The following is a 72,089-nucleotide window of genomic DNA, read 5'->3' as shown; positions in this document are numbered from 1 at the left end:
ATAGTAACAGCCACTATAACGAAACCCGCGTAGCAAGATAATGCAATCTTGTATCTAACAATGTACATTAAATCCGAGTGGAACCTGTTGAAAACAGCCATAGGGGTCCAAATAGACGAGACGAATATAGCCCATACTAAGTAGATCCAGTAAATGGATCTGATGTCTTCTTCAACGTTGCCCAAAGTATTTTGTGCTTTCTTCAGGTAAAATATCTGCTGTGGTCTAACATTGGAATCTTCTCCCCATGCAAAACGACGCTGTGGACGACAATCAGGAAGAGGCCCACGTAACAAATTATTCTCTAGTGCGAGAACTACTTTAATTCTCTCGAGATCTTCATTGACTAAGTTATGGATTCTCAAGTACTTAGCAGCAAAAACAAGAAGGCCGAAAAACTGACTGCATTTAAATGCACTGAAGTAAGCATCGGTTAACTCGCTTATTAATTTTACCAACAGAGGATAATTTGAATCGTCCATGAAGAAGATGAGATTCTCGAGAAGATGGACGACATACATGGTCATCATTCCCCATCTCACAAAATTCTCCAAACAGTTCCACGAAACGTTGACGTTCTTTGATTCTAGGTTTTTCTCAAGCACAACGAGATTCAGTGCTGCTGATAGTTTCGTTCTACTGTCGTATATCGCTGTGGCCAAAGAGTAAACAACAATCAACCTGTAAACAAATCTGTGGATAGTTCTGATATTGTTAGACATTGATGAGCCTTCTTGCGCTTCGATGGTTCCAAGATAAAATGCCGTCATTGACCAAAGAATTATAAGCAAGCCGGAATAAAGTTTTATCCAAAAGTTTGGCCTCAGAATGTTCATTGACAACACACTTGTTCCAAGCCAAGATTCGATGGTGAAAAGATACTTAAAACTGCGAAAATTACTAACCATCTTAATGTCGTTTCGAACCTAAACTTTGTGGTGAAAATGTACTTTAAATTTCAAAAATAATAGCCATGTGTATTTCACTTTCGCCTTATCATGTTTGGTCTTAATGTGGTATGAAGGAAGACTATCAACAACACATGACATGACAATGAGCATATATTGATTTAAAAATGTAATAAGGAAAAGTACACTTAGTCATGTATTGGAGTTGACTGCACTCTAGTTCAGTGTGTTGGCTATAAATTATTCATGACAATCAATACCCTATCAATCGGAACTTTAATATAGTAATTTATATTATTTCATATCATATTTGCCCAATATTTTATTTATCATATACTTAACTAATTCATTTGCTTTCAACTATGGATTTTTAAACTTCACGATTGCATTAGAAGAGTATTTTTAACAAGGTACAATATTATTATTCTGAGTTCCATTAAACCTGTGTCACAAAACTAACTATTTAAATTATTATTATTACTTACTGTAGAGCATTATTCTAAAAAACACCAAACAAAGGTAATCTAATATTTTATTTTTTTTTTGTTTAAACAACTTCGGCTAAAACAAATTAATCATTTGTCTTTCAACTTCTCTTTCATTAAACACTATTTTTCCAATTTGTTTGTTGCAATGTTTTTCGATACTTTCACACCACAAATTATCAGTTTAATTTCTCAGGTTCAGTGTGTTTGCTTCTACGAAACTGTTAAATAACAGGCTAATTTGTTATGTGAATGATTACCAAATTGTTGTCTACACCGTTCATGCCCTGTCTCAACTCATGTTGACGTTTGTCTAAAACTTTAACCCAAAAGAATGTCTAATATGACAACAGAGCCTTTGTTATCACTAGTACGATGATATTAAAATCGCCAAAAACAAAACAGATTTATTTTTCGTCGATTCATATTCGTGAACGTACATTAATTATTACGATAGTTATTTACAGATCCCTATAGCGTGTTTCTGTCACACTTTGTGTGTGAAAACTCAAAATTAGTCAATTAAAGAATCGAAATATCGTGCTTTGAAATAATTTTGACCTCAATTTTGTTTATAGCCGAGCGTCTGACGCGTCTATGCTTAATACATTTAGTGGACATTAACCGCTCAGCGGCGGTACTGATTTCTTGTCTCAAAATATGTATAGTTGTATACACAGCAAATATATCCTCTATAAAAATACATATCGATTTATATCCCAATATTTTTATCAGGAATGGCAGGGTTTGAAATTTTTAAAATATCAACGTAAAATACATATAATTTAAGTATGAGTAATATAAGTACACGCTCATATTTTCAATTAAAAGATATTTATCCTGAAAGCCCATATTAGAATGTATAAATCCTAGGTAAAAGGTGGAAGATGCGTTTTGTAGTTCTAAAGATATAGCCTTTTTCCAGAGCTTCTGTTATTCTCATTAATAGAGCGTCGTTTTCTTGAAATTCCTTTGTGTATTTGGGCAGTCTCCAAAAGAGTATATTTTTGCTTGTTTTAGCCGTTTTTGTAAAGCATAAAATAAGAATGATAATAACGCTCTCAGACGGCTTTTAAACTTACAATTTTCAATATATTGTACGTAATTAATAATATTGTATTGTATTGAATTTAAGATATTCCAGATGGGAGGAGGGGTTCACCCGTACCCCAGCTTGACTGAGAGGTACGGAAAATGTGTAGTGGAAACCCCTCCCCCTCCCATTAGGCCATCCTAGATACGCCTATGGTCATAGCTGGCATGCCCTCTTTCTCTAGTGTGATGATGGATTGCTGACACGAGAACAGGTCAGATGTCTGGGCCAACACGGAAGTGTGTATCAGTCATCGCTGGAGACTCTGGGTCAAGTTTCTCTGTTGGTCAGCTGTCACACTTCCTGAACCTGTAATATCAGCACTGCCAGAGACAAATCTTAAAAATTTACAGATTTATATCTCTTTCTAATCTATACAGCCATTTTCAGTTATGAGTGAATTGATTAAGTACAGAAAGAATATAACATGTTCTGTAATATTTACGAGAAATAAGGTCATAAATTGACAAGAGTCATCATGTATTTACAACAGTTCGTTACGTCTTACAGTTGGAGTATACGACTAAATATATTTTTAAGTCATATTCGAGTGCGTCTTGGCAGTGTTAAGGTGAAAGAAAAATTAGATTCGTTTGAAAATTACTACCTATGTAGAGTATATTTGACTACACATTTGTACTATTGGAAGGTATTTTTGTGACACAAATTTAAAGATTAAGTAAATTTTAGCTTCTATTGAATAAATTCATACTTTGAAAACCACAACACTAAAGTCAATTCTAACAAAAGCTATACATAATTGGCCATATATTAATCAAATTAAAATTAAACTAGTTTCTGCTTTTTCTATTTATGTATAAACCCGCGGCTTCGCTCGCAATTTCTATACCAAATTCCACGTATTTGTTTGAATAGCTCCCACGATTTCGGGAACACTAGTACTATTTTAGACCTTGTGTAGGAACATCAGAGTTGAGGTCGTAGCTTTCTCAGTAAAAGCACTTGATGTAATCCGGTAGGGTTCTATGATTTTTTTGATATGGAATTAGTAAGTATAATGAATTAGGGATCCATGTTTCAGCGTCCAAATCCAAATTCAGTACCTTTTATGTGTACCTTCACAATTTTTTTCATTAAGTAAAATCCAGAATAAATTAAATTGGTTCACCTTGTTGCCGCAAAGTAGAAATAAGAAATGTTTACTATTAAACTTACTATATGGTTTCACTATACAAATAATTTAAACAAATTGAAAATAGTGGTTTAGTTAATTAATTAAACATATGGCCGTACTGTCATTATTCAATGTTTATACAGAACAATATGTTAGATTTGACAGGCTCTTTCAATTAATATTTCGCGACTTTAGAAACCAAAATGGGATTTTTCACTACTATAAGGACCAATGGAACGTAACCCCAGGATTTTCTATTTAAGAATAAACCTTTATTCATGCCAGGGACCTTAAGAATGCCCATGTAGAATTTCATTACAATCGGTTGAATAATTTATGCATGAACCCAAAACAAACACACAAAGGTACTTTTGCATTTATAACATTAGAATTAGGATTACGGTTGAGATTAACTGATACGTCATTAATTCATAGATATTTAAATATATAAACCGGTTAATCAAGTAATAATGTGGCAGTAAAGTTTAAACTGAAAGAACTGAAAATATAACTTAGGGAAAAGTATATTTAAAATCATAACAATGCATGGTGCATTGTTTCGTAAAGAATTGTCTTCATATTGTAACACTAAGGAAGCTTTTTCTGGCTTTATGTGAATTTTTTTCTTTATATTTTAGAAGCATATCCAGAAATTTCAAAGTTTCTTTGTTTTGTCTTATTGTGCTATGCGGATAATTTTTATTTCTTTCTTTCAAAGGACAGGCTAATTTCTTTTTTTAGATACTGTGGTCATCGTTATGGGTATTAAGCCTGTTTCAGGATCGAATCAAACAAAATAAGAGGAAGAGTAATATTGGTACAGTACAAGGTCAACCATTATTAAATGGTACTGCTGTCACAGACAGGATGTAAAACATATTCGAGAACTCCGCTGGGGGTCCAATGAGTTGCTACTTACATAACAGTAGCCTTTACCCTTTTTATGTGGCTTTAGTAGTCCAGCACTTCTCAATTTATTGCATTACGTATTTGTTTCATTCGTGTCTTTACGGACTCTTAGTCATTTAGTAGTAATTAAAAATGAATTATTTCTTTTGTAGTCGGTGTTCATTGTTTACTTTAAACTCATAACCAGATTTAAGACTATTTGGTCAATGGACCTGAAAGTACAGTCCCATTATTTTGTTGCCCAAAGCTCAAGTAATGGGGTGCAAGAATATAAACTGCCAGTCCACTGTCCAGTCATTGGTCGCCCAACGACTCGTAAATAACAGTGCAATATACTCTGCAATGTGCAACAAGGAAAGTGACTTGGAACGGATAATTGCGTGCAATGTTCGCGTGATTGTCCTCTTACGGCGTTAGTTATTGTTAACGAGTCGAAAAACATCGTATCACCATGAGTTAGATTAGAATTATCAATTTTGTCACATGAAAATCAAATAGAAAGAATTTTAAAATTTACTGAAAATTTATTGTAGAAGTAATAATTGATACACAGTGTAATTAAATCTTTTAAAACAATTATGGAGTATCCCTATAGTTATAACTGTTTAATATGAATTTTTGATGACCTTCCGAATTATATGATGTGCTAAAAATTGTAGGTTGTTATTAAAAAATTAATTTAGAAAATCCTATGTCCATCCCTGACCTCGAATTCGTCAAATGTACAGTAATCCGAATAAATAAAATGGTACTCATTCAGTTTAAATGATTTAAGTGTGAGTTTTTTATAATCGTTGAAAACTGTATTTCAGTATTCTACCGGATTATTATTGCGTACAAAATGCCTTTATCTCGTGTGCCTCGTAGAAAGGTATAAGTGTAATGTTTGGAAAGTAGTTAATACTTTAACAAGTTCAAAATAAGACAACGTTTTTACATTGATGAGATATAATTTCAAGGCTGCATTGATAGTTTCGTACAGTAACCTTTCATATCTACCATGTAATAGGTAACGATTATTTGAAACGTAGTTAGCCTAAACGACCCCTGATAGCTTGTAGAATAATGCCCACTTGGAAATCTACTGATTGTTGACTAAATCTACAGAATAAAATATAAATAAAAATACGCGGGTAGTACAATTTACTAATTTAGTACTCGTACGAAATTTTATATAAAGTATAGTCATATCTTAATTACTTGGGTTAGACATTTTTTATTATATATTTGTATTACTTTAAATTAATTAATTTACCAAATACATATATAATATAAACTTTCATTTCTTAACTTTTACTTGGTTACAATATTTAAAAGCTGAAATTATTAGATTAGTGTTGTTGATTCTATTAACAAAACAATATCATTTGCAGCAAAAGCATTGTAATAATAAAACAATTGTATAAACTTATAAATTTACAAGTACGGTACATAAACAAATAAAATAAAGTTATCAATTCGACAAAACAATATGCACTGAATCCAAACAAATTTCATCGTCTGTGTCCAAAGTAACAACAGTGACTTCTTTGTTTAAGGTTGTTTTTGACGATGGAAGGATTGTGAAGGAAACAGGATTTTCCGGACATTTGCCATCGTTCCAGTGATGCAATACAATCTGTAATAATACGTTTCGAGATCAGAATCTAATCTCTGAACGTATTGTTACTGATTGTATTGTGTGGAAAAATAAACGAAGGCAAATGTCCGAAAAATCCGGTTTCATTCACAGCAACAACGAGTACATAGTAATCCAACTGTTGAATGCAGCAATCAGCTGATAATTAATCAGCATTTAAATGAAATAAATCATTTTTAAGTGAGAATTGGCGCTCAATACAAATTTTATTATTGCGGTTATTATATTTTTATATCTATTTTTATATCTTTACAAAATACAGTTCTATCAAAATTTTCATTTAAAAATAAGCCATGTTTTAGTATTATTACACGTTTTCATTATATCTCCCGTCTGTGAGTTATTACAGTATGAAAATTTGAAATAACTGCCAGTTAGAAACCCAATGTGATATTTATCTGAAACTCTTTTTTTCTAAACAGGTCTTATAGAAACAGAACCTTTTGCAAAATTAATTATTAAACCTTCATTAAATTTGAAGATATTTCCTCCTAAAAACTCAATCAAATTGTACTTTATATGATGTTTCTAACTTATTTTGGCGTGACAAATCAAATTTTGTAGTTTAGTACAGTAATTAATGGACAATCTGTATAATTAAGTATAACTCTTTAATTTAATCACTACATTTAGAACACAAACCATTAATTAAAACTTTTATTTTTGTGAGGCCTTTCGATAGCAAGGCTATCTACGTCAGACTCATCACAGTTTTGAAGATAGCCTTGCTATCGAAACCCCCTCTCCATCTGCCCTCCATCTTCAACATTATAACTCTGTACAGTATCTGATAGTGATGGCTCTAATCAGAGATGTTTACAGCTGTAGCAAATCATAACATTTCTGATTGGCTTATCAGTTTCAGACGTTTTAATTTTTACCCATAGTTACATCACTAACTATACATTATTTTTATACAATCGCTTTCTCATAATTTTTCTCAAATGTGGTATCCAGATATACAAAAAATATTGCGTAGTCCTTACTACAAGAAATTACAGACATCAACTTTAAAATTGTTTCTTTGGTGTATATTTGACTTCTTACTGTTTTTAGAAATCAGTTTTCTTTTCTGCAAAAATTATTTTTATCTTATAATTTTTTGTTATAATAATTTATATTAACTGTCTTTCATAAAATACAAGACAGGGGCACACGTGTCACGTGACAGGCTTCGCTATGATTGCATGCAACATGTCAATCCTATGCATTCCAGTTAATCGTTCAACTATTTTTAATAGGTCCTTTACTAGAATATAATAGAGTAGAATAGAGTATATTTATTGTCTTTAAGCCTTGTGAGCAATGGACATTGTCAATAATAAACATATGGCATTATAATGAGATAAGAAAAAGAAAACAAACAGAGATTGTCCTACTGAGCCACCAACAACATCAACATGATCCATTATAAAGTCAGAACATATTATTTAACATTCAGATAGGAAACATACAAGAGCCACAATAAAATTTATAGTAAATAACAAATAACAAGGATGTTTAAAACATAACAATAAAAATACCTGATGTTGAGTTATTAGGGAGTAAAAACAAAAACAAATTAACAATAATTATAAAACTCTATAAAATAAATAACAAGATAAAATTTAGATTAAAAAAAACATTATTAATTAGGCCTATTTAAAACTTACAGTCTACGTTATTACAGTTCAGGTACTCATTGATTGAATAGAAAGGATTTATTACCAGCGAGTTGAAAACAACACGTTTAAACTGTTTCAGCTCTACTGTATTTGCCTTGCGGCCAAGTTTATTAAACAAAGTAATGGACATATATTCAAAATTCTTTTGGGTTTTACTTAACCTACAGTAATTTGTATCTATTAAATTCCTGTTCCTTGTATTGTAAGAGTGCACATGACTTCTGAGAACATAATCATTTAACTTTGTCTTTACATAAACTAAACATGTGTATATATACAGATTTATTACAGTAAGAATCGATTCTTGAATAAATAAAGGTCTACAGTTAGTATTTCTTACTGAGTTTGTTAAAATTCTTATTGCTTTCTTTTGTATTATAAGAACTCTATCAATACCAATTCCATTTCCCCAAAAGAGTAAGCCATATAAAAGTATGCTATTGAAAAAAGCAAAATAGGAATTTTTTAAGTATTCTTTAGGTACAAAATTCTTTAGTTGTCTCAGCAAAAATACCACTCTAGATAATCTAGCACAAACTTGATTAATGTGATCTGACCAAGTAAGTTTACAGTCTACAACAATTCCCAACAGTTTTAAATTTGGCAAATAACTGTTCAGGCTTGTCGCCTTTGGAATGCTCTCCCAGATGATATCAGATGTATTGAGGACCATGCTCGCTTTAGTGATTGGAGAATCGATACAATGTATTGAAAAGCATCCTTGTATTTGAATTTATATTCGAATACAAGGATCTAGACTTGTCTTACTAACTTCCCGAGATCCATTTTTTCTTGGTTACTTGGAAATGCCCTGCCAATTTCAAATAACCCAGAACATCCTTTAACCAAAGAAACCAAGAAAGAGGTAGGAAAATCCTTTTCCTTTTTGTGCCTCCTACAAACATATCATGCTGCTTGTTGCGGTTATGTGGTCAATGTGTGTTAGAGTGATGGAATTTTATTGCGCTTTTGCTCTTAATTTTGAATTTTCTTGTATTCATCATAATATGTATGAGGTAATTCTTTTGTATTTTAAGTTTTGAATTTATTTCAATATATAGTTTTTTACTTTAAGTTCATTAAATTTTGTATCGGTTAATAATTTTGTTGCTTTATATTTCAAGTATAAGTTAATAATCTACAGGAATTGAATCAAACTATTGTAAATGTATTGTATACAATATGAGGTTGAGTGGTGGAGAGGGCTTGATAGCCTTAACTCCGTCTCTTTAAAAAAGGAATGTTTCATTCATTCATTCTATGTCTCAATTCATTCTCGAGATGTCCCGCTGTCAGATAGACAGACATACATCATACAGAAAAGAAATTTTATATCTCCTCACCAGGAAAAAAATGGTGCCAGCCTACTAAGTGCGTCAAATACGATCAGCCAAATTCCACGGTTTGACAAAAGATTGAGTACAACCTTCTCGAAATTTTAAGTACAAGAACAATATAGGTATATATAAATTATGAGAGTGTTCGGAGTTGATGAGGTGTCTTGTCTATCAAATAATCTTGACATAGAAATTACATTCATATGTCATTGCACTGTTTGATGGTACAAGCATAGAAGTGACAGTACAAATATACCTTTGATAATGTTATAAATGTTCAAATACACGTTCCCGCATCACAGCCATAAGAGTACAGTACAGTGGCATTTGATAAAATTGTTTTTTGCTACCTATAAAATTCTCACAAATAAAATATAAGCTAAATGTACTGAAATGTAATATACAGTTATTTTAATATATTACATTTCGCACATATTACGATACTGCCAATCAACATAAATCTCAACATTAGCAACTTATTTATGTTTTATGCAGTTTTTTATGTAGTTTTCTAAAACTGATGTTTTATTTTCAACGTAATGACATTGCTCGCTTCATTACGGTAAAATACTGTCGATTGCATAAGCTGAACGAGTTTTTAGATTCGAAGGCAAACCGGACAGCTTCGAACGATAATATAGGTATGTCGACATTTTACAGTCTGGGACGTTCAGATACGGTCACCCCTCTGGTTATTCAGATATCTCCTCGTCATCAAAAGATTGATGAAATCTGAACACTCTCCAGCTTTTAAGAAAAGTTTAATGCCATCTTTGGTGATATCACCGTTATCATCCAAAATTGAAAGCTGAGGCCGAGGGTGAATCTTCTCAAAACATGTTAACATGTTTTTAGAAGTTCTGGGACATAGCCATGAGGTCACTTTCATCGACATTTCAGGGTGTTCCCCACTGTGACGATCCAGTTTTACTGTTGTCCTTCTCAGACCAGAATACATTATATAGCCATCAAGAACTCCAAGCCGCTAGTTTTTCTTCGATCAGAACGCTTTCTCGTAAGTTGGATAAATTATTAAGTTGAACAAATACCACTTAGTGTCACCGCACATTTCCTCCTTCTCACGAATAAATCACGGTTTTCTAAGTTTTATTATTCATAGAAGCAGTTAATGAGTTTATAGCTCCAACAACAGTATTGATGACAGAGCTGAGAACCATACTCATCAAAAGAGGAAAGTTGACAGCATAAGCGTAAACAATTCCTTGAAGAAAAGTAGATAAATTATGTGTAAGGACAAATTTTCGACAGACAAAAAGTCGTGTGAATTTCAGAAGAGGTCGGCTTCTACCTTTCCTGACCATATACTTATACCCACAGTATGCAAGTGAGATACCATGGAAGCCCTGGAGTAAAAAGTACACATGTATTAAAAGGATTACTCATTTTAACTATAGGTCGGAGAATAAATTTGCCTGTGATCAGGATACTATATTTCGTGAAGCTACTTCTTCTTAACATTACTTTAAATTAAATGTCGATCAATTTGAGGAATTTAAGGGAATAATCATCTGCAGTACTAGTTCTTACCACTAGCTAAAACAATCTCAAACCATACAGGTTCTGTTAAAGGTTCTAAATCAGATAACCTGTAAAGCAATAAATCTCTGTGACAGCAAGATAGACGTTACTCCCCTAGTCCAGTAGGCAGCTTATTTGCTGTCTACTCTGCAACAGTGAAATTATTAAGGATGAAGGAGACTGAGAAACAGTCAGATCGGTCAGAGCAACAACGTTGAAGCTCCAGTAAGTTAAGGATGTTAAGATATGATCTTAGGTCTAAATTTGCTTTCACTCAACCAAGAGGCACCGAATTCGTTTTATCAAGAGCCCTTGCAACTAATAACACCAGCAAGATTATTATGCGACATTGTTATGAACCATGAGAAGAATTTAGAGGTTTCTTACTATAAAGTGAAACAGCCATAGAACCCTTTAGTATTTTATATTTATAGTATAACAATTTTCTAAGCTTCTTGTCCTAAGAGAACAAAAAAATCACCATCGACCAAGCTTTGACTCGATCGAACCAAAACCTCACCATCAAAAGCGATTTCCTCACCCCTGACCATCAATATCTGTACTTGATTGTGTGGGATGACGTTTAGGACAGTGCATTTGTTTACATTGAGCTTCACACCAATGTCTACAGACCATTTACTGGTTATTTCAAGGTAGAAGAATACGGGCAAAGGCCTCCCAAACCGAGCTAGTATCATAGGTCAAGCGACTGGCAGTCATCAACATACAGAAGTGTACAATGTTTAATACACATAGGGAAGTCAGACGTACATATTGAACACTACAGGACGAAGACTCGCACCTTCTAACTAGAGAGCATAAGTATAATTCTCAGTCTCTGTAACCTGACGTTTTCCTCCAAAATAATATTTCATCTACTCAATAGCATTATTCACGAAAACTATAAAATTTCAACTTAGCTATTTACATATTAAGCTAAATGGAGTCGAAAGCCTGCGATTAATCTACTTACTTGTTTTTATCCGCTGTCTTTAGCACCAATCAGATCACAAAATAGATTCGTCAAGACAATACACGACCTGTAGTTATTCCTCAAAACCAGGTTGAGTTTTGGCAAAAGATTCATGTCATTTACACATTTCATCATCTGACGAGTGACTATTTTCACCAACATCTTTTAAATTGCAGGTAAAATCGAAATAGGTCTAAATTGATTAATGTTGAAGGGGGGTAGCTTAGGTAGGGAATACATGAAACTGTCTATGCATCTCTGAGGGAACCCCAGTTTAGTCACTTCTAAAACGTGTAATAGTGCCTGCTTAAGGAATAAGGACTTTAATTAATCTGCATAAATATTCCATAGGTTCCTTCGCCATTAACTACTTTATTGCTCATTTAACATCATTAATAGTGACTGCTTTGAAATTTGTAGCAACCGCTACAACATATGTCTTGTTCGTGTTAAAATAATTTAATTCTTATTACTAGCATCACTTGCACTGCCCTTATCTAAAAAATATTTGTTCATTTGATCTAAATCTAGACATTCATCATCACCCATTTCGAGTGGAACTTTACGCAGGTCCTTTCTTCGTGAGCTGTCCTGGCCGAATATCTCCTCCGACCACAACCACTGGGGCGGAGACAGAGACAAGGATGAGTCAGCTCGCTGCGCTCTCACCCGTAAATTAATTTGTCAAACAGTTAGCAGAAGAGGTTAACACAAGCGATGAAAGTGCTAGCTTTCCCCAGCCTGCACGCGCAGTCCCGACCGCTGAATTGAATTTGCACAAAAAACAGTTCCTGTGAAGAACAACTATTGTGTTCTTATTCCTGGGTGTAATGAGGTTTCTTTTTTATCACTGAATGATTCTCTAAATATTTTCATTGTTACTGTAACAATGAAACTGTTGATTAATGAGTTGCATGAATCTAAGTTGTATGGGTGGCCGTTGATAATACAGCTTCACAATACCTTGACTGGCATTATTGTGTGTCCCACGATTATGGCAAAACGTGTGCAATAATTGATAAAGTGTTTTGCATCAATGTTCCTCAGCAACAGGTTGACCGTTCTACACACGAATGGCTATTCTTTTTCTCCCAACACGGTTATTGTTATACTTGCATACTTTTAATGAGTGTTTGAGCAAGCGTCTACTAAACACATAACAGTATTACAGACAAGACAGGAAAATATATGATCTCTGTTACAAATTTAAATGAAGTTGAATGGTCATGATGATTGAATGATGGTGAGTGCCATGATTACGTAAGTTCATAATGTAATGAATGACACTGTCATGATATTAATTATTGCTGTAGATCATTGATGATCGGAGTAAGAAAAATTACAATTTGCATTGATAGAACGCAATCTCAACAATACGTACTCATATATAATCATATACATATATATTTAAACACACATAGGGTGATTTGTGTGCTATCTTTGAAAACTGCAAGGTTACAGCAAACTTTATAAGGGGAAATTCACCTAGTTTTTACTGAATAATAAAAATATGTATTTCAAAATGGCCTCTGCTTTCCCATATGGTGGTGAAACTCATTTATTCCTATTAAATTTTCTGTATTTTACAAAAATTTCCGAATTAAAACATAATTTTAGGACGATTTTATTCTTTTAATTTTTTCCACAATATTACCAGTTATTAATTTATCCGCGCTTACTTATATATTTAATTTGATTTCATTTATGCTATTGGTTTAAATTCATAGCGATTATTTAAAATTTGAATTCCAAGCCAAGAAATCTCTCCACAAATTTTGACACCTTCTATGGGTCTTTAATTTAGACCACATCAATTGTTTACTAGAATTTGTCCAAACCATAGCATATACTAAAAATATCCAGTCTAAATAGCGTTCATATGTTTATCCAGAAGCGTTCATCATATTGCATTTCCTTTACCTCCCTTAAAATAACGGCAATTTCTCGAGGGAAATGCAAAAGAATAAAGATGTCTCAAAATTTCATTTTATATATAAAATACAAGATGTTTAAAAAAAGATTATTCCAAAAACATAAAGTTGACCGCCGTATGTATTGAAGCCTGGTGGTAATTCTATAAATATCAGTAGGCCTATAACACACAACATACAAAAACATTGCCTATAGAGTAAGCTTTCTATTAGGTATTTCTTACATATTTCGGGAATTATGTCATGATTACAAAAATACATCGGATGAATGATTCCAAACGAAAACTACGTCAAAATGTGTATACTTCATTGTAATTTGAAAGTATATATTTACGATTTACAAAGCTGATTTGGACAATCGAACTTTTGAAAGTCACATTCTTAAAAAAAATTTTAAACAAATTATATTGCTAAGGTAACTTAAATTAGCTTTACTAAAAAATAAGCGTCTCGCCTTGGAGAGAATGCCAAGCTGACGTCGCTGTTGTATTGTAGCAGGGCAGGTGTAACGTATGACCTTGACAAGGTCGTCAGGTCGCTTCAAGGTCGTGTAACCGAATAGTTGTCCCTCTGTCACACACGGCCGCCTTCCATTTGCCGCTCACTTGCTTATATACACATACACGTTCTGTACAATGATATTTTTATGTTGAACATATACCCTTTCGTAAACACGTCTGGAGAAACTGAATTGGCATAACAGTCTACTTCAAACATCTTGTCTCTTGCCACTGCGAAGGTAAATATTGAAAGGTATAGATAGCGATATTTTGATGGCTTATCCTCTCAGTCACTGTTTTGAAAGTGAAAAGTTATAATAATACTCAGTAATCCAGCGGACTTGACAATACCTCTTTAATGTATAGTATATCCATAGATACAAGGAATCCATCATACCACGTGTCGCCTAACAGGCTTCGCTCAGGTTGCATGGAATATTTAAAGCCTACAGCACGTTTTATTCTCAAGATGTCCTGCGACAGACAAACAATCATACGGAAAAAGAAACGTCTACCTTTCTCTGTAGACAAAGGAGGAATAGTGTCAGTATATTGAGTGATAGTGTCAGTATATTGAGTGATAGACTTCAATATGACACTCATTAAGTTTCATGCAAACTTTAAAGTCTCCAGATTAAATCTTATTCAATATATTATTGCCACATGATAAATCTACATTGTTGTTCATTACGTTAGGTTTGATATCAGTGTTCAAATAATAAAAGTGCCGGTGAGCCAAGGAGGGTACCACAACAGAGGTTTGAGCTAGAATCCTCTCACCGACACTTAACATTGACTTTCAGCTTTTTCCTTCTATATTTTTACTGTTTGAATAATTTGCATGTCTTAAAATATCACATTTTAAAATCGCACATGCTAGTACTCAGTTAGTTTGAAAATGTATTTATTCTGCTATTTTCTTGTTTTCACCATGGTTACTTATAAGATCAATGAAAAAATATTTGCCAACGCTCAGACAAATCCCAAGGAGTGACATGCACCATCATCAAACTTAGTGAAGCCTATACATAAATGAATCGTCATGCCACATCTGCAGGTCAGTTAGTTTTCGAGATTCGTGAGGGTGAGATAGACACACACACGAAAATTAAATCTTTCCATCCCACGATTGAAAGGCTTCGCTGACGCTCAGCCACTTATCTCCATACTGTTACGTAAGTGAAGATTTTACGATTGGATGATATACTTATTTCCATGGTTTTCATCTATTACAATAACATCAGTTTCTTTGTATCCGGTAGCAATGTACATTTTCTAACTGACAACGGAAAATTGAATTGTCATTTGAAAATAAAAGAGTTGGAGAGGAAAGGAAGATAGCTAAGAGGTTGTAGTATTTGGTTGGACTTCTTCTCAATCCATTAAAATCTAGGATACCAATTATTGAGATAATATTTAAAATACGTTCCTGAAACTTTTAGTAGCTGATTAAAACAGAATATAAAAAAACAAAACTAATATGCTTCCTTTGTAATAACTAGGATATGTGAGCGAGTTTTTATATTTAGGGAAGTTTCTACACTAAGTGAAACCATAATAGAGATTAATAATGATATGAAGTCATTGTCTTCCTAGGTATCACAGGCAATAATTAACCACCAACAGAAGACCGCGGAGGGCTTTTTGCCCAAACTATTATTGTAATATGCATTTTGTGCCATACACTAACAGTCCATTTTTTCAGTGGTATTGGGTTTTGTCGGTTCATTGTTGAAGGATATTGTTCTCTAAGAAAACTGTTATTATATAACAATAAATATAGCTTTGATTAACTATTCTACAGTTGTAGCAGCAAGTCCTATTGTCGACAGAATCGTGATAGGGAGTGATACTCCAAATAATAACAGCAAAATTTACTGCAAACCATCGTCCTTCGGATATAGATGAATCGAGAGTTCAGTCCAATATAGGAATCCCAGGCCAACCTTCTATTCGTCTGTTATTCCCAACCGGTTCTAGGAAGCAGACAGTATTTATTAGCAATAAAAGTAGCTAACATATTTAGCCTCTAACCCTTTGCTAGAAGCCACAAAACTGTACGCTCTCCGACGAGAAGAACCACATCTCTTGATTAATAGCAGGATTCTGTGGTTCTGTGGGGAAAGATGGGCGAGAAGAGTGATTACACACAATCATCGATACCACCTGTCCATAAACAAGCACAAGCTGAATCGATTGAGCCACATGTTAGGAAGTCATAAACTGAACGTCCGATGAGACCCTCGTCTAATAGATCTTGAATGGGGGGGGGGGGTGGGGGGGGGGGGGGGTGGGGGGGGGGGGGGGTGGGGGGGGGGGGGGGTGGGGGGGGGGGGGGGTGGGGGGGGGGGGGGGTGGGGGGGTAATGTCGTGCCAAGGACAAAGGTCATAGACCATCCTGCTTGACATTCTTTGTTACTCTGGGAATTGTTTACTTTCAAAATTTTGTAAATATTTAACTTGAGCTCTTCCATTTCCCTTGGAATATGTGGTTGTGTTTTGTGTACATTAAGGATAATTAAATGACTGAGTTACGTCCTATGAACAGACAACCAACCATTTGTGATAGATGTTACCAGGTTGGCCAACTTATGTTTGGGAAAAATTGTATCTTCAAATTTAAGCAAAAATCTTATTTTCTGAATTTTTAATTTTTTTCAGAATATACTAGTACTAAAATATTTTCTGAATTTTTAATTTTTTTCAGAATAGGCTAGTATTAAAATATACGAGTTATAATACGCTACGAGTATGGGAATTTTCAACTGCGTAAAAAACTAAGAAAGGGTTACCCTGGTCAATTTTTCAATCCCGTTTATTATGAACACGTTCAATCCCTGTGAAGCCACGGTGGTGACACTTATGTGTCAGAAGTTTGTATTATTCAATACGAGCTATTATTACTCAACCAGTTCAATATAATTTGTTTCCAATATCATATTTTGTTTAATTACAACGAGAGTACACCATCATAAATAAGCTTGTAGTACATTGTACTAACCAATATATTACAAGTTTATTACGCATTTTACACTTTACAACCATATTATGACGAATCAATTTATTGCTAAACTGTAAAACCAATTTATTTGAAATGATTTTATATAGCAACTGAAATGTTAAATAGTCTATAATATATGCTATCGCTTCATCGCTTAGATTAGGAAAGTTGAGGTATGATATCACCTTCCAACGCCGTTATTAGTGATTACGCAACGAAAGCGTCATAATACTTTTCATATGTAAAAATGCATGTTGTTCATCAAATTTGCTGCTTTTAATAATTCGCCGCGATCAAGATACACGGAGTTTATTTGTAAACACCTCAGGCCCAACCAACACGTTCACCAATTCCGCAAAGTAGCTACATCACATGGTTGTGTTGGTAAACTACTGAAAGTATAAACTGCATATGATTACGTATCAGTCTAATTAGCTTATCCGGCTTATTCCTTGTTGCCCACACGTTTACCAACAAACAGAACGGTAATACTTACAATTATATAATTTATAATAACAAAGAACGAGATCTCCATACAAAGGATTACTCCAAACACTTTTGAGGTTATACATCCATTATTGTAAAAGTTTGGACAGAATATTATGATTGGATTTCGAAATTTAGAATTAGCTTGTGATTGGGTATTAGACGTACTGTTGTTTCCATTAAATTTTAAAACTTATCATGAGAATTATCTCAAGGGAAAATATAACAATAAGTGTAGGTACTAGCTTCATAAAACTCTTTCACTAAACACCTCTCCACTTTAGATGGTTCTCCATAGAGAAACCGAAATATCTCATGGATATAGCTATGTTGGTAGTATTGTACCTCAGTGTAAACCGGAAAGTTTAGAAGATAGTCTTGTCAACAGCCGATTAATCATACAAAGCAAGATAGCTTTGTAAGAAGTACATTATTCTTATTTGAGCTTCAGTTGTACTTCTAACAGAATTCAGTTGTGAGTTTGCTCTTTTATTTCAGAGTAAATCAATAAGATCAACCGTTTGGAGCCAAAGCTGGACAATAAAAAAACTTCGATGAGATTAATTATAACATACTTCGTATATAAATGCCTACTGTATGGGCGTTAACAATGGCATTTAACAATCACAGCCACGGTAAATAAAGGAATGATTTTAACGAGATTCATAAATGTAGAACTATACCAAAACCGATACTTGAATAATATGCTTTTGATCATCAAATTTCCCAAAGCAAGTTATCACATATTATACATATATCTATATAAATAAAAATGAATTTCCGTTCGTTAGTCTCGCTAAAACTCGAGAACGGCTGAACCGATTTGGCTAATTTTGGTCTTGAAATGTTCGGGGAAGTCCAGGGAAGGTTTAAACGATGAGGAAAAATATGACAAAATTGCAAGGAAAATACTAAAAACGACAATTTGATTTTCCCATACAAACTGTTCTTACCTGTCAAACGTTTGATTGATGTTTATGTATCGATAATTAGTTTAACAGCTGTAAACAAATACAAATGACGAAGTGTCTCAATATCATATGTTTACTTACTAACTGCATGCAATTTGGGTAAAACAGCTGTCGCCATTATAGGTTAACATTATTAGTGCAAGAAAACATTAATATCAGATACTGCTTACAATGCCGATAAAGAAAACGACCTAACATAGGTCGTCGAAGTAGATCGAATGTGCGGCGAGCTACCTCGCGCTAATCGCATGATGACCAGCAAGAGACTGATAATGATAACAGTCGTATTGGTATGGCACATTTGCGTTCTACAGTAAATCAAAATGAAGTGGATAGACAAAGAATGCAACGAGTTCGGGGCACATCGATCACAACAGCAGCGAGCCCGGAAAAAGCAAATTGACCGATTCCGCAAAACGCAATGCTCCTGTGAACCTGGAACGAGCAGCATTCTCCTACGATCCAGAAATCGATAATAGTGCTGACAAATACAGTACATCCAAATAACGCTGAATGTTATTATCTTAGATTGTTATTGGTGAATGGTCGGTGAAATCGTTTCAACAATTGAGAACCATTTGATGGACATCTGTGTGCTACTTACCGTGAGGCGTGTCAACTATTACAGTTACTCGAGGATGATTTACATTGGGATAATACGCTCAAGGATTCCATCATATCTTCACCACATCAAATTCGAACATTGTTTGCGATTATAATATCCACATATTTCCCTTCGAATCCGGAAGATTTGTGGATGAAATATAGGGATGACAAGTCTGAGGGATGTGCTACATCGTGTGCGATGTCAAACTTCGAATCCTACACTACAAATTAATGCGGAAATTTACAATTAGACATTGATCATGATAGAATATATTTGTTTATTGATGGCAAATAAAGTACTGTCGTGTTTAGGCCTGACAGCACCAATATTTTATGTCGAGGATTTGTTACACATGGTAAAGTATATCTTTATATGTTTACGCACCGCAAAAAAGGACAAAAAATATAGTTTACCAGAAAGCTTTAAATTGATTACCTGTATTGATTGACTTTTGTCCGATATGATAATGATGATAATTTGACAATAAATGTCTTATATTTAATGTATGCAAAAATGTCATTGTTTATCATTTCTGATTCCAGGTGCTCAAAACCAACAAAAAAGTCAGCTCTATGAATTTTTATTCATACAGATTCGTGATGCTATTAATGCCGTGGCAAATGCAGAAAAGTGTGGAAAAAATCACAATTTTGCCGGCCACTTACATTGGAAAGCCCGCGCCACATGCACGAATACGCGCAAGATGCGATGTCGTATGTTAGAAATATAAGGCCGTCCAGACCTATTTATTACATTCACCTGTAACCCACAATGGATGGAAATTAAGAAAGAATTGCTACACGGCCAAACACCAATTGATAGGCATGACATCCACTGCCAGAGTGTTTAAGCAAAAATTAAAATCTTTAATGAATTTCATTATAAAGCATCGTGTGTATGGCCAAGTACGTTGTTGGATGTACTCTGTTGAGTGGCAAAAGCGTGGTCTGCCACATGCGCACATATTAGTTTGGTTAGTTGATAATTAAAGGCCAGAAGACAATTAATTCCATAATTTCAGCCGAGATTCCCGATGAAAAACACTTGACCCAAAATTGCATGCAGTAGTATGTAAAACATATGATACATGGACCTTGCGGAGTTTTCAACAACAACTCCCCCGGTATGGTCGACGGCAAGTGTTCTAAGCGATATCCTAGAGCATTGATTGCTGAAACCATCTCGGGAATTATGGTTACCCGTTGTATCGTCGGCAATCAGGTGAGGACGGTGGGCGGTCTGTAATTGTGAAGATAACAGGACAAAATTTTGATGTAGATAATCGTTGGATTGTGCCGTACTCGCCAATATTGTCCAAAACTTTTGAAACTCACATCAATGTGGAATTTTGTAACTCTGTCAAATTGATGAAGTACATATGTAAATATGTTAACAAAGGTAGCGACATGGCCAAGAGGTAAGTGAAACGAAGTTCATCGGGTCAGCTAGTCTTAAACTAAATTTGTGTTGTAATTGCACTAGCCAGCCAAAGCTTATAGACGTGAGACTGAATGATTCATTCTTAATGGCCTTCACTCAGAGCTAGCAGGACGTTGTAGCTCTAGTTGTATGTTGTCAAACACTCACGGGCACAGTTAGCAAGCAAGGTCAGTATCACTAACGTACTAGTTACTTAGTGCGGTGTCACTGTCGGTGTCAATATAACAGGAGCAGTCGTTGACACAAAGAGTTAACAGATGTTGTAGCTCTAGTTGTATGTTGTCAAACACTCACGGGCACAGTTAGCAAGCAAGGTCAGTATCACTAACGTACTAGTTACTGCTGTAGTGCGGTGTCACTGTCGGTGTCAATATAACAGGAGCAGTCGTTGACACAAAGAGTTAACAGATGTTGTAGCTCTAGTTGTATGTTGTCAAACACTCACGGGCACAGTTAGCAAGCAAGGTCAGTATCACTAACGTACTAGTTACTGCTGTAGTGCGGTGTCACTGTCGGTGTCAATATAAACAGGAGCAGTCGTTGACACAAAGAGTTAACAGATGTTGTAGCTCTAGTTGTATGTTGTCAAACACTCACGGGCACAGTTAGCAAGCAAGGTCAGTATCACTAACGTACTAGTTACTGGTGTAGTGCGGTGTCACTGTCGGTGTCAATATAAACAGGAGCAGTCGTTGACACAAAGAGTTAACAGATGTTGTAGCTCTAGTTGTATGTTGTCAAACACTCACGGGCACAGTTAGCAAGCAAGGTCAGTATCACTAACGTACTAGTTACTGCTGTAGTGCGGTGTCACTGTCGGTGTCAATATAAACAGGAGCAGTCGTTGACACAAAGAGTTAACAGATGTTGTAGCTCTAGTTGTATGTTGTCAAACACTCACGGGCACAGTTAGCAAGCAAGGTCAGTATCACTAACGTACTAGTTACTGCTGTAGTGCGGTGTCACTGTCGGTGTCAATATAACAGGAGCAGTCGTTGACACAAAGAGTTAACAGATGTTGTAGCTCTAGTTGTATGTTGTCAAACACTCACGGGCACAGTTAGCAAGCGAGGTCAGTATCACTAACGTACTAGTTACTGCTGTAGTGCGGTGTCACTGTCGGTGTCAATATAACAGGAGCAGTCGTTGACACAAAGAGTTAACAGATGTTGTAGCTCTAGTTGTATGTTGTCAAACACTCACGGGCACAGTTAGCAAGCAAGGTCAGTATCACTAACGTACTAGTTACTGCTGTAGTGCGGTGTCATTGTCGGTGTCAATATAACAGGAGCAGTCGTTGACACAAAGAGTTAACAGATGTTGTAGCTCTAGTTGTATGTTGTCAAACACTCACGGGCACAGTTAGCAAGCGAGGTCAGTATCACTAACGTACTAGTTACTAGTGCGGTGTCACTGTCGGTGTCAATATAAACAGGAGCAGTCGTTGACACAAAGAGTTAACAGATGTTGTAGCTCTAGTTGTATGTTGTCAAACACTCACGGCACAGTTAGCAAGCAAGGTCAGTATCACTAACGTACTAGTTACTCCTGTAGTGCGGTGTCATTGTCGGTGTCAATATAACAAGAGCAAGCCTTGAGATCATTTGTCATCTCTCCTCTTCTAGGAGGAAAATTATTAGTATATGTACATTTTTCTTATTTTTTTTTAATATTTTGCTAGACGATTGTTCTTGGAGTTTGCATTGCGTGGAAAATTTGGAGAAAGGAATAGGTATAATGGTCCAGATATTCGTTTGTATTGGAAATTTCCATTGCTGTTTGCTACAACTAGTTACAGGTACGATGTTTCGAGAACTTTATCCGCTTTCTTCTTTAGGTTACAAATCCTTAATATGTAAGAAGTGAACAAAGCCTTAAGAATAATTAATCTGCCAAGCCTTTTTCACATTCTAAGCTTTGTGTAGGAATTATCTCCCAAATAAGAGAGCAGAGAATGTGTCTTTTGTTGTAAGACGTAATGATAACAAATGTCTACAACTTTGGTACAGATATGGTAACGGGGTTTTTAGTATTAAAAAAAAACGTGAACGTATTGAACGTCCATAAAGGTTTTTAATCATATTTTGATAAAAAATATCATATATGATAAACATTTTAACTTAATTTAATAAAACTTGTTGGCTGAATAATATGAGGAAGATTGATACTTTTATTCAAATCTTGGATAAATGTGATCAAATTAAATGAAATGAAAAAATGTCTATTTATAGAGGCGACGTTAGGACTTAAAACTCTCTTCCATTTAACTTATAACCATCATTTTCAAGTAATGTTGTTAAGAATGATTGGCAGACCTTTAGATTGATTTGAAAGAATTTTTATGAGACCTGATAGAAGATGTCATTTTGTACGTTCGCGGCCGCTCACAAAAAAGAAGGATTTTGTATTCATATGTATTAAGATTTCAGCAATTCACCAGCTCCTATCAACTTTGAGATCATATTCCTCCATTTATAGCTTGTACCTATAGCAGTACTTCCTCTGCATGTCCATTGTTTTAATCCACTGAGGATGATGGATTACTTTAAACTAGGGTTTCAATAACTTACAGCACAGTTTTATAATCACTATAGTTATTATTAAAAAACTCATCAACGATGTTAACTAATTGAAAATTGTAACTTAAAAACTATGTTAATTTGTTTGTTTTAAATATAAATTGTGTTGTATGCATGGCAAAAGTCTTTGAAGTTGCTACCTATTATAACATTATTCTGGGATTCCTGATATAAACATTTTAACTACTTGAAGTGCTTATAGTGGCATGTGTTCCTTAGAGTATTTTGTTTGCTCAACAATCATAAGCCATGAGATTCTAAATTATATTGAGTGTCTACAAAACTTTTCAACCCAGAACCAAATCCTTTACACGCTTTACACAGAGCAAGTCTCCGTTCTTACCGTTATAACGTTTGTGTTCGGTTGCCAGCACACAACTGGCAGACCACATGATGAGCTAACTAGTCCCAAAGATGAGAAATTGGGGAATGAATGAGAAATATTGAAATATTGTGTATGTCCGAATGAAGTACTGGAAGGAATGAGTGACCAAATTTTAGGTTTATTTAATTAAACTGATGATTGTGATACGATGATCGTATTGTAATTTCTCAAATAAAGAGATTTATTATTATTATTATACCTACTTTCAAAACCATAAACAAGTCTCCTACACATAACGTAGCTATGGTAGGAAAGGTTGATTCTATATGAACATTGAATTCAGCTCCAGTTCACCTTCCTTTTATTACAGCGTTCTGATATCTGACGCTGTCTCAGACTTGACTCCTGAAATCTGGGTCACGTTGATTTGAAGAGATCCAACGCAAAGTCTTCGACGAAGAAGCAGTTAAAGAACCTTTGCATCGTTTCGACATTAGAGACACCTATAAATAGGTGAAGAGATAGTCTTATTGTCTCATCAAGTGCACAATTGATGAGACTTCAATACTAAGTTGTAGCAATCTGAAAGGTTTTAATTTAAAAAAAATATATTTGAAAACTGTAAAAATAACCAGGGTGAAAACCTTAACATTCCGCCAAGCTGAGATGGATTCATAAATCCCAAACCCCTGAAGAGCCCCCAGACTTTTATTCTAGATCCACACCTGGTTACTGAAAACCGTGAGATGCTCAATTACCATCTCTAAGAACCGAAATTTGCACTTCGAAGCGGAGCTAACATTTATAATTGATTCATGTTTTGTTTAGAGTCCAGAACTATCCATTATGATAGAACAGTCTTCGTTAATACCCCACTTAATTGTATCTAATTGCACATTACCATAGATGTTCACCGATATCTGACGCGCGCACACTTACACGCACGCACGCTCTGTTTTATATTTCGCACAATTATTTCAACCCATTATCTCTCTTAGTTGATTACGACAAGCAAATATTTCACGAAGTGAAATAATAACATCCAAAGTAGGACATGTTTTTAATTCTTATACATATTATATGCTACTGTTATCGTAAATTATTGTGTATCGGCTACTTTTATTTATTAGTTGATCTCTTGTACTTTATTGCTTTATATATCGGAGGTTTTAAGTAACAAGGCTTGATTTCGTTAATTTTACCTAAGTTATACCTACATGATGTTTATACCTCTATCGACACATTCATGTTGATGTTGGAACCATGTCGACACATTGCCTTCGAGGCAAAAGTGGCATGAACATCAAAGAATTGACCAATGAATCAGTACATTCAACAAATTTCACATGGACTGGAGTTCACTTATTTTATATCTTAGTTGCCAGCTGCACAAAAATAAAAAAATGATTGTTGTAAACAAGGTAGATGAATTGATAAAATAAAGAAGTGCGTGGTAATTCGATACCAACCCTTTATATTTAATTTGATCCTCACACGGGTGTGAGTTCAGTGGGTACTATCTCAAGAGATCTTCTCTGTGAAGATGTTTCTTAGTACCCATATTCTGTGATGAGACATTGTACAAGACGATATCACCTGCTTGCGCAGAGATCAGATGGCAGCTTACGAGTAGATAAACGAAGAACAAACTTGCTTATCCTTAAACTCGGGAATACCCTTCTTCTTCTTTTGTGTTCAGTGTGACTCCAGTTGGAAATAACTCTGCACATCTGAGCATTCTACAAAACCATCAAGGTCTTATCATGTCTGTTGCTGAACCAACGTTTACCAAAAAATCAACCATGCCGTTTCCAAAAATCTCCTAATGGTCTGAAACCAGTAAGTAGAAATATTGATCCTCCTGGGAGGGTAAACTACCTGTTAAATATTACACACAGGTTTGGAGGTAAACAGTTGTTTCCATAATTGAATTGATCTCTGTTTCAAATGTGTAAGTAGAAGTTCCATAGGTTCCACTAAGTCTCTACATGGTTTACCACCCGCAATTCTAGCACCAATTGCGCATTTTGCCTTCTGATAGGCCCCCCCTCCCCCAGTAGAATCGTGGGTACGCCACTGCCAATATTTTGAATTATTGAGTTAATTTTGTGTTATCATTCACTTAAACTTTAATTTTGTAATATACCATACTTAACAACATCGTACTTAAATTTCCACCGGAATATATATGATGGTGTATTAACTGCTTACTGTATTAGTTACTAACTGGAAGATGATTAACTACACTTATAATACTAGAAATTAATTATATGTTTATTCCAATTTATAGTTTGTTATTTGTGACGAGAAAAATAAGGAAAATATTTTAGTTACTGTATTACAATTTAACATGTTTATAACCATTTATTTAACACTGACCTTCCTTGTTTCTGGAAAACGCACAGGACTGTGAAGGGATTTGGGTCAGCGCCGATGTGGCGGGAAAAGAAGACCAATTACCGGATAGTTGGTGGGCGTAGCAACCAATCACTCAGTGTCAGCTGTCTGTCTGTGTGTGTGTGTGTGGCCAGCCGTAGTAGTATATTAAAGTTTCTGATCTCCCAAGGACATATTTCGTTATCTTGGTTGCTGCTCCTTTGGTTTGTGTATAAAACATGCAAATGTGTGCTCCTAACTGTTTTAGCACTGCACAAGATATTGAGGCAGGAAGTATTCAATGAGAAGTATGGTAGGGAAGGCGTCAACACTTTCAATCTTCAAACTTTTACTCATGACTTAAAAGTGAATAATTTCGGATAAAGCATTACAAATCAATAATGCCGCATTATCTTTTGTGTACACTTTGGAATTTTTCTCGACTCATTATAACAATGTTGCTCTGCAAACCATTTCGTCTCGGCCGAAACCTGAGACGGGCTCCCGCTGGACAGGAGGACCTGTACCACTGGACCATCACCGAGGCTGCCCCCGTGGCGATAACGGTAGTAGGAGATAGTAGGTACCGGGACGGTCACAGTGCAGATCAGCGGTGTCCACTCCCAGCTACCGTTAGCTCATCCTGCTACTACCTGTTCACGGTCACTTAGACTGCTACTAGTAGTAGACCAGGTATTTCTTCCTACATTATCCCCGCAGCGCACCTTGAATCATTTCTCCACACACGGCTTGCGCAGCGTACTCTCTAATTCCGCACCTGCGGCGATATTCCTGCAGTGAATGCTAGACTTCCCGAAGTGAACCATCTGTTCTGCGATCAGGATGTGTCCGTACTTAATAATTTAGGAGAGAAACGCTAAAAAATTTCTTAGCGGTAAACGCATTTTTCTAACAGGAACATTAGATGCATTTCTTGCACAGTGTGACTTTTATAAATGTTGTATTACATCTTTCTGAAAATTGAATCTACAGACTGGAGATTTAGGGATTTTATTATTAAACTCTTGGAAAAGGAATGAAGTATAATCTGAACTAGTGGTTGTTAATCGTATTGTATCGACTAGCGTATAATTGCGCTTGCCAGTGTGCCACCTCTTATATGAAATAAGCTGAAAGAAATGCTGACGTGGAGAGAATGCTGATACTTATGGTCTTAGCAGGTCAGCAACTTTGCTGATTACTGCAGGGGGCTCCACCCACTCTTAAAGATATCTGTACTTAAAGGTTTAGGAAAGAAACGTTGAAAGGTTTCTTAGCGGTAACGCATTTTTTTATCAGGAACATTAGATGCATTTCTTCCACAGTGTGACTTGATAACCACATTTAACATCACATAGGAGGGAATGTCCTGGTTCCTGTCACGACTAGGTAGCTATGGCTCTTGCGGATGTCGTGCTTTGAAGTTATGAGGAATGTCACGCGACCTCATATGATATTGTAGACCACTGGTAACTGGTTTTGTTAAATTAACGGTGACAGGTATAGTGCAAGAAAATTGCGAGGTTGGGAAAAATGTCACTCTATGGAGAATTGTTGGCGAGTTTTCATTTCTGAATTCTTTATGAGTATTCGGTTATTATGCATGCGTTGTATTCGAGAATATGAAAAGCAGATGGCATCCTGCACGCAGAAGTGGCACAGCCATCTGAACTTTACATAAACCAGAGAGGAGCTCCACCAACTGGCGGTCCTCCTCCTATTCAGGAGGAGGGGGGAGGGAGAGGATACCTTCTGACCTCTCACTCCCACATAAACTCCTTCGCAATCGTGACTGTCCCAAAATAGCAGCCGGATCTGACATCTCGTCACCTTTGACTCTGAACTGCAAAAGAGGTCATTCTGTGGCCGTATTTTCTCTTAAATGTATTTACTCATTGGGCAAACAACATCACTCTTGGACTTTAAATAGATGATGTTCGTGACGACACTAATCTTAAAATTATATATATAATTATATTTCGGACCATTTAATGAATCATAACAAAATATTAAATGAGTGCTTTTCTTTAAAATGGATTCATCAAATTCGAAATTCAGATAAACTTAGAAATCTAAGTAATAGATAGACATGTTTAGTTTCAATTTAACATTTAACATTTTGCCTTGCTGGACGTGAATGCTAATCAGTACATTATTAATGTTCTTTTTTCATCAACATATACACAGGGTGTCTCGTAACTCTCCGGCAAAAATAAATCACATTATTGCTCAGATCAAGACAAACACATCTCACCTTATGAATAATTAAATATAGTCACCCAACAATATCATGAGACAAGATGAGAACAATAAGGGATGTTTTAGTAAAAACTTTTTGAACTTTAGCGGTATTAACTTCCAAAATGCGGAATCCAAACTAAGCAGTAAGTCTTTGGAGATACCAGATCCGCACAAGATGAGCCTGCCCAACATTGTTGCCGATGCATGATACTAACTAAGCCAAAGGAAGGTGAAAATGAAATACAGAGTGCAAGACTGGACAGTGCTAGGGAGCGGAAGGAGACAGGGTCGACAGCGCGGCGAGGCAGATCGCAGAGAGAGTTCAGGAACTGGCTATCTGGACTGCTCCAACATTTATTGTTCTGAAAAAGAAAGTTTGATTGCTTACTTTTCCTTTTACTACTGATACTGGTACCTGTTGCCATTTACTGCCAATTAGTAACTAATTCATTACAAATATAGCCTATCTTTTTATTACAAATTCTTATTGAAGTGATAATAGGGTTTCGGACATTTTTTATATGTTACAAAATGTATAACAAAATGTTTCGAGGATTGATATCCATCCTCTTCATCAAGCTATGATATAATTAGTTCCTGAAAAAATAAAATACGAAAAAGGGGTCGAAAACTGCTTGGAGTTCAGATAAGAAAAAATTATCCCAGGCTTTGTCACGAGCATGTAAATTCAAGAGCATTACCACACGTCACCATCACAAGCAACATTGGGATACTGAAATTTTGTCCACGGAATATATTTTTCCTAGTTACAAATTATAGCAGCACCTGAGGAAGAGGACAGATTTCAATCCTCGAAACGTTGTGTTAACACATTTTGTAACATACAACGATGGAAAATATCCGAAACCCTATTATCCTGTCAAACATTAAATCGTCATTACCACTCTCTAAACAAAGAATTCATTCTTATTGCCTTTTGTGTTTACGAATAAAAGAATTTGTTAATTACATTGTGGTTTATCAAAATAAAATTGGATTTTATTTGATTTTTAGTTGTATTCATAATAATCAATGTCACTAAGCGGTCCCACTATTAACATTGACATATTGTGTAATAACCTTGGATTACTGTTGTTCTGATACTGTATATATTTTAGGTGCGATATCAATTATCCAATAAAATCAAATATATCTATTTTGTCACATACAATTCATACATCGACCATACTTTGGCATGAAAAGGTGTCCACATAGACCGTGAACTATTTGTTGGTGCTGAATCCATAAGATGAAAGGACTAGTACAAAATAATAAGGTACAATTTGTGATAAATACACTGTAATAAAATCGTAGAAACAAAATAAAATGAAATAATCTTAATTTATACAAAAGATGTGAATAAAATCTAATAATTTACCAAAATAATATAAAGCCATATATACGATTAAAATTTCTAAACAGGGGGTTTAATTTAAATAAAGCTTCTTTATTGGTGTAAAAACAATAAATATGTTAATAAATATGTTCTTAAAGGCAAGTAAAAAGTAATCAGTATGCTACTTCCTCATAAATCCGAAAGACACAACATTATTTTCTCTGAGTTTAATTTAAATATTTTCTTACCATTAAAATGAGAATAAACAAGCTGAAAGGAAATTCATCCTAAGCAATTGCTACAAGACCCTGGTCAAGTCAGCAAGTCGGCGTTGGTAGATGTGAATTATTGAAATCACTTAAATTTTCATTAGACATCATTCTTGTTTAATTTGTATTAATAGTGAACAGTTAATTTTTGTGAACGTCCAAGTTTTACAGTCAAGTACACAATATCAGTATGTTACTTCCTTAGAAACCCTAAAGACAGTAAAATTTTCTCAGTTTTAATTTAACTAGCGTTACAATAAAATAAGAAGAAACGAGCCGGAAGGGAATTCATTCTAAGCAATTTCGACAAGACCCTGGCAAGGTCAGCATTGGTTGATGTGAAGTTATAGAAATAATTTAAATTGTCATCCCTTGTATTTTAAATGTGTTGTAATCGTAAGCATTTAATGTTTGAGAACGCCCAAGTTTTACAGTCAGCTTCAAAACTCCACGCTGAGGAAAGAACACACTAGTAGTAACAGTGAGCATCTCAGCGGAAGATTCCAGAAGGTGAAGGCTGTATGTGACTCTTGCGTATATCACAACACAACATTACCATATTCAAGGCTTGACCTCCGCTAAATGATCACACCTTGGAGAATTCGCTTCTCTCTCCACAACGCCTGATTATCGATAGCTGCTGTATAACATTTCAGAGAGAATATACTTCTGAGTAAAACTCTTAACATGTCAGTATCAATCCAATCCCATCCCTAATTCTAGCCTGCCGTTGTGTTATCGTGCTGATAAAAGCTCGGTTTAAATTTTGTTCTTAATTTTTCTACAAATTGATCCTTCAGACTGGATAATTTTGAGGGTTTTTACTATTTAAACTCTTGGAAAAGGGATGAAGGGATCTGAACTAGTGGTTGTTGACAGTATTGTATCGAACAGCGTATAATTATAGTTGCCAGTGTGCCACCTCTGATATGAAATAAGCTAAAAGAAATGCTGACGAGGAGAGAGTTCTGATACTTATGGCCTTGGCGGCCAGCAACTTTGCTGACTACTGCAGGGGGGCGCCAGCCACTCTCTCCTGGGCGTGCATCTGCAGACTTTCCATTAGAAACCAACCCGGCCCACTCCAAACTTGTCTTCTTTTTACCTTATCTTGTGTCTTGGTTTCCGTTTACGATTTATACAAATGGTACTCTAATGATAGCTTCATATTGTTACACTAGTAATTATTTTGTATAATTATTATTATTTAGATTATTCTCGTATGCGTAACGTTCGCTTTAACGATTAAATTAGTTTTAAAGGTAACAAGACCGTTTTGGACATTTGCCTGGTGTTTTGTTCGTTGGTAGAAAAACCAGGAACACTACGTTTCGAAACCTGCAATCAGAGCTCTTCCTCAGGTGGATAAGTGACTCATCACTATAGCTTAGCTTCAAATAACAATCCTACCATAGCGTTGTGACACGCTTAGTCAAAAATCACAATAAACATGTACAGAAACTCCATGCTCCATGCTATCTATGTGTTGTACTTAATAAAAGTTGCACTAATTACTATCAACTTAATTGAAGAATACATGTTGAAATAGGTATTTAACGTAATAACGACTGAACACTGAACATACATTACGTGTGGTTACTGTAGTGTTACTGAATCTCTTAACGGTGGCAGATGTCCGGAAAATCAATGGGGAAATAGTTAAACTTTATACTACCGTGTTTAAGAAAATGTCTTAGACAGAAACAGTAATCAAGTTTAAGACAGCATGAAATATCATTCGAGTAGCATTTCGTTGATAGGCCTACGCGATAACTTTGAAATGCTCTTAGTTCCAGAGATAATGTAAAGCGCATTGAACTACGATATCATGAAGTAGTTTGTCCACGTCACCCTAAGAATATAAGTGTCAGGAAGTTAGGGATAAGGTAATATGTCAGATTACAATGTCATCAATCCTGAATGACATAATTATAAAAAAAATACGAATAGTTTATTTTTTGAGGACCTCATTGCGAACAGAACATATATATTAAACACAGTGTACAGAAAATGTATTAAAGAGCATTATTGTATTAACGTTGAATAAATGTAAAATGAAAGCGTTCTTTTTTAGTCTTAAGTTGAGTACTCTGTGTTTTAAAAGTTAAGTTGCTTGAAACGCTAGATTTACTTGGAACATTTTAATCGCAGACAATAATATTAAAAATATTAAATTAAAAAGAAGGTTTTACAATCTCTAGTTCAAGGAAAAGACATTTTATTGACGCGGATATTACGAAATATATTATTTATAATACATGTTTGAGGTTAAGGGGAAAGGAAGGCCTATAAAAGTCGTAACCTTGTTCTAACTCTTCATTTCATTTCACTCCACTAGCGGCTCAGAGTTCCAAACAGTACCTTGAACCTAATATGAATAATACATTATAATAAAATACCCAGCACTCAAGAATTAGCATGCTTCATATAGCATCAACGCATCAATATTCATTGCCAACCCTCAACCACAGCACAATGACGGGTGCGTGTATGGCACAAGGCCGTACGTGCGTGTGCGTGTGCGTGTCGAGGTTGTCGAGGCAAGGTGTTAACGTAACCAGAACGTCAAGCTGAGCCTCTCTGCCGTCCAACTTGTCGGCAACAGGTGCAGCATTCTGCCCTCCAGTAACCTACATACCTGGACTGAGAATGTGGCAACCTCCACCTGTCTCTTCTCATCTGTCCCTGTTTCCCTTCCCACCGTTCCGTGATACCAAAGAGCTCTGGTATCCTTTCCTCAAGAAGTACGATATTGGGTATAATAATTTGTATCATTCGCCCAACACCGTAACTCTTCGACACTAGTACATGTCGGATTTGACCCATCGCAATCGTCAAACTTGTCGGCAACAGGTGCAGCATTCTACCCTGCAGTAACCTACATATCTGAGCCGATACTATGGCAAAATCCATCTGTCTTCTTCTCATCTGTCCCTGTTTCCCTTCCCACCGTTCCGTGATACCAAAGAGCTCTGGTATCCTTTCCTCAAGAAGTACGATATTGGGTATAATAATTTGTATCATTCGCCCAACACCGTAACTCTTCGACACTAGTAATGTCGGATTTGACCATCGCAAACGTCCAACTTGTCGGCAACAGGTGCAGCATTCTACCCTGCAGTAACCTACATATCTGAGCCGATACTATGGCAAAATCCATCTGTCTCTTCTCATCTGTCCCTGTTTCCCTTCCCGCCGTTCCGTGATACAAAAGGAGCCCTGGTATCCTTTCCTCAAGAAATGCGATATTTGATATACTAATTTGTGTCATTCGCCCAACACCGTAATTCTGCGTCACTAGTAATGTCGGATTTGAGCATCGCAAACGTCCAACTTGTCGGCAACAGGTGCAGCATTCTGCCCTCCAGTAACCTACATACCTGGACTGAGAATGTGGTAACCTCCACCTGTCTCTTCTCATCTGTCCCTGTTTCCCTTCCCACCGGCCCGTGATACCAAAGAGCCCTGGTATCCTTTACTCAAGGAGTACGACATTTGAGATAGTAATTTATGTAATTCGCCCGCCATCGTAATCCTCCATTACTAGGAATGTCGGCATTGCCTGGTAATCATGTCGGAGCTAAGTTCAGGTATGCGGCCAATGCCACCGTCCAGGGTCGACCGAGGGAAGATGAACTCAAAGTGTTACGGTACGGCACGCCAAGACCTTCTGCTGTTGCTTCTGCTCGGTTCGCTGATCCTCAATGAGTACGATAAACATCACCGGCCGCTTCCGGCCACTCACAGCTGGAGCTCTCACTGGCCTTGGTGAGGCAAAGCTGCAGTCTCATGAAAATTGTGACATTTTTATTGCTCAGTTTCTACTGGCAATTTCTGTTTGAGTGGACTGTAACAATATTAAACGACTTTCACGGGAGATTAGTGAGTGCATTGAAGAGTCTAGTTGCTTTTGAAAAACTCTGAAAGTTATAGGCTGTTATTGAGAACAAATGTCACTAATAAAGGCTCTTTTGTCCTAGGATTCATTGCGGCGTGATCTTAATGATCTTGAATTTTTTTGAGCTATCGATTCTATGGAGGTATGTGTGGTGGTATCATAAAAAGTCTACTTAGAGAAAACGATGGGATCCTATATTTTTGTACTGAATAAATTACATTTACTTATTGGCCTCGCGTTTGGTAAAGTCTCCCCCGCCAGTTGCTTAGAACGAAATCCGATTTCTGTCTGTTCACACGATAACTGTCGAACGAATTGACCTAGAGGGTTAAAACTTGCGGTGAGAACTCTACGTCTACTACCTCTTCAATGGTATTGAAAATGGTGCGCATTGTTCCAATTCCATTGTAGGAGTCTCAATTCCTGTCTGTAAAATGGGGTTCTCATTATATTAACCGTATGATTAACCATGTTGGAAATGAGAAAAACACAGAATACATTAGTTAACAGAGTACACAGTGAAGGTTGATCATATGACAAATTCTAGTACTTATCAACACATGCGAGGTTGCTTTGCTGGGTTGGTTGATTTGATTTAAAGCTCGGTCATTTTAGGTTAGCCTGGTTATTAATTACACAAAATGTGTAATAGTGAAATAATGATTGACAGAATAAGAACTCATATGAGTGAGCGCAGTACACGACATGGAATCTTGCTTCAGCTGCCATAGGAAGATCCTATTTTGCACCCTATGGATACAATCTCGTGCCGTCCAATTTGAAAGAAATCGGTCACAAAACATTTAACAAAAAAATAACAGATTAACAGAAAATTACTCCATAAACCTAAATAAATGTAAAATATCTTTATTTCTTGTAAGTTTAAATGTAATTATAAATATATTCATATACGAGTAGTAATTTAGTTAGTATATTTACCTAAGTCCTGTTGTAAACCAGAGTTTATACGCTTACGAAATGCATGGGAACTAATACACCATCATTATTATTACCTAATCTAAAATATGATCCTGAATATATTAATTTAAGAAAAAGTCATTAGTAACATTTTTACTTCAGCATCAAAACTGAAGTACGAAAGAAATTTAAATATCATTTAATCACATTCTGCTTACTAAACACCCAAAGCGAAATGCCCTATAATGATCTCATTCCTAAGTCCTAGCATATCACAATCTTAACGCTCAAATAGAATGCTGAACATTCTTTTTTACTATATTAAGCATATTTTATATGTATTTAGCATTTCGTTCAAAACACTTTTTGATTCATTATTTGGCCATTTGACGCATATATTTGTGCTATGTAATCCCGTCAACTAATTCACTTTTCAAAATACTCTTCAGCCATAATTTTGTGTACAAGAAACAAACCAGACACTGGTTTTTAGATCCATCCGTGAGGGGTGTATTTTATGTAATATTTTTCTATAATATGTCGTATTTTGAACTACATATCATATTACTGGACTAATATTACATTATTTGGCCCTTATAGTATGTTTCCAAATTTGAACCCGAAGTTGTTATCTAAATTTAGGGATTTTTAGGATGGTCCGTTAGCAAAAGAAGTCTTCCTTCTGGAATCATCAATATCTAATGAAGATCTTGTACTAAATATCTATGTTCCGTAATGTATGTGCTAGGTTCTCAGGATTATCAAAAATATAAAGCATCATCGTATATGTAGTTTATCACAACTAATTTATTATAACAATTAGGATTGGCTCATTTTAAGGTCAGGAATTAGGTAAAATAGTGAAAACCGAGAGCGGAAAATTTGCTAAACATAAACACCGAGAAGTGAAACTGGAGATAACATTCGTTAAGATTGATTATACATGCGATTAATCGAGACTTCTGCATGGGACAGCGCCCGCTGTTGTCTATTAACTAGACTGTGGTTAATGTAGGAAAACAATCGATTAGTGATCGCAAATTTTATTGGCAACTGTTTTTTGACTGATTAGTTTGAATTGTTAGTAACTGATTAAATTACAGGTTTTGCATATTGCCATATATTATGATTGGTGTTAATGTTGAGTTGAACTCCAGTCCACATTCCTATTATTGCCTAGATTCCCATAGATTACACTATTGTGGTCTAGGGGGTCTCTGGTGTCGAAACGATGTAATGATTTTATTCTGCGCTTCTTCGTCACCGACTTTTTTTGTCTCTTCTGACAAACATGACTTCAGATCGCAGGATTCAAGTCTGTGACAGCGCCAGATCCCAAACGCTGCAATAAAAGAAAGGTAAACTGGAGCTTAACTGAACATTAACATTAAATCAACCCTTCCAACCATAGCTACCTTATTACGTCTACGTTATACACAATCCCATTTGGGTTGGTTGGCAATATTATTTACCGAGCCTATTCATTTTCTTCGAGGAAATGATCAACTGTTTGATATTAGCTTAAACCGTTTCAGTAAACCGCTTATCTTTTTCTTTTCAGATTACTGGCATACGTGAGTACGTTTTTTTCGTAGTTCTCACTATCTTAACTTAGCATTTTTTGTAGTGACTCCATTCCTCGGATGTGCTGCATCATCGCCGGACGCTACGCAATTGTCTAACAAGATTCCTTCATTGCAGCGTTTCCTTTTCTCCCGTCCTCACCGACCGTCAGCCACGGAAGTCGAGGTTATTAGGTGATTACTGGTCGTTTCTCGACTCGCCGGAAGAGGTCGCGTGCGGCTGGAAGGACATGACAGTCCAAGTGGAGAATGACTTGAACATGTCACTGCCGCTGTTCCTCGTGCAAGTCCTACAACTTTCACTCCAGCTATGATCTGCTCATTAACAGGTTGTGAACTCTAAACAGAACCCTATACAGAAAATGACAGGTACAGAACAAGATCGTTCATCAGCTGTAACTTTCTAAAAAATAACATAAATCTCTTATTCAACTGGAAGACATTTATCATCTTTGCCTAACGCAAGCCGCACCATCGCCTCACGAAAGATGCCCATTGCAGCCTTGTTACTGTAAGCCTAACTGAGTTCAAATCCTTTTTAAGTCTTATTCTGTCCGTCCACATGGCCACTGGCCTGTGCCAGAATCTTATCAAACAGTAGCCTATAAAGAGGCGTATCGGTACAGTACAAGGTCGATGGTACTGATAAAAATTGCTTCGGTCACAGACAGGATTTAAACCTGCGCTATCTCTAACTCAGACCCAAAGCCCAACGTCTTAGATAGCTCATCCATCGGCACTCCCAAATATAAATTTCCAATCAGTTAATATCCTTTGATGAATTGCCTAAGCTTAAAGCAATCATCAAATTTTGGAACCTGGAAATTTTAGCAGTCAAACATCTTACACAAATACACAACCCCTTGGTATTCGTATTGAAACGTCATTTAAAGATCTATAATTATATTGCAGAATCTTCAATTGTTGCCGTGATGTAAAAAGTAATAAAACGCTAAATCCATTTATGTTGTACTGCCGACCGTTGAGCCTTTCCTTGGTTGCAAAACGCTCCCCTCCTGTCCTCTCCCTCCTTATCAGTGAAGGGAGAGAATGTCCAGTCTCAGTCCAGATGGAGTTTGTTGACCGCGGGATCAAGTATCCATTGCGTCACGTCGCAAAAAATAACAACCGACTTTCTCTCTGCCTTAAAGAACTCGATCTGGCTCCCAATATGATTGATGATATCGTGTTAATTAGTTTGTGATACCGTATCTCACTTGTTGCTGAAACTTTAACACCCTTATCGCACGAAGTGAATGATCGTATTCGATGAATGTTCATAATTGAGTTTAACATAAGTATAAGATATAATTACTAAAACTTTTAATGTCGTGTTTTAGGATTAATCGTTTTTGTAATACTGTTTATCATTAATTCGCATTTCAGCACACGATACACTAAAACATTGTTACAGTTTGATATTTTATAGCCTTTTTATATTAGATCGGAAATTTAATGGAAAATATAAAAACTCTTATCATTTCAAAAAAATATTTAAACAAATTCACGACAATATATTGAACCTTGTTACACATATGGAAAATATTACGAAAAATAAAAAAAGGCTGGCCTAAGATAACTCATTCGTTAAAATTGAAAAGCTCTTCCCGCCTTTTTAGGTTCATTTCATCCGATATTCCTTGGACCCATTACAGATTCGACCTCAACACCAAAAGCCAACACGTAATGCTATAATTAACAAACGATTAGAGGAAAAAGGTTTTCAACCTTCTTCGTGCAGTTTCAGAAAGATGTCGACCTACAAAGTTGTCGGTCACTTAGTACGAACCAGTCAGTGACTTTTTATAATCCAAGGATAGGTTTTTCGGTGGCTCTACGCACTCGGAATATTCAAAATAACATAGTTGTTAGTTAATGGTATCCTCACAAAATTCAGGTTCGATATTGAACATGAAATTGCTTACTAAAATATTTCCAATACGAATTTTTGGAGAATGTGAATATAAAATAAGCTCACTGGAACACTATAAGAGTTATTAGTAATTTTCATAACTAAGATTTTGGGTCAAATTCTTGCTGCAATTGAATCATACCTCCTTGACCTTCCATCGTACGTATAGGTAACAGTTCTAGTAGATTTTAAGCAGATTTCATGATTAATTCACCAAGATTGATAGTTTGTCAAGGTACATTTTAAGGACCATCAAGGTACTTGTTGCTTACCAAAGAACCTCACAGTTGCTGAAACAGAATGAGGAACGATACGTGATGTCCGGTAGAATTCGTGTGCTCACACGGTCCGTGCTCCAGTTAAGTGGGCAGTACAGTCGTGATTCGTGATTCCAGGTTGCAAGCTAACTACAGGGAACATGATAAGTCACGAGAGGTTGCGGCACGGCACTGCCCCTAGGCTTACTGCGGAGGGCGATCTTCCTAACTCTCACACATCAAAGCATCATTCACGATAAGCGATTCTTCATAAACATTCATCCTACACTTTCCAACAAACAATGGTCTGGAAACCGAGACTCAAATAATATAGTTCATGCACACAACCTGATCTTTCACGAAATAGATACAGGAAAGGGTTAAAATATCGAACTAGATTTATTCCCAGGTGGTATTCTTTTAGCTTGTCACACTCAAAAGCAGTCACCAAAACATGTAAATAATAGTTACATCGCCGTCATCCAACTAGATAGATTTATTTAGCCAAAAAGGTCATTTGGCCATTTTCAGCCAAATTGTTCGTCTTCATGAGTAGCTCTACATCTGATGTAAATTTGATTAATATTGTTCATGTACATAGCCTGGTTTTTCACGAAATAGATACAAAAAACTGTTAAAACATCAAACGGTAATTTTTTCCAGGTGGTATTCTTTAGCTTGATTCGCTCAAAAAACAATCGCCAAAACATGTAAATAACTTTTACATCGCCGTCACCCAAGGCTTGGCCAAAAAGGTCACTTGGCCATTTTCAGTCGAATTGTTCGTCTTCATGATTGGCTGCCTGTGATGTAAATTTTATTTACATGTCTTCCGGTTTGGTGCGTCACCCAAAAACTTTAAAGCTAAAAGTTTAATATTTGTAACCCATTCTATGCCCTCCCATTTCGTTCTCCTCTCCTCCCCCTCCTCAAAAAAAAACGAATTGGCTGACTATTAATTTCTTATTTATGGGGAAGTTCCCATATAGTTTTCACGAAAACTAGGTTGTGAGCTTTTTCAATGCAAATTAACTCTCTGCTCCTGGACTACAAGGGGTAAAGAAATTCAGTTGGTTGTATCATCGATAGCAGTGATTTCTTGGGATCCATTCTTCTATTCCTATTCCCAAAATTGATTCTGCGTAGCACCGCAATTTCCTGTGTCGTTCCGGTGTATTACCGATCAATAAGGAACCCGGTCCAAATTACAGTTACACGGTGGACAGTTCCAACCGTCATCGGTCCAGTGAAAGGGACAACGACGAGCCCGTGCCAATCTCGGGTTGTGTAACAGGATAGCCAACGATGGCAAACAAAATTCCCACAGCAAGAAGACGTTTGCTAATCCGTAAGCAATAATTTTTACCGCAACTTCTATTGTCCTGGCGGGAACAGGCCCGACTGTGCAATATTGGATGTCGAATCCGACTGACTGCGGTCTGAAATCTCATTATCTTACAAGATCCCACTTTCTGATCTCCTCGGCGGATTCACACCTGTTGGATCCTTTGTTGGTTTATCTGAGGCTATCCACATCCTCTTTCCCTTGTTTCCTGGCGTTAATTAGGTTCTTGCATGTTGCGACTACGCGGACAGGTGAATTTTTGAGATTGTTTATCACATATTTAATTGTTTAAACATGCCTTAAAACGTAGGATCTTGGAGCATTGGTAAAAAAAGGTTTATTTTACTATCACTGTTATAAATGAATAAAGTATTTTCTAATATAACTTTTATTTTCGCGCTAGGCCTTTCGGAATCAATGATTCCATCATCAGGCACTTCTCAAATTAACCTAAAATTGAATTAATTTGATTAATTAATTGACAAATTAATCAAATTGATGGAATCATTGATTCCGAAAAACCTTGTTATATTGGAAAATATTTGATTTATTTATAACAGTGATAGTAAAATATTCCTTAACACAGTTAAATACTGATCCTTAATTCACATTTCATGAGGAACGCGAATTCAATTAACTTCACTCATCGCTATTTAAGTGCTTTAAACCCATAACTGATTATGGTCTACTACGAGAAGTACCTAAGTATGCGAAAAATGTACTTCATATTATAATAATGAAGTGCACAATAAAGTAAACAATTTCAAGAGAAGATTAAAGTTCCTTTGTTACTAAATTTATGAAGGTCTTCGTCTAATCGTAACCTATAGGTTTCAGATACATCTCTCGTTCTTTTAGATCAGGCGCAACATAGGTAAGTATTACTCGTATAAGGATCCGTAATTTAAAAGCAGTACTGTATGTGCAATTTTTAGTTTCAGATGAATTAGTGTTCTTTTCTGCCTCATACAAGTATAGTTAGAAAGTACTTTGCTGTTGATTACCTAAATAGTGACGGGAACTATTGTTTTGTGGATGTTAGGACATGTTTTTGCAGACGATATTGCTTTTGTTTTCATCAGAATTCATCATAGTGATTCATTGATGGAGTGATGCACCTACAATTAATCTTTTACAATATCAGACATTAAATTCTCAATAGTTTCCTTACATTTCAATGTAGAACTGCTGTTGTTGCAGGACTCTGGGCGGTGATGAACACGGCTGGGGTGTGCTACAAGGGGCGGCTGGAGCAGCAGGACAGTTGCCAGTGGGATGCCATGCTCAAGGTGAACGTGGTGGGCACACTCAGGACTGCCCGGGCATTCCTTACGCTGCTCAGGAACAAGCAAGGTGCGTCTTTAGACTAACAGCCGTTACCATCAGAGAAGCAGTATTAGTCATGGTTATTCTGTAGATGGTGCCGTTGGTTTGGTCCACTGACTGATCCTTGATGAATTGTTAGAGATAACTTATACTGGATTCAACTAGTGTTGAGAGTGATCCTCCGCCCACAGCGCGTCGGGTCTCTGGGGCTGTGACCAATTTGAGGATAAACCGGGAAAGTCCAAGTGGATTGTGCGTTCAGTTCAATACCGGCCTCTTTCACATTGCTCTGTACCCTAAAATAGAGGGACCCTAACACAGTTTTACGTTTTTCTAGGGGCTTATCACAAACGATCCATATCAGTGATGAAACTTTTCATAACGGTATAAAGGCTTTGGCTGCCGTTACTGTTTACCGCGTTTGAACCAGTGAACCATCTAAATACTCGTTGAGACCAGTATAATTTTCCTTGGTAGGCACCAGATAAATAGTAAAAATAAAGGGGATACTAAAAATTCAAGTAATATTCTTTCTTTGGTAAACATGTTAAAAATCGTGTTAAACAGAAATTTCCTTTTACTTAGTTACCCAAACAAACCTATCGAACCTATCGCTGGGTGCTAGTTGGGCAGCGATTGTGAAAAAAGGGACATATGAACAACACAAATTATTTGAAGCTCTGTGATAAAAATCGCAAGACCATTATCTGGAATCTGTCTGGAATGTGTCAAGTGTACTTTTTGAGAAGTAAAAACGCTTTGTTGCTAGTTTAGTATCCAATGTGCTAAATGACCGGTTACAAATTCAAGCCCTGCTTTTGGTGTTATGATATTTGCAGTTTGATGTAATACACAAGAATCAGTTCTATTGCGACATAGATGGTAGTTGCATTTTGGTGCAATTCACAAGAATCAGTTATGTTGCGAAGTAGGTGGGGAATTTCAGTTTGGTGAAATACACAAGAATCCGTTCTGTTGCAAAGTAAGTGGGGGTTTCGGTTTGGAGTGACATACAAGAATCAGTTCTGTTGCAAAGTAAGTGGGGGTTGCAGTTTGGTTTAACACACAAGAATTAGTTCTATTGCAAAGTAGGAGGGTACGTATATACAAATTAACGGTGATTGGCTCAGCTCATACAATTATATATTTTTTTATGAAACATTAAAACTATACCAAATTGTAATTATAGCCTACAACACTTTTATTGCTTACATGTTAGTTGTTTGCTTAAAGCTGTCTAATTTAACTCCCACGGGCGTTAAAATCTTCTTTGGAAGTGTCTGTCTTATCCTAGGTTCTTATCAATCTAACATTAACACTAGGGGTTACCCCTTATTTTTACCCAATATAACCTGCTTAAAATAACAAAATCTGTATTTAATGTACAAACTATAATATATTTTCAAAACAGTCATGTAGGAAGTTCAAGTGTGAATGAAGATGATTCGGGAACATTCTCTGAATATTTAAGAGCTTAATATTCTTTGATTCATTCGTCAGTGTTCGAGGAAATAATTCCGATCACTTTATTTATTTTTGACAGGACAGAGAGGTTGGCAGTGTGGAATTCCATTCTCTTCAAGGCCGCTAATATGTGTGGTTACGTAGAAGGATCTCGGATTATTCGCCGTGGTTTGCGGTGATAAACATCTAGCTGTGCCTTAGCTCACTTTATATGGCCCATGGTATTAGTGTAGTTCACACGTGTTCTCTTCTTGCCAGTAACCGGATTTAGGAAACAATTAATTTACAATTGGGAGGCTGTGATGCAACCAGTTCACATGTTAGGAGGGAAAAGCATCTGGGAAGGAGCTTACATCAAATAAGCCTACGTAGTTAATTATGTACCGGCGAACATCGAACAGAGGCGATTCGTAATTGGGAGGAAGAGAATGGATAAGTAATTACTATGCCGTGTAGCCCAAAATGATTCAATAGTGTTGTTTCTTACATTCTTTATGGCAGAGACTTCAAGCTTAAATGGTCGAGGTTTTCGTACGTTGTCCACGACTTTAAGTGTCATTTTACTTTCCGATATGTTCGAAGAATACTAGGTCATACCGATGATACAATTTGCTACCTCTCTTTAATTCGCCTGGCGGGGCCAAGTCAACCTTTTTACGATTTTTAGCTTTTGTTTAGCTATTATTAGTGTTTGTTTGGCGTTACTGTGCGAAATATTTTTTTAACACAGTGGGTGCTCTTATATCGCTAGTGTTAAGTAGTGCCTCTAAATTGCAAAGGTAAACAAACGATTCTACTAGTTTTTGGCGTATTTTGGCTGAATCGCTAGCGGCATCCATTGTTTTTGTAATATGACACACATTAATGCCAAACAAACGCTGACAATTATAGCTAAACAAACTATTGCGATGAGTTCCAATGTATTTTCTGCAATGGGTGCTACCAGCTTCACACGTCTAACCTCTTTCACCTGAACCACCGCGCCCACATTCCTACTTCTATTGTCCCTCCCAGCACCACCACCCCCCCCCCCTCCACTAGGTGTTCCAGCTGTGATTCAGTCATGCCGGTTCAGGCGTTCGATAACCCTTTGCCTTGAGATCCTTGGAGAATATGCCGCTCGTGTTCAAGGAGGCTGAAGGCGCTCTACCTGCGATGAAAGTGATTAAAATGGAACCAATCAAACAAAACTAATTATAAAACTAAATTTTTCTGGAGTATATTGGTAGAAACCCTAAAGAGTACAATAATCATTTGTTCTGAAAGCTGTTACGAATGTTTATTTCAAAATTAAAATTGATATAATTTTGTGTTCTACTGAACTCTTTTATTTTGTTTCTAATAGTTAATACACCCCTGTATTCGTTATCCCTAAACTTGCGGGTAATATTATACTTCTCCTGGAACCATTTCTTAACCACTTTAATGGAAAGAAGGTGAATATAAAGAAGGTCGAAACAAGAAAGATTCCTTATCTGTACTCAAAAGCTACTACTTTTACTAACTGAGGTATTTCCAATTTTAATACAGACGCATTTGAATATATTTAACTCACCGGACAAATTAATGGAGTGGGAAATCGCAAAACCGATAAGTATCAATTATTGTTATATGAGCTGTTAAGAAAGAGATAATTTGTATTGCCGCATATCGATAAAATATATATATATATATCGGCGTTTAATAACAGCCTTTGATCGTTAACAATTTACAACGATAATAACACTCTGCAGATGTGACTACCCCTAGAAACAATCGCACCGAAGACTTTGCTTCGACTTCAGAAACAGCAATTTCATCTAGACAGATATTTCATCTCAATACCCTTACGCAAAAGAAAACCATTCGAAGTATACTTATACAAGCTTTGTGTTACGCATGTATTACTCCAAGTAGACTTTAACGATGGTTCTACCTGAATAACAATTTCATCTGGACAGATAATTTATCTCAACTACGAGTACTTTCAGCAAATGGAAACTACTTAAAGCAACGAAGAAGCACTTTGTGTTACTCTTTGTAGGCTTTAACGACTACGCTGACCGAAACGGCGATCTAATCAGAAATTACATTTCATCTAAATTCTTTTGCTCAAAGAAAAATCAATGCAGCAAAGAACTTGAAATTCGACTAGCTCTTTAATAGATTTTAACGATTGAACTGTGCGAATCTCGGATACCTTTATTTAGGGAAGAGATTTTGCGAAAGATATTCGTAGGTAAAATAACATGAAATTTGCGTAGCCAAAATATTCTCTCCAATACGCTTTCTCGATAGATTTCTGAAATAGTGATCCCATCAGGATAGATCTCAACTCCTTGTGAAAACAAAAATTAAATGAAGTATAGAGCATGCACTTTGTGTTATCCTTCAATGCACTAAAAAAATTAATGTACTGATTAAACAAACCTGTGATTCCATCGAGACGTATGTTTTACCTCATCCTTTGAGACAGTATTATGAAAAGTATCTTAGTGTTATCAACGTGTTACGCAAATTAGACTTTAACGATTGAACTGTCTGAAGCTTCGATCCCTTCAGGACAGATATTCCTCTAAAACTTCTTTACGAGAAAGATGAAAACCATTTTTGCAAAGAAAAAAGAAAACTTTGCGTTATGCATTTTTAAAGTTACTTCTATGGAGAAAATTACGCCAGTGTAGCTGACACATCAGTCACAGATGTCGCTACTCCTGCTCCCGCCACGGCCACTGCAATCTACAGCTTTCTCCCGCGGTTATTGTCGTGTCACCGCGACATATTTGGACCCGTTTCGCTCGCGGTCTCTACGCTCCTGGCAGCAATGAGGAAGCCGCTGGCCGAGTGCCAGGAGGTAAGGTATCCAGGTCCGCGAGGGAATCGGTGTTACACCCCAGTTTCTTGTGTCACTGACGAGACGCGCGCCTATTGTGTGGTCGGAGAAAGAAGTCGCTGACCGAGCGTAGCGAAGCCAATGGCGGACCAGTATGTCGACAACTATGTTGTATGACATAACGCCAAATTGACTCGTTATTGCTCACTCGAAAATTGCATCTTATGCAACACACCAGAAGAAAGTTTGGTCATGAACTCTGAGAGTTGGTACGAATAGACTTTGCTGGAAGGAATAGGAAAACGCTACGCTGTAATAGAGGGGTTGTAAATGCCATCTTACAACACTACTCGTAAATCACCCTATGACAATAGGCTATATAATTTAAAACAGATGGGTACTAACATCTTTGGATTGAACAGCATGAACGTTCACAGGAAGTGGGGGGGGGGGCAGTGAAAAGGAAGCTGTGTTGGGTTTACGGAGTCGTTACACAAATCTACCACTTGTAAATGGTATATATTAACAGCATTTAAATGTTCTAATATAGTTATGGCTTTCTGGCTAACAATTTGACTCAAAACATATCCTTATTATAATGGATTCTCCTACGTAAAACCATTACTGTTATCTCATGAAGAAAGGTATGTTGAAATGTATTGTATTTGTATAATTTAAACAGTATTTTTTCTAAATATCTGTTCCAAAATACGTGATTGTATTGTTGCAGGTCGACTGATCAACATAGGGACAGGAGGTAATGAGGGGGGAGGGGCGGCAGGGCTGGTGGCTTACAGTGCAGCAAGGCAGGCGGTGGCGGGAGCGGCAGCTGCCCTGAGGGTGGAGCTGGGGCCCCTAGGGGTGCGGGTCATCACCCTGGACACTGACATCCCCGCCAGCGAGAGACTCTTCCTCAGGCCGAGGCTGCCACCGTGAGTACCACACATTATCTCACAATGATGATACATAATTGATCATCAATTAGACGCTAATTAATAGCGCAATTTGTTTTCACTCTAGACAACGTTGCTATTTAATCGTATTAACCGCGTGATTAGTACAACGTGAGCCATCAAGGATCACGCTAATAGTAGGTATAACAAAATTGCAAAAATAGCAACATGGAATAATACCTGGAAACAATCTGATCTAATAAGTAATAATAATAACCTCGTAAATAATAATTTTAAATTAAGTTTTGGTATAAAATGGATGAAAAAGATCAAAACTAGCTGTAACAAGGTCTTTAAAGAGCTCTTCAGTCACATTCATATGTTTGTATGTCAGGTGTCTTTATCAGACCTTGTTATCAAAATACTCAGTTAGGTGACTAGAGGGTAAAGGCTCTTAGACATATTGTAAAAATTTAGTGTACCTATTATTTCACGTCGGTTTTTGCCACATGTAGAAAGAATCAAAAGGTCTCAAGTACCGATTGATATTGGCACTTTAGTCCTAAAGACAAGTGATTATTGGCACTTTAGTCCTAAAATGAGTGATTATTGGTAGTTTAGTCCTAGAGTGATTATTGGCACTTTAGACCTAAAGGAGGTTCCTAGGTTTTATTGAATTGAATTATAATAGATTAATGTAATATTCCTAATACATGTGTATTAGCTTCTGCAGTATACATAAAATATTGATAACTGATTTATTTTGTTAGATTTGTAGGAATGATAAAAATACAAAGTTCATTTTGTTAATGAATTGTTTATTTTTCTAGAGCCACTCATCTCTCATAACTAAAATTTCTGTTAAATTATTTTTTGTAGGGATAAATACATAAGACAGCTATTATATATGGTTGCAGATTTAAAATGCAACTGACTCAACCAGTTCATTTTTTTACAAAGTAGTTAAACTTGACTTTATGAACTTTACGAGTAATAAATAAAAAGCTTTTTATTCCTGTAATTGTATCCTGCTAATAAACTCTCTAATAGTTTGCAAAATGTTAATCAAGTAAAAAAAAGATAATATGTAAGGAATGTAGTACTAAATTTAAATTTGATAACAAATGGTCTAGATTGTAATTGCTAATTAGAATTGCTTCTTTGTTAGTATAAAAATGCTTGGAAGATCTGTGGATCATATTTTATGTAAGCCTTTACATACAATAAAATTTATACTTAAATAAGGTTCTAATGAATGTTTATAAATTTAGTTTTTATATATTCTGCTGTTTAATGGACTATTTTCAATGTTATGGTTTTATAGCTTAATAAAATGCTAAACATTTACACTCAATCCATCTAACTCTAAAATATTTACTCACTGTTAATTTTACAATAATGTTTCATAAATTTTACAAGGTAATATTTACATTAATGTGTTAATTGTTCACAGATTACCTATTATTTCATACTAGGAGAAATGCCTACTGAATGAGACAGGCAATTTGTATACTGTAGTGTAAATATAATGCGTTTAGATTCAACAGGAGCAACAAGAAATCATGCCAGTGAATGATTTTATTTTAACTGTACACCTTATGGCCACAGAGTAATAAGGTATACAGTATATACCTTATTATATATACCTTATTACTCTGTGCCTTATGGCGCATGAGAGAGAGATTGGTCTCACTCAGTATAGACCAGCAGTGAAGGTGTTAATAACATTGGTTAACATAAATATTGCATAAATATTAGGAATACAGATAATTATAGTAAAATTTAAAATCTACAATATATATACTATAATTAACAATCCGTATTTTAAAAACACAAAAGAAAGTTGGTCAGCATTTCATTATTAAACATACAGTAATAGTGAATTAAAAAATTATAATCATAAAACACACTTCAATTTTTAATATGAGTAAACACTCTTATGGGTTGATCTCTATTGACGAAAAAGGTGCATCATAGTTATTTCTAAAAAAATAGCTGCACAAATTTAGAATTTGCAATATTGTTCAGTAATACAAAATTAGTACAAAAATATGTGCTAGGTACTATTTTTTGTATCACAGAACCGTGGCAAATGTCCAGAAAAATCTTGTTTCCTTCACAATCCTTCCATTGTCAAAAAACGAACTTCAAACAAAAGATTTAGAATTGTTCGGTTAAAACCCGCGTTTCAAAGCTTTTCAATGGGGTTTGTTAGAAGTACGTCTAACTTCATCATAGGCAGTAAAATGGATTAGAAAACACTATCATAATCACTTTTTAGCACCACTTTCGGCAGCAAAAAATGTGAAATATACGTATTTTGTCTCAGTTGATGAAGTTTCCTGGTTATTTTTGTCTCTTAAGAACCAAGAAAGAAAATATTTCATCCCTCTTTTGTTTCTCAGACCCTTTAAGTGCCACAGCACAAATTTGTTTTACATTACAAGAGTGCTAAACAAAATTATGTTGTGTAATTAAGCACTTCGGGCAAAATTGTGCATTTTTGAGCATAATCACTAGACTATGCTAAAAACAGCGTAAAACATTTTTTCAACATATTTTGATTTATTTTTATTATTATTTTTTTAAAAGATTGTTCTAAATACCTATTTAAAAAGTACATAAACATTTGTACCGTCGAGGTTTCAAAATTTATAAATTAATCCATAGGTATTTTTTAATATTTAAACTTTTTATTAGTGTATTTTAATTTGTACTTATATTTGATCTTAAAAGTGGTTTTAAGTTATATACCATTGAAAAAACCAGAATCATATGTATAAACATGTATTTGAAGTAAAACCTATTGGAAAGTATAAAATAAAAAAACAATGACGGATTGTTTGTTGCACCTAACTTTGGTTATAATGCTGTAAGAAATTGGTTTACCACCATACGAGTATTTCACAAGGGAAAATATGTTTTGTGCTTTAGCTATCCATAAAATCCTTTTGGATACAGTAAAGCCAGTAAAATAAGGATACTATTTTACAATAATGTAAATACGAAGTATCCGGCTATTGGAGGCAACCTACAGGGTCTGCCATAATGGTACCCCGTGGTACTACTAAGACATATTGTGTATTGTGTAGAAATGAGAGTCACAATATGGAATTATAATTTCACTCTGTAGTAGTTTTCAAACTTAATATAACTTAACTCTAAAAGTTCTAAAATACAACTGTGTGCCCACAGCAGTGACAACGGAAGTACGGAGCGGTACCTGAAGTGCTGTGTACAGGCAGTATCCAACCACAGCCTGAGTGTAGTGGAGGAAGCCTTGCTGTCACCCACCCCTAAGCCTGCCTACAGCCTCGCACCCCCTGGCGGCATATCCAACTACGTGTCAGCTATCACCGAGCGCTTTGTCTCTGGCCAGTGTAAGAAGAGGACTCAAGACATCGTCCCTTAACATCCACTGATCCTTAACTCATTTTGGTCTACTTCATAAGAAATCGTGTTACAAAATTAAGATGATATTATTTTAAGTTCAATTAACTCGGATGTACCTGTTTTTATTGACTTTCTCAATATGCCTCCTTTACTAATATTTTATCACAAATCACAGAATGAAAGCAGTCAAAATACCCAACTGTAGGATATTTGTTTTCATTTTTAAATATTCTGTTTTTTCCCAGTTTAGTACTACGGTTTTACCATTAAATAAATTTCTTTGTGCACAGATTCTGATCAAACTCAGTATTAAGAACTAAAACGTACAAGATTTACTGTCGTTGGTTATTTCCATATAACAACCACAACAAGGAAGTAGCCAGCGAGGGGTCCAAGAAATCTGGAAACCCCCCAAACATTTTAGTTAGTTTTTTCAGTTACTTTTTTAGTAAACGATTATTATTATTTAAATAATACAGTATTACTGACATGTACTACTGAAAGATCGTTTTCAACAAAGAAAGGGGTCAAGAACTTTTTAAAGAACAAAATGGGACCTTATTCTCTGTCCACTACAGAAAAATATCAGTTGTCTGGACCTCCCAAAAAAATTTTTTCCTGGCTACATTCTTGAACCACGAATTAATGTTTTATAGAATGAAACAGAACATATAATAAATGTACGTTAAACTTTCATGTTTGATTGTTTTTAATGTTTCTGTTTGTTAGGAAGTGTAGTTGATTTACTACTAATGTAGTTGATTATAATACTGTTCATATTTTGAAATAGTAGACCTACATATTGTCATATTTTACTATTATTTGTGAAGTATGAAGTCAAATATTGAACATAAAGTTATACTCTTCAAAACATTATTTTCCAAACTTGTGCTATTTCATCTAATTTTAAGCTGATTTTATTATGGTTTCAATACTTCAAAAGACGACTAAAAGACTAATTGTGGTGCTTTATGAATATCAATGTAATTTAATTTTCATGTTGTTACTACTATATGTTATTTGCCAGCCAAGTGAACTTCGATAAGCAAAGGTTGTTCCTTAAAGTCTGCCATATCAGCCAAATTTCAAGTAAATTTACTCATCTAATTTTCTTGTAATTGGTCAATACTGTTAGGACTGGCATGAAGAAAGTTTTGTTTCACAAAAGAAAATACAAACAATGAATGTAGATGTTGTGTTTCAACCTCATGTGTAGCAACTTCTTAAACACACACATATACACACATCCATGAAAATGTTCATGCATCATATGTAATAAATTTTGTCTCAGAAAAAGACATTACAAAATGTTAAACTCTATCAAACTACCACATTATATTTTGTGCCAATGTTTTGAGAAATGATGATGTTTCTTAAAAAATAAACAATTCAGTGTAAATAGCTATACTGTACTTTACTAATGCAAGATGCATTTATATTTTTGCATGTATATAATTAATTTCTGAAACTATTGTAATCAATGTTTTGTATATATTATATTAACTACTACGTACTATTATTTTTAATGCTAACCATGTAATTTGTGAAATTGTAAAGCCATACAAACTTATATGGAAATATAGAATAATTGTATATACACTTGTGTAGTTTGTTTTCTTGTTTGTAATATTTCCTATTTCTCTATTTAAATTAACTGTAAGATGTAACTTGGAAAAAATGGTTAAATTAAAAGAACTGAATTGAAAAAAGATAATAATAATGCTCCAAAAATAATGGAAGAGTAGAGCGAAATACTGTACTTCCAAATACAGCTTTTTAAGTTAAATTATTAAACCTTTCTGTCTTTATTATTCACAAATAAATAAAAACGTTAATTGATCGAATATAACCTACACTGGTGAGGGTGAAAATATTTCATTTCATGTCTGTCTGTCTATCTACATGATATCTCAAAAACAAACTGACCTATATAGACTTGAAATGTTGAAAGAAGCTTCATTTCATATATTAGCAACACCAGGTTCAATGATGGTGCACTTCACTGCACGGAATTTGGATGAGCGATAGCAAATATTTTCACATTGATCTTTTGGCTAACTATGATGGCAAAGAGAAGAGAAAAGAGCAGAATAAATAAATTTGTAAATGAGCTGAATACAAGCATATGAGATTTTAATATATGACATATCACATGGAGATTATTCATAAAGTAAACAAATGATAGAGTGAAAGATAAAGTTACAAATTGGTGACAAGATCTGATATTTTATAATTTAAACACTACTATGAAACTATCAAATGTATCATGTGGCAAGATATCTCAATAAAGATCATCTGCAGACAACATTTTGTATGAAGCTTTATTTATACATAGACAAGTAGCCTATAAGTTTTATTATAATGGATGTCCAACTACGGAATTTGCCCGAAAGGAATTGAAGCCTATTACTCAGTAGGCTGATACGATTTGTCTTAAGTTTGCGAGGGGATGTAAACATTTCTTATCTTTTTACCACAGGATCTCGAGAATGAAATTAATTATAGTTTTGAAATGTTGTATGTTATGTGAGTTCTTTTGATGTATTTGTTACATGTATATGCATCTTTGTTGAATAAAGATTATTATTAGTATTTTGTAAGCAAACTTAGCAAACATGTGGTGTGACATACTTATACCACTTGTAAATATACAGATGGGTTTACTTAATTGTTATACAAATTAGAATTAAATTTGTTTTTAATAGTTTCTTAAGGTTAATACAGTTCAAACCAAGGGGAAAGATCATAACTCAAAAAAGTTTAAAAAATTGGTGTGGTAGATGAGGTTGCAGAAAACACCGCCTAAAATAACAGTTTTAGTTCTTCTAATTGGAATATAAGTGATTTAATTTGGTTTTTCACCAAATTTTTAAAATAAAAGTATATCAAATACCAGTGAGAATTTTCAGAATGATTTTCAAAACTAGGTTCTTCTATATTACAATGAATTTCAATAACATCAAAAGGTCTAAATTTGAAATTTTCTAAATGTATTTGATTTGGTTCTAAAATTTCTCTTTCAAACCCTAATAAATCATTCAACATTAATGAAAAATAAAATATAAAAGGAGATTTTAATTGAATTTTACTAGATACTGTTAATTTCAGTCTTTTTCATTAATTTTAAAGTTGTATCTGATTATTTGAATATCTTCAAGTAATCCTCAATAAAATCTTTAATTTCATCAAAAGTTAGTATCCTTTATTACTTTCATAAGACCTGTAGCATTTTTTTTATTATTATTATTAATAATCGTATCTTCAACAATATTTATTACAAAATCATCAGAATAAAATCCACACAATCTGATAAAATAATTTGAGTCTTCTTCCAAATGAATTGGATGTTCTAAATTTAAAACTAATTTAAAATTTTGAGAAGTTAACTTGAACAATTTTGTTTATGCTATTTAAATGGAGAAATTGTTAAAACAAACAGATCAACAAAACCACAGACAGATATTTGAAGAAAAAAGAGAGCAACCAATAAGATTAGTATTGGTTTATGTGGATGTAAAAAATTACTTTATTAATATTTAAAAATAATAAAATTTATTATTAATTTTGATTTACAACAAATTAATTCCTTATTCAAATTTATATACAGGGACACTGAAAAGTCTTGAAACGGTCTAATATCTTTTGTACTCATAAACGTTCAAACATAAAACTTTGTCCAGTGACATAGGGCATAAAATTTAACTTTTTGATCAGTAGCTCTTCACTACTTCAGGGGGATGGGCCGTAAGGAATCGGTGGAAATCTTAAATGTAAGTATAGGTCTATGTGCACATAATTTTAAAGGCTAGTCAACCAAAGAAGAATGGCGAAAATCGCACTTCAAAAGCTTTATCAGTTACAAAATATATCAGTACAGTAATACAACAATGCACACTAGATAGTGGCTACTTTGCAGGAATATATAATTTTCTCAAATATTTTGAAAATAAATTGAGTAATCAATAGTAGTCTGAAGCAATAAAGATTTTTTTGTTTTTTTAGAATGGGGATAGCTTTAATAATCTTCAAATCTGTTATGAAAACACTCTCTGTTATAGATGGGTTGAACAAGCAAGTCAAAATAGGGGATGCCTCAAATCATATTCTTTGACAAGTAAAGAAGGCAAGTACAAAAATCTGTTTTATTACTCTTTTTTCAAATGAATTTATCCAGAGATCCAAAGAAATGGATTTTGTGGAAGTAAATCGAATTCAATATATTAATTATTAATGGGAAATTTTACAAATTTAGATTGAACCGTGGTAAGACTGGCCTGTTTGCTGGAAAAAGAGGATTTATATTTTAAAACCAGATTTGCTGTCAATAAAGCAATTTTGTAGAAATATCTAGAAGATCGTGTGTGATATCTCGTTGAGTTTCAATTCTCCCACTTTATGTTAGAGCACGAAGTTGATCATTTTTATTGCTGATAACATAATAGGTTACCCTCAAAGGGTTGCGATTGGCAACAATCAAATTCTTGGTATGGTCGGATTTTACTCTAGCAATAGGTTTTTATTTTTAAACTTCTTTAATTCATAATAATTCTTCAATTCTTGTGGGGGCCAGTAATCTGTAAAATATAAGCATCTTCAAGTTCTTGTCTGTTATTTTTAATTTAACGATTTTACTTGGTGTAAACTAATATTGTATTTAACTCCCAAGTTAAATAGAATAAATGTGTTCAACATCTATTTTATTGTAAAAAGTAGGTTCTAATATTCTAGTTACAATATTTTCCAAAAGTTTTAATTGGGTTTTTGCAATAAACATGTTTAGTTTTATTTATTTAGGTGCAGCATACTTGCTACTGAGAAACTGATAAATAAAAGGCGTTCCTGGTCAGATATGCGAGATTGGGGAATTTATAAATGTGTTACATGAAGGATGTTATCAAAAATATTATCAATACCGTGCCTCATCTGTTATATCTCAGGTTGATCCCTGTTATAGTTTTTCTTAAACTGTAATAGTTTTTTCTTAAACTGTAACCAAAAATTATATCTAATATGGCATTAAAGTCTTTGTCTTGAAAAGTAACATAAAATTATAATCTAAAAAAAAATAGAATGATTTTTCGTCGATTCTATTCGCATGACCTGCTTTCGTTTATTGTTACGAAAGTTTTTTACCGATTGCTTTCATGTGTTAGTGCCGTACTTTGTGTATGAAAACAACCCCAGATTAGATAATCAAAGCAACAAAATATCGTGCTTTTTAAATATATAACTAGAAGTATTTTCTGTGCCTACGTTTGTTCATCGCAGACACGTGCGTTTGACGCGGTTGTGCATGGACGTCAACCGCACGGCTATAAAAATATTATTTCCTGTGTTATGATAATTTGTGTAGCTGTATACACATGAAATATATACCTATATACAGGGTGTAAAAGAATTCGCACGGGCTTCATAAGTCCCGAACGATTACAAGTAAAACAATAAAACTTGGTACATCAATACTGCACCTTTAAATCTACTTTTTGAAGTGACTACCATTTTATAGTCATGTCAGGGGGATGGCCCGCAAGGGTTCAGAAGGAAATCTTAAATTAGAGCATAGGTCGAGCAGTACATTAAATTAAAGGTCTATTAGTAGAGTACAATGCCGCAAATCCGACCTGAAAAGGTTCACTTAAAAAACAAATTACGCTGGTTTTAAGTTTGAAACATTTACATTGTATAGGTACTTTTCTAGGTAATTTAATATTCTTCTCTTGGCCCAAGTTGTGAAAGTTCAACTTAGTAAATGATTAATGGACTTACGAAATAGTTTTTAAGGTCGATATTGACTCTTCACACACAATGGAGTATGGTCTACAAGGAGTTGGGCAAAAAGTTCGTAAGCATAGCCCAAGGTTTGTATTATTTTCAATTTGTAGACCGTCCTCCACTGGATGTGAAGAGTCCACACATTCAAATTATTCAGCATACAATAAAAAAATTGTATCACCATAGTCAATGTATAAAATTATATTTCTCAAGACTATATTTTTTTGTGGAGTTTAGGTTAATCAATTTTTTTATCAATCAATTCTGGTCATCATTAATACGCCGACAGCTAAGTGTATTTTTTAAACTAATAAACATCTACCTTTTGAAATATATTACATAATTCACCATGCAAATAAACCCGTTGAAGATGCAAGTAGTAATATAAATATTTATCAGTCTGCTGCTAAGAATAAATTAGTAACTCATACTTATACTATTTCAAGAACACACAGAATTCAACACACATTTTTACATTTACTGAGTAAATTTTCCTGCTGTTAATGAAATTCCCAAGTTGACTAACGGTTTATGACTATTGAAAGTGCCATTGGGTTATACCACGCATTCTGAGTTGGTTCAATAACTCTATTCCAGAAATAACCCCCCCCCCCACGCGAATAACATTGTAAATCATGTGAGTAACTTATGTTAATCTTCTACAACTTGAGAAAAGTAAAGTACTTCACATTGATCCGTTATTACAAGAGTCTTAGTCATAATCGTATCTGTCACATCACACTAACCGTAACGTATAGCTCTTATCTACAAAAAGGTTCAAAAACATTTCAGAATTATCAATATATTTTTATATTTTTATTTTTCAAGGAGAGATTGATCCCTTTTTAAACCTTATTCTGTCCGTCCTCATGGGCCACTGGCCTGTGCGAGGATCTTATCAAACAGAATAAGGGGGAGAGTCGATACAGTACAAGGTTGATGGTACTGATAAAAAGTGCAACGGTCACAGACAGGATTTGATCCTGCGCTATCTCTAACTCAGACCCAAAGTCCAACGACTTAGACCGCTCGGCCATCGGCACTCCCAGGTACTTATATGTACTTTACTTTTAAGTAGTTAAGTTCAGCAAATTCCCACAGAGATAGTACTCTAAAATACTACTTTTATAAGACCGCATATTAATAATTTATTGTAATATTAATAAAATCACGTTCCTAACATTACAGTTAAAACTTGAAATGCGTTAAGTAAAAAAATTTCCCTTATAGTTTCATAGTTCATATATTTCGTGCAGTTCTAATGTTCATGGACAACTCGTGTGCTTTTATGTAAACCAAAAGTGCGGCAAACAAATTACTATTCCTTGTAAAACGCTGCATGATCCTCAAGTGTCAACTGCTATACTTCAGACCAAAATAAATTCTGGTTAAGTTAGGATTTCCTATGAATTTCTTCGAATATTACCTGAAACACATTTCACCATCCAGTCCATGCTATAGACATCGAAAATGCTCGCTCCCTAATTTCTACAACACAGATTATCTTCATGTTGCTACACCTAAAATGCACATTTATGTTAATAATCAAGATATTTTATTTTACAAAGCTCATTTTGTATTTTTCTCCACATGTATACACAGCAGTAACGTTAAACAAACACTTTGTTATAGTGTCATATAATTAGGAATAGGGCTGTAAACCTTTCAAATGTATTATTTCTACAATTTAATTTGTCTATAGTATTCAGTGTATATTAAAGTTTTTTCACTAATTAATTTTATAAATATAACGAACCAAGATACCTTACCTAAAGTTTTTATTTGGTTTTGACGAAACAAGTTAGCGCATAAAATATATTTTAAACGATTTTTTATGTAGTTCCACTTCACTGAAAAACATAGAAACAAAAAAACTGTGTTGATGTCTCTAATTATAAATATAAGCAACTGCAGTTTTTATATTTTAAGCACTTCGAAAATTAGTGCAATAATAATGGTTTTTTGAAGAAATAGGCTACACTAAGTTTAATTAATTTAATTAAACCCCGTGTACGCTGAAATACAAGTAAATGCTCCGTAATCTTACAAAATCCAACTTATCTAAATCTTGCAAATAAGCAAACCCGTTTCGAGGATTTATTTGTATTTAGTACGCAAAAAATTCGATAATACAAAAAGCAAAGGCCTGAAAACGACCGTAAAATTAGAAATAATAAATAAATAGAACACCAGTACTGAACTGAACCTTTCAAATGTACAAACAGTTATTTAAGTAGAACACTGAAATCCAACACCATAGTATAGATCGAAGGATTTGTTTATATATGTTATATGACATACATTTGGTTTTTATTAACAGTAAAACAAAAACAAAAAAACAATAACATTGCAAATAACGAACAAATTAAACATGATTTTTAATAAAAATGTGAAACTTTTGGTAACTAAACATAAAGTAATAAAATAGAGATGGAGATGCCGGGGATCGAACCCGGGGCCTTTCACATGCAAAGCGAACGCTCTACCACTGAGCTACATCCCCTCTATAGAGTGAGAAATCGTTCACCTTGAGCGTAGAGAGAGAAGCACAGAGGCGGCTCTAATCGAGCTATTTACTCTTCGCTAGAGAATCAAAACATACTCTTACGGTGTCGTAAGATTTTTGCTTGTTATTACAATGCATATAGTATAGTGATTTTGTATATTTTTGATTAAAGAATTTATTGGATGCTCAAAAATGTACTATGAATATGTCAAGAATGGTCTTAGTAGGGATTTTTATATATGATTAACTGATTCGTTGAAATAAAATATTTTGTCTTTGCTAGGTGAAAAAGAAGTTTGGGTTGAAGATTTGATTTTAATATTTAACGTATCATGTGCTGAGCAAATAACACTATTATTTTATTTTCTTTGTATAGGTTCATACTTAAATAAATACAACATTCTAAGCACATTTTACGAGTATTAAACGTACGTTAAATATTAATTTTATATAATTAATATGGATTTAAAATCCGAAGAAACTGTTATGTTTCAAATAACATAAAAGAAACAAATGCAATGAGAAATATTTTAAGAGGTGAACTAATATAGGGCAATGCCTCTTTCAATATTGTACAAAATCAGACCACCAGGCTTCCACAATTCCCAAAGCTCTGGTGGTCAATTTGTTTTCATCTAGTAAAGTACATATAGATGCCTCGGATAAGATTAACTATGATAAGCCTACTCTAAGAACCCATGCAAGCTTTAGACCCAACTCTCTACCTCCAAAGCAAGAACGTAGCCAGGAAAACAATTTGGGGAGGTCCAGAAAACTAATATTTTTCCGTACTGGACAGGGAGTAAGGTCCCATTTTGTTTCTTAAAAAGAACTTGATCCTTTTCTTTGTAGATGACGATCTTTCAGCAGTACATATCAGTGATACTGAATTATTTAAATAATAATAATCGTTGACTAAAAAAGTAAATTTAAAATTTAAAAATTTGGGGGGGAGGAGTTCCAAATCCCCTTGGACCTACGTCCATGCTCCAAAGAATCCTGCAACGACCAAACACCACACCAAGTGATCTTTCACGTTTTTAAATGCGTTATAACTCAATTTCAACATGGTATTTCTGTGATAACGTTACAGTTACTGTTTATCGAGTAACTATTTTTTACTGCATTTTAACCGTTTATCGAAAGTTTTGCAGATCTTATCGGGGATTGCAGATCTTACAGCTTAACGATATCAAACAATCAGTATTCTGCTACAGTCCAGCCAGAATTTGATAAAGATCACCAGCGAGAGTGTCGTGCTGCAGCCACATAAGCAGAACATAAGCAACAGTCTTTGATGTATGTCACGGTATAGACTTCCAGCATTCCGGAGTTAGAGTAGTGTTAGAGTAAAAAGTTTGCTCTCTTAGTGTAGAAGTGACCTGAAAATATTAGTTACAAATAACATAAACAATTGTTTCGCATACCCAAAATTGTTTATAGTACGTGGTACCAATATGAACATATGAAACCTATAATTTATTTGATTTTGTATAAATTTAGATTATTACGAGAAAAAAGTCAAATCTGTTTTGTACTTCAGTGTTGAAATAACAAAAAAACCATACACTTTACAAAAAAAATGTTTGGATATGTATTGATTGTACTGAGTCTCTCATAACGCTACAATGAAAAATAAGAGAGTAAATGCATCAGGTTTAACATTGTTCTTATGGGGGAAACTCAAGGCCGTGCTCTTAAGGTGGCACTAAATTTCACCGCTGAAATTGAAAATAGACTTACTACTGTATTAATTTATTGGCTTGTCGTCTCTTATTTTACTAATTTACATCTCACACACACACACACACACACACACACACACACACACACACACACACACACACACACACACACACACACACACACACATATATATATATATATATATATATATATATATAAAGCAAAACAACCTCGATCTTAGTACTGCTATGAATTATCCTCCGTGTCTGCAGGCACAACCTAAGCATAGCCCCTTACGGGCGTAACGTAGAAGACTGTTCAAGCACAAGAACGTCTCATGTTAAAGAAGTTTCAGTTATTATCTGGTATATTTACAACCAAAACCTAAATGTAACACCAAAAAACAAAATGTATGTTTCATTACTAAATATAAAGAATACATAACATTTCCAATTTATTTATTTTTCGGGCGAGGCCTTTCGGAACCGAAGGTTTCCTCATCAGGCGACTCCACAAAATATTATCTGGTATGTAAGAATACCTACTGAGACCATTCTGGGCATATCCATATTTTCGAGCATCCAAGGAAAGCAATTTAAAACAAAACACATTTTTCTTTTATAAAAAAATCTTGCAGACACTACAGTATAAATTATTGTAGCCTACTCATTTTTAAGTCTCGCTGTACAGTTAGAATTTGAAGCGATTATATTAATGGGAAAGAGAACTACTATTTAGCTGTATGACTTCTTTATATGATCTAGCTACCAATATTAGAATCTATTATTTTGAATAAATCCTTTAAGCAAATAAAAAATTCACTTCTCTGTATTGTATGTATTTTAATAACAAGCAAAATTCCAGAAACACCGTAAGGAGTACGTTTTGATTCATAGAGCGAAGTGTGAAAAGCTCAATTATGCTTCTCTCTCTACGTTCGCTGTGGACGTTTTCACACTTCATAGAGGGGATGTAGCTCAGTGGTAGAGCGTTCGCTTTGCATGTGAAAGGCCCCGGGTTCGATCCCCGGCATCTCCATTCTCTATTTTATTATTTTAACTTTCAATTAACAACATTTTAAATTTTTATTAAAACTCGTGGTTAATCTATTCTATATTTGTTATTGTTTTTGTACTGTTAAAAATACCCTATATGTGTCATCCTAATCCTAATGATATTATAAATTTGACATTGCTTTTGTTTGTTTGTTTTGTTTTCAACCGTAAACTATACAACCGTTGTACTTAAATTTTACATGAACATTCTTAGGGTGTCTGGTATTTCGAAAATCATATAGCTTATTTCAAAAATCCCTCCGGTCTAAGCTTGATTGGTCTCTAAAGTTGCGATAGTTAATTTAAAGAGTCTGTTAAATGTAATCAACTATTCTATATGACAGCACAAGTTCAAAAAATAAATGTGGTAGCAAATTTAACCACTATTTCTAATTTGTTTGCATTTATAGTGTGAAAGCATAGAGTATGCTTAATAGTAACTACACTTCTTATTTTAATCTTTTCTGCATCCGCTGTTGAGCATTGAGTAAGAAAATATTAAAATAAGAAAATTAAAAGTTTAGTAACAATATTCTTTTAACTATACATTTTAGCAAATATTAAGTATTAGATATAAAAGACAAAGATAATGTCTAACTTTTACTATAAACTTAAAGGCGGTTATAAACCCATCTTAATTGTCTTTTGGCAGTTCGAGGAAAAAATCGTTTACGCTAATCGTTTCGAAATCTGCAATTCTGTGTCTTTTTCAGGTTAATAACTAAAGTATATTATACCTGAGGAAGCAATCAGATTGCAGAGCTAGAGATCAAGTACTACTCGTTTTTTGAACACCCAAACCCCCCCCCCCCTAAACTTGACTAAAAGAAGCCGTACAAATAATTAAACAATTTTGACTTAAGCAATATTTGTCACAAGCTTTTTAAGAATTGTATTATTAATCAATAATTAAGTGCATATCACAATAATAGTTTGTTTAACTTAATGGCATATTGAGCAATGTAAGTTAGTGATGTTCGTATAAATCCTATGTGAGAAACACAACCATTAGGAAATATATGGTTAGCCAATACATTTATATTGCTACTTTTAACTGTGGCGTGATTTATTCATCACATTTCCAGGATACGTAGCAATGATTAATAATATAAGATGCATAAAGACTTAGTATAATATCACGAGCTTTCCACATGGCACATGAATTTATGTACAACCTAACTAAAATCAATAAAGTACTTAAGGGGACCTGTCAGCGCCTATCTCTCCCGTGTTAAATTACCTATTTTTAGGTACACTTTTCTCGGAAGAGAAAGAAAGAAAAATGATATGAAAGGAGTTTGTAGCAGTGATATTTATTTATATTTAATTGTATGTATACATACATATAACATTGTAAATTAAATATAAAATTGAATCTTTAATCTATAGAAACAATGGTTTTTATACTCGACGCGAAGAAACAGTTTATTATTGTAATAAATAATGTTATAAGTGACCTGTGAAAATTGTGTGGAAAACGTTAGAATTTATTAGAAAATACTGGTTGAGTAATAAAAAAAAAATAAACTTTTCGGCAGTTCTCAAAAACTAAAATATACTTATCGTACACTTTGTAAAACAACAATTACTGTGAACTTCCATTAGTGAGCTCCATATCCATAGTTTGGGTCAGACATTTGCTCATTTTCAAAATTTCTTCTTTCTATATTTTAGTCTTGCTTCGTGCGTCCTTTTTTCAATTTTCTTCATAGCCTTTTCAACTTCGCGCACACGTGTCAAATCTTGACGCTTTAGTCCAACAGTACAGTTTGCATCAGATCTCCCACATACCTTTTGCATCACTTATGCCTTTCGTAAAACCCTCCCATTTTCCAAGCTTTTCCATACACCCAAAAAAAATATTTTTTGAAATCCGCGACCAAAGCAATATGTAAATAAACACAAAAGTTTGAGAACTAAGTATTGTTTACTTGAGTAGCTAGTTGCAGTCTAATAAAACATCTTGCCTGCAGTTTATCCAACTTGTGTACTTGGTGGAGTAAGAATTTGATCTAAGCCTATTTTACTGTGCAGTACTATATAAAGTTGTCATGAACAGACAAATTCCACTCCGTATATTCAAAGTTAGAATATTATTTTTAACCTGAATTTGAGTATAAAACGTAATGTACTTGGTACCTACGTACTCAGAAATAATTAGAGAATAACAATAACCAAATAAAAAATGTTTCACTAACAGGTTCCCCTAACCATTTAGGAAGTGTAATGTAACTGGAGATTTGGTAAATATGTATAAATAATTAAACATATTTAAGATTTGAATAAAGTAAATAAAGTACAAAAAAGTTACTTTTATACATTTTTACATATAAAACATCAAACAAGTAAAATGTAAAGATATTTAAAACCATTCTTTCTGAAATAAAAGTTACTCTCTAAAAGATACATGAACGAAATGTGAGAAAAATAACATAATCATTTTCACTTGCCTGCTATGTAAACAACAAAATATACTAATTAAAAAAAATGTAAACTGTTGCATTTACTTTCGTTCAAATCGTACACGGAAACAGCGTGTTATAGTTACGTATGATCAAGCAGCAAAATTCGATTGGAGATGCCGGGGATCGAACCCGGGGCCTTTCACATGCAAAGCGAACGCTCTACCACTGAGCTACATCCCCTCTATTAAATTACACTAGTTTTGTTACACAGAGAGGAGTTGAGGTACCTAATCGAGCTTCACGCTTCGTTCAAATAGCAAATTTACATCTTACACTGCTGCAAGACACACTGTTTGCTCCTTCAGCTAATGTTGATATATGTAATGTTTTATCACATACAAATATACAGATAAGTGTTTATTTTTAACTATATCAGAGGATTCATATTATGAAATATTGGCAACTTAGGCTACTCAAATCTTTATATATAGGCTATATGTAAACTGTTATCATTTTGTATATATGACTTTATATATATATATATGTTATTATCATTTTGTATAGGCGTGTAGTTAATCTTTCCTTATTACGTGGTTACGATAGGAAAAATACACATTTATTTAGCGGTATTTGTTTCAAGTTCCATCTGTCACACAATTAATTCTAAATGTTTGATCTTAAGAACGTGCAATTATTGAACCTTTTTTGATTTTTTAAGCCCACAGTTTCGCACGCAATTTCTTACGCATATATATACGCTTATATACATATGCATATATACATTATGTATATAAGCGTATATATATGCGTAAGAAATTGCGTGCGAAACTGTGGGCTTAAAAAATCAAAAAAGGTTCAATAATTGCACGTTCTTAAGATCAAACATTTAGAATTAATTGTGTGACAGATGGAACTTGAAACAAATACCGCTAAATAAATGTGTATTTTTCCTATCGTAACCACGTAATAAGGAAAGATTAACTACACGCCTATACAAAATGATAATTTTAAAATTGTGATATAAATAATATACCAAAAGTAAAATTTTATGACAACTATCAAAACTTTTATTTTTATTCAACTAAACCTGGCCATGTAATAATCAAAAAAGTTCCATTAGGTCGAAACATATCTTCTACTAACACATATAGACCAAATATGTAAAATTGCAGCATACGAGGTGTTAGTGGGTAAAAGGGTAATAAGTATCCCATTAAATTGTATTTTTCAATTTGGATAGTATTGCCGTGTAGTAAATAAGTTATTGAAACACTTACCCTGAAAATTAATAAAATATCTTTGGATTAGACCTATATAGGATTGTAATTTGAAATTAAGACGTATAGCAAATGATTAGACTGTATCAAAAGTTTAGCTGCAAAAAAGACTTGAACCAGCAGCATCTCTTTGGTAAGTCATGAGCTTTAAGGTTTTGGCCCAGAAAACGGTTTGGGATGTGTATATTCTCTAATAATCAACACTAACTGTAGGAAAGGGTGGGTTTCCGATGAGTCTTTATTGAAGCATTCGAAATTACAGCCACTCCATAGAACGCATAAGGTAATGGGATATATATTTTAGGATAACTTTCAGTTAGTTTATCTGACTCTGGAAGTGCTTGCGGATGCCTTACATTGAAAAATGAAGGCTCAACCTGAGTACAGTGAGACAAGATGGGTTAAAGGGATGATTATTGCTCTTGGGAGATGATTCCAGACAATTTGCCGCACAACGAAGACCAATGACATCAGTCAAACAGGAGATTTTGCGGCAATAATAATTCCCAATAGTTTACCTCAGATATGCCATAGAGCATCTTACTTAAGGTTCAGATGAGAATCCCAAGTAATGTCCTATGGAGCGATTCTGCAATAGACAGTACTCACCAACTCAACATCAGCAGCAGCACAACATAAGTTGTTACACATAGTACATCAAGCTTATGCTGCACACAGCATAATCAGTTTATGTTTTGACTGCAGTCATTTTTTGTATCGCGTGGGAACTGGGATAATGGCTGATTATACCTAGAATTTGGAATTTTTATTTGTAACTAGCTGTTTCCCACTTCTTCGCACGCTTTTCGTAGGATTACCTCGTGTATGAGCACTTTCGGTTCAAGAGAATAAAGAAGAGAAAATAAAGAGAAAATTTAAGAGAATTACAAGAGAATATTTACAATGCCGATGTAGAGTTTGCCTTGTTGCTACGATCAAGAAAACCTTTCAAAAGTGTATGTTAATAGCCATTGTACACGCACATATACTTAATTATAAAGTGGTCTAACACTCAAGCTTTAAGTTCAACCAGAAATTTATTTTAAAGACAGATTTACGTCATAACTTAGCGCCTTCAATAGTGTTTGGCTATTTAATATGTGTAACTGTTTCGTAATATCAGTTTATGATGTGCAGGCGCTTTGAAAACTTTTATCTTTTGCAGCGCCGTCTCGTGACGAGTTACATCAATGGGCATAGCATATAAACCTTCTCCGTGGAAAAATACACATACATACAAATTTTCGTAATGATCGGTCAAATAGTTTACGATTCTATAAAGGACACAGAGACTAAAATTCATATATAAAAACACACACACACACACACACACACACACACACACACACACACACACACACACACACACACACACACACACACACACACACACACACACACACACACACATACCGTGCTTTTTGATTATTATTTTCCCCAATGAGACATCACTAGTTAAATTTTATTTTACAATAAAAACTAGACATCCTAGAGAAGTTATCCACGGTACGTTTTTTATTGAACTAAGACATAACCTAGACCAGTCACTATTAATATCTACTAATGAAAATATCGCTTAAAATGTGTGTATGTTAGATACTTTCTAATTTAAAAATTCACCTATTTATCAACAAAATATCACTTTTTTCAATAAACGTATATTTTAAACCCGTGCCAGAGATAACTTTTCGTTATTGTCTCCTTGTTGGTTCCAACGGCACTTTTTGGACAAGCTCATTCAATGTTATTAGGTCGATTTATATTTGAACCTTGTTACGTTTGCTTCAGGAACTGAACTGAGACGACACCGTAATAGGACTGTGACATCCCAGGTCGGCAGCTCGGCAACACGTGTCGCGCTCCAACACAGAACCGAGCCTAGCGAGACACAGTTTGAACACGTGCCTTAGATGACGGTGTTCTGGTGACGTTCTGTTTAGTGTGAAATAACCCTCCAGAAACCCTCGACTATGCCTCGACGTTTAATCAATAAGGCTTGGCCGATAATGAATTTCTAATCGATGACTCTTCACAATGAATCATATTGCGGACCAAAGCGATCACAGTGTTGCCAATAGTGACACGTTAAATACAATTTGTTTGTAGCGTTAACTAAAATACTACAATATATTTATGACACCAATATTTATTGGATGGATTTTGTTATCTTTCTTAGTAATTGTAATACTTTAAATTATATAATCCTAATAATATTCTAAAAGCGAAAGTGCCTTTGGGTTTTTTATTTTGCTTTCATTCACCAACTATTCCACCGATTGTAGGCCTATTGAAATTTACATGGAAATTCCTAGGGTCCCTAGGTATAACATAGGCTTATGCATTATTCGTTAATCCTTTCCGGCCTAAGATCGCAATCCCCACTGGTCTTTAAAGTAGCAAAAATCCCTTCTTGGTTTCTTAAAGTTGTGAAATGTAAATTCAAAGATCCAATTAAATGTATTCAATTGTTATGTGTAAACATTGCATTATGACATCACGACCTTATGTTTAATTATTTTAACCAATATTTTCAGATTTTATTACATTTATAGAGTGAAAGCATAACAAAAGTAACAACATTCTTAATTCAACATCTTAAGCAAACAAATTAATTTGTTCTGGGTCACAAAGCAATACACGAGACATTAAATGCAATTTTCATGACAGAAAATCGTCGAGGTGACATTGCACCCATTTATCATTCATTTATGAGGTAAACGATACTGATTAGGTATATAAATACTGATATAATTCCTAGACTGGACCGAGGAAATAGTATGATATACCGAAGAAGGATTGGGAAGCAAGAACTTTATTGTAATGATACAATATTCCATATGCAAAGATAATACATGAGTATTATTTTTGCATATGGAAAGCAACTGTCATGATGTAGCCTAAGTATTGAAATGTGTTAATATTATTGATAGAAATAAGAATTCTCGCAATTTTGCTTAATTTCTTGCTAATGTCCTCTTAACCATGAACACTGGAAAATGGGTACCTAATGCATAATACATGATTAATTTCATTTTAAAAATATCATATATTAGGACCCTATCGTATTACATCACAAGTGCTTTGACTAAGAAAACTATGAATTTCGACTTTGGAGTTCCTCTAAATTGGTTTAAAATAGTTCAGGTATTACTTAACTCGTGGGAGCTATTTAATCAAATACATGGAATGTTGCATAGAAATTGTGGGTGAAGCCGCGGATATGTACTAGTATTGTATAACTGAAACTTTACATTTACGTTGTTAGCATTCTGATGTTGTAAATTGATTATACTCTAAATAGCATTGTACTACAGGTGTCTATAAGGAGAGCGGGAAGGCCCTATCCCGACAATGTTAAATTACCAATTTTCAGGTACATTTTTCTCAAGAACTAATTGGACTACGTACATGAAATTTTTACAACCGTATTGTATACACTATATTGAGTAAACACATGCTGTTTTTAACATTTCTTAACAAAGTTTACTATAGTTTTTTGAATTTTTGAAAAATATGATTTGAAAGGTTTTTAATTTTCACATTACTTATTTTTTTTTTTATAAAGGGTTAATGTAATGTTAAGACCTTGATTTAGCATGTATTTGTTGAAATATAGCCCATCTTCAAAAGCACAAAAAATTTCAACTCTCTACCTCCAATAGTTTTTTGAGAAAAAATGTACCTAAGTATTAAAATATTAAAGTTACTGAGAATGAGCATTAAAGTCAAAACTCACCAATAAGCTCAAAACATCCTTCCACCATAGGCTTGATCATCTGCTTTCTCTTCTTCCTCTTCCACTCAATTTTTTCTTTTTCTTCTGTTAATTCTAGCTTCCTTTGTCATATTTTCAGCCGCTTTGTCCGCTTTTTTCTTCCGCGTAATATCCAAATCGCGAATTGCACAAGCTGATTTCTCACTCAAGTTCAGGCCCAGGCGGTTTGTAAATATTTAACTTGCTGCAGTATCCATCATTAAAGTTTAAAACAGCATCATAAACTCCAAGTTGAAAAGTGTTCAGCCTTACAAAAAACATTTTTAGGAATTTTCGACCACACAACATTATTGAAACTTTCATTCGGATTTTGAGTTTTTTGATGAAGGCACTTTTTCAGAAGTTCAGGGTCCAGCCAAATCTTTGAATATACTCTTTATGGTAACCATGACATCATAAGGTAATTGATTTTTATGAGTGTATGTGGTATTATTAGCTTGAGCTTTCTTATAACCCGCACCAAGACTCATCTCCGACAGGACACAGATTATGTTGTGGTTGATCGTCTGTAGAGATTTTTATGAAAAATGTCGCCCATACATTTTTTTTTCATTTGTTTCCAGATCTGACCCAGCCCTTTTGATAGCTAAACCATAGTATTCTTGCATTTTGTACATTTTCTTTATCGGATAGTCGGTTCCTTCCACCAAGCTTTTAACCATCCGCTAACTTTGTCTTACCCATTCTATTTTTAACATGGTTGACGCACTCTAGTTTCTGTACAACCACAGTCATCTCCATAAGGTTTACTATCTGTTACCTTCTTGAAACCATTGCTGTCTCCATCTCCTAGGTAGGTTGTATACCGAACGTCTCGGTTAGTGGAATTTTTGAAACACCTCGAGCGCTCCAGCCACTTCCATCCCTCCGCTGGTTCCAGAATAATTTTTGGTGCAAATGTGTACAGGGATTTTGTCTTTGTCCTTAGCTGTTGTACATGTCTGACAGTATTTAGACATCACAGAAACATCCAGAATCTTCCCAGTGTCAAAAGAAGTAACACTTACGAATCCGTTTCAGAGATAAGTGGCCCCTTCGCTGCCATGACCCATCTAAACATACAGCCAAGTCGGTTTTATTACCTTCTTTATTTTCATTGACTGCCTCCCTTGTAGCAACCTCCATACTTTCCTTAGCAATTGCTTCAACAGTAGTTTTGAGGCAGTTTAGTTTAGTGTACTGAAACTTTTGTGGCGGTGGGGGCAGATTCATAAGTGCACAGAATATATCGCCTGCAGCTAGCCCACGTCCAATCGACCTCAGTGCGAATACTAACATAAGGTTTGTATTGTACTTTCCATTATTTATTTCAGAACTGTAGAAACTAGTGGTATGAAAAACAAAGGCCACATTCAAGTTCGACATTAGCAGCTAATCCATGTCTACTTTTGTCTGTGATACGCAGCTCGATGCAATTTACGCCATCGCAAGACTTGCATTTTGTGAAACTTTTGATTGCATCACTTAGTAAATCTAAGTCAAAAATAAAATTACCTTTTCCCTTGCACTCATACTTTACAGACTCACTAATAGGCCTTGATAATTTCTTGGATGAAGAACTTGGGGATTTGGTGGCAGATTTTATCAATTGGCCTTGGATTAGGGTTATGTTCAGCACTTGTAAACTGATTCCCTCTGTATTTGGGTTTGGGCTTTGTTTTGAACGACACTCTTCTCGGCATTTTCACTTCACACAAACTATCACAACACTCCACTGCAAAATAAAATAACTATCTCGGATCTCAGTATAAAAACTGTTGAGAAAACAATATTTGTAAACAAAGATTGAAACTATAACAAAAACAGAAAACCAATTACATTTCACTTTGTTGGTTTACTGTCAGCTGATTGCAGAAACACTCTTTTATTTGGCTTTGTGTACCAAAATAACAATGACACACACTGAAAGTTACTTGCAAGGTATACTATATGAATGTAAGCTTAGTTCATAAGCGCCCCGCCCCACGCGCAAAGGGTAAAAATCTGACGTGACATGGCTTACAAAAATATTTATAGTAAGCTAAATAATCATCCCACGACATTGAACCTTATATTTTTCTTAAAGAAGACATTCCAAGGAACAATAAAAAATAATTAAAGTGAATTTGTAAAAATAAAAAAAAAATGGCCTTCCCGCTCCCCAAGTCCAACCCCCCATATTAACTTTTTTATGAATATAGATGGAATGATTTACTTTGGGGGATGTTTATATGACACTGAGGAGTAGTTTGATGTATGAAAATGTGGGAGTTTAATAAATAATTCAAACTTTAATTGGCCACCAAATTTGTTAGAGACACATTAGAGACCTCTAGTTTGCGCCATTCTTCTTCCTCTTATAACAGCTTTAAAATAACTTGCTAGAGGTTCCTATTTAAAAATGTTTCTTGCCCCTAAATACCCCATTTGGAGGAGGTGAGGGGGTAACAAATTTTCATACGTCGAAAAACTTCTCAGTTGGTCATATAAACATCCCCCAGAGTAAACCCTTCTATCTCTACTCATAAGAAGGTTAATAGGGGGAGGCCGGAGGGACGTTTAAGACACCGGTATAATGTTTATAGAACATGTTTAACTATCCTAAAATTTATCCATAAGGCAGAATAGATGTCCATTTACAAATTTAAAATATTTTGAGCTAATGGTACGGAAAATCCATATTTTATTGGTGCTTTGGTAGAGTACTATATCAGAACATTCTTAGTTAGGTTATGTTGTTGATTATAAAAATAAACACATACTTAAATTGCAAACCCGTTCAATAATACTTTGTAAATTTTTAATAATATAACTGTACTTATGACTAATGAAAAATACAATATAAGTTATCTGCGTCAAAAATAATACATTAATTGAAGCAACGCTCTTAGTTTAACAAATAATCCAGAAAAAACACGTAGATAATAAATAGTCTTATCACAGTTTTCCCGAAATACGATTAGACTGTCTGCTAGACTACTACAGCACACCTGGTGACGACATGATATCAAGTGTGTTCGATATAGATATATAATAACAATCAAGGTAAGTTATCGGTCCCGTGATAGTGACAAAGCGGTCTTCCCGCTTCTCATTCTCTGTCAGACAGTACTGTCATCCACAACCAATCAAGGTAAAGTCAAAATTCAACCACATGTATATTGCTTTCAGAGTCCAAACGTTAATTGTCCATGAGATTATTTGGTTTGTTCGTATCTTTAGTTAAATTAATTTAATGTAATGTTTTAGCAATTTAAAAAAAGCATAGGTTAGTTAGATTTCAATTCCAAACATTCCTATGATGTTTTTGATAGATAACGTAAGCCGATTCACTCCAATTTATCATTCACTTTCTGTAAATTAATTGGGCAATGTGTAAAATCAACCGCAGCGGCTCTCTAATCTCATAAATACAGGTCTCCACCGAAAGATAGATTGAAAGCAGACGGCATTTTAAGCAGTTACATAAGTAGGCTTCTTATATTGAACTGTAGGCTATGTAAACTTTAGAAATACGGTAATCTTTGCTACCATTAAATGTACTAACGCTAATTTTAGTAGATTTGTGTAATGTTACATTAACGAGTGTTTGAGTTAGTGGTGCTTCTCGTGGTAAAACTTCTCTATCACTAAATCCAATCTAAAATGCAAACATGCTTTCATCCATTTTCATATACAGTCAACTTAGGAATAAAATAACATATTTGCATTGTGTTATAAAGTTTGAATTGCAAACTTCAGAACCACTCGAGGACCCGTAAGTTTTTGGACGCTCCTTTGCGTACTTTTAAAATTCCACACTTTAAAGTTATTCAACGAAGAATAAAATAATTTTGTGCAGACCCAAGAGAACTTTCCAAAAAATCTGTCCAACCGAAATTGTTACCAAAATCATTTTATCATCGTATTAGGATTTTGTACTCAGCAAATGTTTTGAACTTGACATATTATTAAACATAATATTTTAAATATTAACATTTTTTTATAGTGTTCTGCGTCTTTGAAACGTTTCAAAAAGTTTACATTTTTAATTATCAGTGTAGTTAAGTTGGTCATATTTCCGGTCGTTGTAAGCGGCACCCATTTTCA

The 72,089-nt window shown here is 34.7% G+C and overlaps 1 protein-coding gene and 3 non-coding genes across 4 annotated transcripts; 2 read left to right on the top strand and 2 right to left on the bottom strand.

Moving 5' to 3' along the window:
- Positions 1–33,315: 33,315 nt before the first annotated feature.
- Positions 33,316–51,144, top strand: LOC124358153. Its single transcript, XM_046810446.1, has 5 exons — positions 33,316–33,512; positions 36,262–36,430; positions 40,809–41,010; positions 45,990–46,191; positions 49,348–51,144. The coding sequence occupies exons 1-5, from the start codon at positions 33,316–33,318 to the stop codon at positions 49,562–49,564; spliced, it is 987 nt and encodes a 328-aa protein (XP_046666402.1). The 3' UTR covers positions 49,565–51,144.
- Positions 51,145–57,748: 6,604 nt separating this feature from the next.
- Positions 57,749–57,820, bottom strand: Trnaa-ugc. The gene has a single exon. It is a non-coding gene; the product is annotated as a tRNA-Ala (tRNA).
- Positions 57,821–60,475: 2,655 nt separating this feature from the next.
- Trnaa-ugc lies at positions 60,476–60,547 on the top strand. Its single transcript has one exon. It is a non-coding gene; the product is annotated as a tRNA-Ala (tRNA).
- Positions 60,548–63,137: 2,590 nt separating this feature from the next.
- On the bottom strand, positions 63,138–63,209 carry Trnaa-ugc. Its single transcript has one exon. It is a non-coding gene; the product is annotated as a tRNA-Ala (tRNA).
- Between the last annotated feature and the right edge of the window lie 8,880 nt (positions 63,210–72,089).

Source organism: Homalodisca vitripennis, chromosome 3 (genome assembly GCF_021130785.1).
Source record: "Homalodisca vitripennis isolate AUS2020 chromosome 3, UT_GWSS_2.1, whole genome shotgun sequence".
Taxonomy (NCBI): Eukaryota; Metazoa; Arthropoda; class Insecta; order Hemiptera; family Cicadellidae; genus Homalodisca; species Homalodisca vitripennis.
This window is presented reverse-complemented; position numbering and strand designations above follow the sequence as displayed.

Bases quoted from the DNA above. Each gene is read 5' to 3' on its own strand.
- LOC124358153 (XM_046810446.1), top strand. From the start codon at position 33,316: ATGTCGGAGCTAAGTTCAGGTATGCGGCCAATGCCACCGTCCAGGGTC. The intron at 33,513-36,261 runs GTGAGGCAAAGC...CCTTCATTGCAG, and splicing joins TGGAGCTCTCACTGGCCTTG to CGTTTCCTTTTCTCCCGTCC. The intron at 41,011-45,989 runs GTGCGTCTTTAG...GTATTGTTGCAG, and splicing joins GCTGCTCAGGAACAAGCAAG to GTCGACTGATCAACATAGGG.